The sequence below is a fragment of the Chanodichthys erythropterus genome, chromosome 21 (assembly GCF_024489055.1).
Source record: "Chanodichthys erythropterus isolate Z2021 chromosome 21, ASM2448905v1, whole genome shotgun sequence".
In the NCBI taxonomy this organism is placed as follows: domain Eukaryota; kingdom Metazoa; phylum Chordata; class Actinopteri; order Cypriniformes; family Xenocyprididae; genus Chanodichthys; species Chanodichthys erythropterus.
Genome location: NC_090241.1, coordinates 23,627,336 through 23,699,424, shown reverse-complemented (window position 1 = coordinate 23,699,424; position 72,089 = coordinate 23,627,336). Strand labels below are relative to the sequence as shown.

The 72,089-nt window shown below is 37.3% G+C and overlaps 1 protein-coding gene across 2 annotated transcripts; it reads left to right on the top strand.

Annotated features, from left to right (window-relative positions):
• The first annotated feature begins 13,146 nt into the window (after positions 1 to 13,146).
• Positions 13,147 to 50,834, top strand: brinp3a.2 (bone morphogenetic protein/retinoic acid inducible neural-specific 3a, tandem duplicate 2). Of its 2 annotated transcripts, XM_067373316.1 has the most exons (9): positions 13,147 to 13,617; positions 25,134 to 25,187; positions 25,349 to 25,647; positions 35,270 to 35,460; positions 38,292 to 38,482; positions 43,190 to 43,295; positions 44,113 to 44,349; positions 45,421 to 45,643; positions 47,985 to 50,834. In XM_067373316.1, exons 3-9 carry the CDS (start codon positions 25,448 to 25,450, stop codon positions 49,099 to 49,101), a joined length of 2,265 nt encoding a protein of 754 aa, XP_067229417.1. In that variant the 5' UTR covers positions 13,147 to 13,617; positions 25,134 to 25,187; positions 25,349 to 25,447; the 3' UTR covers positions 49,102 to 50,834. The 2 variants fall into 2 exon arrangements, with proteins under 2 accessions (XP_067229417.1, XP_067229416.1); XM_067373315.1 differs by lacking the exon at positions 25,134 to 25,187.
• The last annotated feature ends 21,255 nt before the right edge of the window (positions 50,835 to 72,089 follow it).

Sequence of the window (72,089 nt, the reverse complement as noted above, 5' to 3'; positions counted from 1 at the left end):
CAATCTATCTAAACAGCTCCTTTCCTCTCTCCTTTAACTGGTCTGATGGCTCAGTCTGTTGTGATTGGCCTACTGCTTACAGCACATTTCAGAAACAAAACGGCCATTACCACAATTTTTACTTAAGCTCCGGAGGCTTCCTAAAGCTCAGCGATTGTACAAATTTTAAAGACAGTAACGATGGTGTTGATACCATTTGAATCCGAGCTCGAGCGCATTGGACGAACTTATTCAACCCGAACCTGCATTGCAAGGACGACTTGAGCAGGACGTTTCTCAGTGATACGCTACTCTGTTTTTCATACATTATGAGATATTGCAACTGTAATTCCTCTACATCAGCAATAACAAGTGTATGATCATCAACAGACTGATGTGTATATTTCTGATTTATTGCAGTGCATATGTGGGACTGTATCATTAACTGTATTAATAACAGCACATACATGACTGATGTAACATTAAAGTTCGTAAAACAAAACTTGCTCCATCCTTTATCATTACTCAAAGTAGCTACAGTGTTTGAGGGCGGGTCAAAGTAGACGTTGTTTTGAAGGCAGCCAATGAGGATCATAGGTGGGCATTATGCAAATGTGTTACCCTGTTTCTTATACATCACTCAAGTATTTTGTACTTAAATCAATTTTATGAAGTGAATATTGTAGCTATACCATAGAATATAAAGAGAACCAGATACTGACACAGTTGTACAATTTAGCAATATAGTATTATTTTAAATAATTAAAATTCTAGGTTTTTCCATTAGAACAATTTTAAGAAAAATCATGACAAGAATATTCGTGGAAAAAAAAGTTTTTAAGAATACTAAATCGTTTGTAAGACTGATGGTTAAGTAGCGATGCCCTGAAAAGTACAGGTAAATTGTGGGTCAGCGTTAAGAAAGTGTTAAAGGGATTGTCTCATCATTTACTAACCCTCATGTTATTCCAAATATGATTTTTTTTTTCTTCTGTGGAACACAAAAGAATATATATTGATGAACTGTTTTGAACTGTCATCGTATGGACCAAAAGGAATATATACAGGTTTGGAACAACTATCCCTTTAACTATACCTATAACTTATGGACTGTGCTGAACATTTCAGAGAAAGTGTCCTACTACAAATGTACTCTGGTGCACAATGCAACAAAAAAACAAAGCAAACTATCCAAGGAACAGACATCAGTGAGATTTAGGAGTGGGCTTTTTTGAATTATGCCTTTATGCAACCAAGCAGAACACCCTAACAACTGCACAACACTTCAAAACATTTAAAAACATCTTAGGAATAGCAACAACACAGCAATAAGCTGAAACCCATTAGGAACACCTTAGCAACTGCATAGCAACACAAACCACTCACATTTCCTTTAGAAAATGTAAACTTATTGGTTCATAGTGATGTAATAATGTGTTTAAAGTGTAATAGAGTATTTTCAGTTTATGTTTGCGCTTAAATTCTTGTGAGGTGTTTATTAAGTGTTACTATATGTGTTTACCACAAAATTTACCACATGCTATTTGTTGGTAATGATCTCTTTATTTTATATAGTCATTACTATTGATTCATGCATAATATCTTGGTTAAATAACAAAATTGTATTATGTAATTTATGAAGCACTAACTTATTATTCCAAATACAATAAAGAGTTCTAGGAAGGCAAGAGATGTCAGAATCTGATCGCACATAATCACAATTTCACAGTATTAATAATTCTTAAGAAAAGAATGTATTTATTTCAATAAACAGCTCAAATCTTACATAAGCAGTGTCTTCTCTTTAGATCCACAGACCACAGTGGAGATTAATTACACATTGTTCTGTGTGCTTCTTGAAATTTAGATTTAGATTTGTGATTCATTAAATGAATCATTTAGACCTTTTTGCGAACCAGTTGTACAGATTCAAAGGAACCGAATTGATCAAATGATTCATTTATGAAATGTATATCGTGATTGATCCACATAGATTTTCTTGCTGTTATTTATTTATTTATTTTTGGTAAAATGTGAATGGTCTGGACAATGTATCGGATTAAAATATAAATTTTCTCTTTATGTAGAGAAGTTAAAGCAAGGGAAAAAAATATATAAATATTTATACTCATAAAGGAATAAGTATACAAAAACTGTACTTAAGTACAGTTACAAAGTATTTCAACCATCCCCCACTGCACCAGAATGCGATTTCAAGAGGGAACACAGCAACAACCTGAACCGGGCCCCAGATACTCCAGCTACGGCCCTACACCTTTTGTTGTTTATGAATGAATCGGTTAAATGAATATAAAGACAGTCAAAGACTTATAAAGACTTGTTGCCACCTACTGGCCTAATGATGTAAAGTTCAGATATCATTGAAAAGTAATACATAGACATCTACTGACAGTTGATCATGAAGAATGAAAAGTTCCAGTGCTGCTGGACTAAATATCATCACTCTTAGCCAATCAAATTAGATGATCTAGATCTTTAAAACTGTGCACCATTAACTCTTTACCTGCCATTGATGTAATTTTCTGGCTTTCAGTGTTTTCACAGTTATACTTAAAGGGTTAGTTCACCCAAAAATGAAAATTATGTAATGAATGACTCACCCTCATGTCGTTCCAAACCCGTAAGACCTCCGTTCATCTTCAGAACACAATTTAATAATAATAAAAACATCAACAAAGTAGTCCATGTGACATCAGTGGGTTAGTTAAAAGTTTTTGAAGCATCTAAAATACATTTTGCTCCAAAAATAACAAAAACTACGACTTTATTCAGCATTGTCTTCTCTTCCGGGTCTGTTGTATATATACACTTTCACTCCACAGTGACGCTGCTTCTTCTTCTTTTTTCCTGTTTTACGGCGGTTGGCATCCAACTTATTGGTGCATTACCGCCCCCCTCTGCTCCGGACAGTGGCCCGATTAGGACATCCGCGACATGTACACCTACGCACCATTTTAAAAAATATAGCAATACCAAAATACAAACAATGTAAAATAGCTTGAATACAGCGTGCGTTTCCCTCAGACTGTAAACGAAGCTCGGGCGCACAAGATAACGCGTCACTGTCCGGAGCAGAAGGGGTCTTTGGTGTTTCCATGGTTTCTACAAAACAAAATCGTAAATCGAGGGTAACGTGGGTATGGCGTCATTGATAGGTGATGCACGGACAGTCAGACATGTCCATTTCCTTGTAACAATTGCTTATTTTTCTGGATTTAAACATTCTTGGAAACATTTGTAATGTACGTACACAAGTCAACAAAATAAATAACACTCTTCTAGTGGTTTTTGGATATTTTAATAGAAAAAAAGCTACATATCGTGCCATTAAGGGCCACTTTTATAGAGTCACAATAAGTGTTATTTGTACATTTCATTTGTCTGAATGACATGTCTAAGGTATTCTATTCTGATTTCTATAAGCTGCAAGGGTTATTAAAATAAGAGTGCTTGGTTTTTAGATTACAGACTAATGACTATGCATATGAATCACTCATTAGTGAAGGAATCTTTAAAGGTGAATCACGCTGTGTGATCTAATTTTTGCTTGAGACTAATGATCTCAGATGCATTGTCCCTGTTGTTGCAGAGTCTGACAGGTTGCATCTGACTAACAAGTACAAATGCTATAATAAAATCAATGAATATAAAATGCTTTCACCCACTAGATTGTGTATCACAGTTATAACTTTAAAAAGATGACTCCAATTCCATTCCCACTAACATCAGCCAAAGCTGTGGCTTTAATTTCACTCCTGACAACAGTTCTTCCATTAAAAGCTTCAAGCCTCCATCAGTGTCCTCACATGCCAGGATGCTGGAATTAATCACACAACTCACGAAAAAACAATTGAGTAAAACTAAATTAGCAAAGCACTGAGAGAGGCTAACACAGCCTGTCCCATTGACACAGAGGCACTGACGTCAAAATAAACATATCTAGTGCTGAATATTCCCTCTTTGGCAGACCAAGTATTCATAAGGCTGAGCATCTGGGTCTGTGTTAATTAACTTGGCATTATCCACGTTCATTTTGTTTAGCACCAGGCTCATGGGTCTGTTTTAGAACTGTTAATTTAGGCCTGAGGAACATGGGGATGCCCATGCCTGATTTGAGGAGAATGCAGTCAGTCCTCCCAAGTGGCTTAGGCTCTCCTGGAATTTCGCAGTAATTTAACTGTGCTGTCAATCATGGTTTGCTCATCGTCCCTCTATGTCTCTGCAGTAACAGGAAAAGAGAATAACAGAGATGGGAAGAGGAAACAATGGTCATTGCTCACATTTCCCAAAAGCAGAACAGGTGTCTGCCTCCTAATGCCAAAAAAATTAATACGGAAATGGATGGAATGCAATTGTGTCCTGATGTGGTATTTTAAATAACAGCATATTTGGAAAACTCCAGAAGAGCCATTATGTTGATTATGAAGGTATGTTTCTGTATTACAGTTCCCAAACAAAAATATGCATGTTAAAAATTGACAATAATAATTGTTTCAAAAGTGTGAAATAATGCTGAGTATGTAAAGACCAGTTGTTTAGCGACAAACAACCAATAATACACTCAACAGCACTTGACTCATTAAATATTTATATGCTTTATGCAGTCACAGAAACTTTTAAGCATGGAATTTAGTTTCAGCATTTCCAGGGGGATAAAAATGTCAAGCCGAGATGAAAAAACCACCATGAAATTAAAATTAACAATTCTTTTTTTTTATTATTTTTTATTTTTTATATTGAAGTAATTATTATAAATGATTTATACGTGCACATCCAGTGTTGGAAAAAGTTACTTTTAAAAGTACTGCAATACAATATTGCGTTACTCCCTAAAAAAGTGACAAATTGCATTACTTTTTTGTATACGGAACATAATGTGTTACACTACTTTTTCTCACCTGGGCTGCACTTGCTTGTTTGTTTTTAATAAGGAAAAATAATAATTTTTTTGGCCCTTCACACCAAAAGTGAAATGAATAAGCCTCAGATAGAAGGAAATGCAAATCTAATCACAGCTCAAACCTTTCAGCTGTGCTGCAATTCTGAATTGCAGAATAATAGTATGCAAGAGAACAAAGTTCAACACTCTTCTGCAATAAAAAAAAAAAGAAAAAAAAGTAATTTTTGCTTATTAGAATGGTTAAATTAGATCATTAAACTCAGCGGCAAAGACATTGGTTAATAAAGTGAGATTAAATACATACAGTAGAGTACATTTATTGTAACATATTTAATTATCACAGGTGTGTGTAATGTTCTGAGTTTGCATTTCGCTGTTTGATTCATTTTGAGAAATACTGAACCTGTTTTTTTTTTTTCAAGTGAGATGAGTAAATGCATGCTCACATTTAGTCTAGAACTACAGTATCCATAATGTTTACATGGCGCACACAACGCCTCTGCACCTTACGCACGATTTCTGTCAACATGAGGAGAGGAGAGGTATCAGTCAATAAAAAGGAAAACAACTCAGATATTTTGTAAATGTAAAAGTAATGCGTTACTTTACTAGTTACTTGAAAAAAGTAATCTGATTACTTAACTCACGTTACTTGTAATGCTTTACTCCCCAACACTGGGCACATAATTATTATTTTTTTTAAAAATGTATCTGCCCTTGTAATATTTAATCAAAATAACAACCCCTCCCTCTTGCAGCAACTTTTCTTCTCTTTTCTGATGACGTGTTTGCTGGCTCTATGGAGGGAAAACCTGTCACTCACATGAGATCACAGTAATAGCAAACCACAATGATCCAACTATCCAATCAATTTCCTATGGACAAAATCAAGTCCCGCCCTAGATTTTTTTCTTGTTCGATAAGCTGTTTCACTCAGATATGCATCACAATAGGGAAGAAAAGACTTTCGCAACTTCCGTTTCATGCTGACCAAATGAGACCAAATGATGTTTGTCATCCAAAATGAAAAGTCGATTCAGGAAAGACTACAAAATGAATTTACAAGCCCAACTAATGCGCACAAGCAAGACAAGCACTTATTTTAACACACCAAGCATGCTGTGCTCGTCCAGTCAATGATTGGCACCGCATATATTCAAATAAGGATGCATGTATGTATTTATGTAAATAACCCTGGGTAAAGATTGAACATGGAAAATGATAACACAGGATTCTGTCAACCCAGAGTTTAGAATGACCCATCCCGTGCTTAACAATTTTAAGTGTGAAAAGCCCTAAAATCCCTAACCAGTCAAAAAAATCTTGAACATTCAGGTCATAGTGATTAATAAATGTATTTAATCTTTTCAGCATGCTGCATTTCCTGACCTATTATTGCTTCTGCAAAGATGCACTTCACTATTCTTGGCAGGTTTTCCTGTCAATGGCACATCTCACCCTTTCTTAGAGACATGCATACTTTTGAATTTGAAGATGCAGCCAACCTATTTTTGATGAATTTCACTTTAATTTCAGCAGCTGACAATGCTGACCAGGTCTCCATACTGGAAGGGTATTGTTAAGAAAGTTCAAGCAGTGATAAGGTTAATAAATAGCTCCACAGCACTGAAATGCCATGTCAATTTGCAATGTCTGCCACATCTTCGACTTGGAAGGTGAGCTGCCTTCATATTGCTTGAAAGTACAGGCAATGCCTGAAACTGGCTGTAAATTGAATTTTAATGGCACCATATAATATGCTGAGCCATGCACTTTTTTGCCAGATCTCTTCTCAACGTTGTCACAAAGCAGTCATTCTTATGACCCTGAATTATGCCCGTCATTCCAGACTTCAAAGATTTATCCAAACAACCTCTGAAGCGCACAGCACTAAAATTCCATGTACAATATGTGCAATTGAGTTTTAATTTAGCAATGGCAAATAATTTTGTGTTTGTTAAAACCAGTGCATTTTCAGAACCATTAGCTGGGGTGTGTTTTGACTGTATAAATCTAGAATAACATTTGTTTGTTCAGTTGTCAGGCTTCCACTCAGACTATTGATTGTGTGTGTGTTTGAGAGAAGGCAGTGAACTGTGTAATGTTTTCTTTTTTTTCTCTGTAACTCAAAGACTATTCGCCTCCAGATTAGGACCACTGTAGCCTGCCGGGTTTCAAAATTGAACAGAAAAACCATTCTAACAAAAGTATAGTGAATCACTCCCCTATCAGATCATATTTTCAGTCTTTATATGCATCGGACTTTCATTCTCCTGAAGTGTCTTTTCAGGTAAACCTCCTTTTTGCTGCTCCATCTTTATGATTATAACTTCTGTTGATATTTTAGCCAAAGTATAGGACAATTACGTATTAAACTAAATCTTAAACAGTGCATATTAAACAAATGACAAAATATCTAAAAATGAAATAATTAATTTTTTTCTTGATTAAAACAAAACTAAATCTAAATTATGCTGAGCACTTTAATAATATCTTTTATTCTGAAAGAAACCATCATGAGGTACATAAAATTTGAGCTTACTTTTTTCTTGAGTTGAAATCAATTTCATTATATCATATCTTTAGTATATATTTAACACACATCCATGAGGACATTTTCTTAGGCAGGGGTCTAAAAGCAGTAAGTCACTGTACAAGGAGACAAGCTTTTATGATGAGAAAGAATGAAAAAAAACCTTTACAACCAAAGTGTCTGCAGATTTTTCTCAGCAAGGGCAACTCAATGCCAAAATCAATAGCAACATCTCCTTTGAGGTAATATTAAAAACAGTATGAGTACATAAAAGTAGGGAGACTTATAATGCTAAAAAATAAGTAAATAATAAAACCTTCTGAACTGATAGGAACAGATAAGATGCTGCTGTAATTCACCCTATGATAACATAATGACCAAAATGTGCTTTTCATTTCAGTACTCTACCCAGTAGAGTAGATGAGTCTATCATAAAAGAAATAGCATGTGTTAATCTGTGGGAGGTATTGTGAGTTTCTCATCAGCTCAGAGGGTACGGAATAATTCTGCCTGCTTAAATGTAAAGCAGATAACAGCTCTGGATGGTGGTATTCTGGAAAGTGATAAACCAGGATGAACAGACCTGGGGTGAAACAGTGCTTAGTCCAACAGAGCTAAATTCATTTTGCTAGCTCACGAAATGGAGTTATCTGAATCAACTGTCTTCTATATTCACCACAGGATATTGAGGAAGGCCAAGGTCAAATTACATCAAAATCTGAGAGCATTAGACTCCATTGCATGAGAAAGTTTTCCAACTCAGTCAGAGATAATCTCAATCTCCAACTGCGCTCAGCAGGGACTAAAAAGCTTAAGAACGGATAGGATCCTCAGACCACGTAAAAATGGTGCTGTAGGCAAGAAAACAGATGATTTGATTAACCGTAGAAATGCAATGGATTCAATGAGAGCCTCAAATAATTTGCTTTTAAGACGCAATGCCATGGCTGTCTGTAGTGTTTCGGGTCTACTATAAGCACACTGTAAATTAAATGTGCTGTTTTTTTTATTTATTAATTTATTTTTTACCCATATTGTGAGGTTGATTCAGTCATATTAAATAATATTTTGGATAAAATCAGTTAATTTAGATATTACCACATGAGGACTTTGTTAGGTTAACTGACTATTCATGAGTTAACACTTACATACAATTAAATAGAGTAAAGATTATGCATATTTGGCATGCTGTCCGAAGGGAGGTCTCCGAGCTCGGAATTTGCCACGAACCCAGAGTACTCCCCCCATTCCAGGTTGGAATAGAAGTAGTTAGAAGTGAGATGAGATGGGGGATGGAGGGATGCTGGAAAACTGTCATGGAACAGAGGTAAGTCTGCTGTATATATACCTCTTATCTTCCTAATTGAGTTGATTAACTGAATGTGCTCCTCCCGTGTTAATTAGATTAATTGGCTGAACGTGCTCCTCCCGAACTATGTTAATAAAACATCATAAAGTTTTACAGTGTATAACATTGACATGACTGATGCAATACTAACATTCCATTTTTAAAGATGCCTTTCTGCCTGTCTATTTCTGGGTGTGGTCGACATGGAGTGTAGTGGAGTGGAATCCTTCGCCCAGTCCTGAGCACTCTTGGTTGGATGATTGGTACCGGGGCTCGGAGTGTGACTCACAGCTGCACCGCACCCCAGTGCCTTTCTTCACAGAAGTGCATGAGGAGTTTACAAAGTCGTGGAACACACCTTTTACTGCCTGGTCCCGCTTCACAAGCTCTTCTGCCCTCACTACCCTCAACATCTTCCCAACTTTTCCCAGATGGAGTGTACAATTGTGTTGCATTTATGCATGCAAAATCCCGCCACTTGGCGGAATTGTTCTAGGCCCAGTCCAAAGCCTGTAAGTTCATATCGTCTCTGATGGCAAAGGCTTATAGTGCTGCCTCTGCTCTGCATGCCATGGCCATCCTGTAGGTCCATCAGGCCAAGGCACTCAAACAGCTGCACAAGGGTTGTTCTGAGCCAGTATTGATGCAGGAACTGCACTCAGTGACTGACCAAAGTCTGGCTCTTGGCCAGACGATGTCCATGTTTGGGACATCGACAAAGTGCGCTTTCTTAATGCCCCCATCTTGCAAAGTGTCCTCTTTGGTGACACTGTTGAGGACTTACTCGGCAGTAAAGAAACAAATGGAGGTGATCAAACACATCCTGCCTTTGCGCAGTGTCACCAGGCTGCAGAGGTCGCACTCGTTGTCTGCTCATCACCGAGGGAATCCACCTGCAGCTGCAACCCCAGGTCCACCGCCACCTGAGCCCAAAGCCAGGCCTCAGGCTCGAGTTGCCCACAGGAAAGCAATGCAGCCCACTCATCAAGCAACTGCCAAGAACCCCAAGAAGGCTTCTTCTAGAAGGCCAAAGTATACTACACTTTTTACGCATACACAAGGGTCAGCGTACAGTGTGCCTGACATGAATTTCGTCATCAGAATAGTATGCGCATACTGAATGTGAACTGTCCTCTTCTTTGGACACAGCACAAACAGAACCCCGCACATGTCAGCGTGCTGCATTTCGAGGATTCATCTGGTGCCACTGATGTGGAATGGGTTATGACCAATCCTAGATCTGCGGGTTCTGAATCGGGCCCTGCACAGGCTCCCGTTCAAGATTGCTAACGCAAAGCACATTTTCCGATTGGTTTGTGGCGATAGACCTGAAGGACACACACTTTCATGTCTCAACACAGACCAGATCAGGCATGTCAGTAAAAGTTCCTTCCATTCTGGATGTCCCTGTCTCCTTGCGTCTTCACGAAAGTCACAGAGACTGCCCTTGCCCTGCTAATGGAAGAGGGCATCTGCATTCTCAATTATCTTGATGATTGGCTGATTCTAGCTCACTTTCAATATGTATTATGTGTGCCCAGGGATCTGGTGCTTAGTTACCTCAGCCAATCGAGGCTTCAGGTCAACCAGGAAAAGAGCAATCTCTCCCCAGTGCGGAGCATTCCTTTTCTCACGAACAAATGTGCCCAGTCAGTGCTGAATTGTCTGATATCATTCAGGGGAAAAACAACAGTCCCACTGAAACAATATGTATTTACGTGGGGAGCTGGGTAGGTTATGTTATTGCAACTGCTCTTGTTACTCGGCACACAATGGCTTGCTGACATCTGCATTACCAGAACCTCGTATCTCAGTTCAGTAGTTGTGGCGCTTTCCATAGGGACCTCTAGTGTCGAAGTGACCGACAGTTAGGGAACATCTTGGTTACTGATGTAACCTCCATTCCCTGATGGAGGGAATGAGATGTTGTGTCCCTCCTGCCACAATGCTGAACTACCCGTTGAAAAGGCTGGGACACGCTCTTGGCTCCTCAGCACAAACCGGAATGAGTGGATGCACTCCTTTTATACCTATATTATGGGGAGTGGCATGCAAATTCCACTCGTCAATTTTCATCTACCTTTTCTGAACTATTGAAGGTGTTCGGGGCTCCCAAGTAATACCCCCAGGAACATCATCAGGAGGTGACATCAGTAATCAAGATGTTTTGAATATATTAACAAACTAAACCAAGTAATTTTTTAATATGCCAACAAACATAAGTGAAAGATTACTGGTTTTACAGAGACTCTGCAAAGTAGACATATTTCAGCCACTCGTGACACTATTTTATTAATTTGCACATTAGGATAGATCATAGTTAGTACTATTGAGAACATTGAGAAGCCATTTGCACTTGATTACACTTGTAAGAAACGCCATTAAGAGTTTGGCCTTCAAATTATGGATTGGCAGACATGCAACTTGCCATCTGTTACATGCCTTCCCAAGAGCTATGACTCTAATCCTTAAAGTCCACACATGTCTTTATGTACTGGACATGCATAATCAATGACTGAGTCTTTAGAAATCTTCATTTTGTTTAATTACCCAGGCTAATACACCTATACACAATACACTGAATGACTATGGCAAAAGTTGCCGTATGCAATCCAATGGCTCTGTGGCAGTTCAGCACCACGGACAGTTCCAGCGCAGCATTGTGTTCAGAGAATGTCCACTCTGGACGTTGCCCATGTATCTAATCCATCACAATCAGCTCCCCGATAACACACACAGGACTGATGCGTGTTCCAGCCGATTGCCAGAAGACAAACAATCTCACTTTGCCAACCTCTGTAATGGATTTGTGCTGCATTTGTCCATGGTTAGAGAGCCATTTTGATTGGAGTCAGAATTGAGTTTAAGCAATACTTTAACACCAATGAAAAAGAAGTTATTCCTTGTCTGAAATCCTATCGGCTATACATCAAAGCATGGTTTTAGTGAAACTCCTGCTGCTTAAATGTCTCTTGTCTTTTTCTGATTTATACTGATAGTAAAATTTGGACATTGATGCAATGGACTGAAATCAGAAGTTTTTTATTAGTTGCCACTGTAGTCTGAATCACTTCTACTGCACAGATATACAGGGTATTTGGGCCAGAGATAGACTTCAGCACCCACACATGCCACTAACATTTCAGAATAACCTAAAACGAATCAAGTGATACATTTAAATGCCACGTTATAAATAATAAAAAAAAAATGTTGGAAAATACAATGTAAATGCAACAGCAAAATCCTGTTAATTGGCTGACTGTTACCTCACCACATATGGCAAATAATATTATATTTTAAAAGGCAATTTATGTTTTTACTGTAAAATATTTTTAGAGAAAAATAAATGTTTTTGTTTTTTTTTAGAAGTAAAATGTATGACAAATTCCAGATTCATATATTTCATATTAATGCAATGCAAAACATGCTTTTACAATAAAATGTTTCTATCTAAATATTGTTATCTTTTAAAGTAAAACATAGATTGGCTTAAAATCTATAGGGTAATGTGCATTCCTGGAATTCCTTTTTTTCCCTCATTATTATTACCAACTATTGGAATGTTTTAGGCTGCATGTTATTTTATTTAGTTCAAGTTTGCATGATGGTACAACACTGTGCTGTGGTTTACATTTGCTGGAGAAGCTATTTTTTACAATTAACTTTCAACACTTGTGTTATAAAAGTACATTTTACAATAACAAACACATAATAGCTCGAATTGGTTGTTAAATTAAATGAAACTATATGATTTAATGGCTAATGACTATAAAATAGTCACCACAATGTCATAGAATAACGCTTGTAACATTGTCACGACATTCTTATGGCATTGGCACAGGTGACACTTTTTAGCTATATACTTTACAACAACATTTTACAGTGCATTAGAATGTATACTGTTCTTATAACAATTATTATATTCTGTTATTAATTCAGAAAAGGTGAAGTGGTAGAAACACCCCAAAGCTGCTTGCACAAATTGGTAACATGAGGTTCTGTCCTGCTGACCCAGTGGACATGAGCAGAACGCTTTATATTAGTAGTAGTAGCTTATCAAGGCTATTTTAAACTTATGCGGAAAATTATGAGGGGGGAGCATGAACTAGGAAAGCATTTTCTTTAAGCACTTACAGGGATCTCTAGATTTGGAAACATAGCCTGCTTATCATTCCACCCTCGTCTCGGGTTTTATGCATGTCCTCCGAAAAGCCATTACAGAGGGCTACTTGTGTTTTAAGCATGTGACTTGGGTGAGAGAGGGCGCGCGCTCGCGTCTGCCAGCGTCTATCCATTGAAATTTGGCTCTGTCTCTCTCACACACACATACACACGGACAACGATGCAGAGAGTAGGAGGGTCAAGCAGAGCTATGTGATGGGACTGACTTTATAGAGGAATATCCACAGGCACTTCCAAAAGAGACTGAGAAGCCTCAGTGTCGCAGTCCGTTGGCGGATGTTAAACTGAGCCACGCGCTTTAACTGATAGCTGCGGTCTGTTTCTAACTGTCTGTGCTGCTAGTGGATTTATATTCGACTAAATGCGGTTATTTCTTCTTCAAGGAACAATTCAGGGCACTACAAGGATAACATTACCTTCGCATTATAATGGGAACGATTTGTTACCGAAGTTGGACTATAGTGAAGTAACACCAATTTAAATATTTAGGTGCTGCCCGAGCGACCTTTCGTCCATTTTCGCCAAACAGTTTTCAAATACTTGCGTGGGTTTACGCGTATGTCCGTTAAATACTCACATATCGAAGAAAAAAAAACTGATTCAGCGAAGAATGGGACCTGTTCGGATGAAGTTTCAACCCTAATCTACGTTGTGGTGAGTTACATATTTTCTCTTTTTTAATGCTGGTCGTGCTAACATGGTTTAAATTGTTGCCAGTTGACTACTGCACATATAATCGTTGCCTCATGCTGCAGCGGGACAACTTTGAACACTTGCAACCTGAATCGTCACATCATTCTCATGAATGATGAGCAAACAGCAGCCCATCAAGATTACACTGCTCCTTACACGAGTTACAACTGTGATCCCTCATGACCATTCATGTATTTATGCCATCGTGCTTGATACACAGACTCTCCTCTCTCTCTCTCTCTCTCTCTCTCTCTCTCTCTCTCTCTCTCTCTCTCTGTTTAAGCGTACTAAAACATTTTCAAACAAGATCAATTTATTTCAGAGGCAATTTTTTTTTTTTTTTTTTTAAAGAATAGGCCTATATCTTAAATTATTTTCTTCATGTTTTAAGCATAAAGGTTATGGCACATGTAGGCTATGCTTAAAGCAAGAAAACTTAATTCAATATATATTATCTGAAAACAAGTCTTAATATTTTATATATGTTCACTTTTTATTAAAGTAAATATATCTTATTTTAGGGGTATTCGGATATTTTCCTGGGAAAAAAAGGCACAAATTCAGATTTTATTTTGTACTTTTTTATATTACTTGTTTTTGCATTTGCATTTGACCTGTGATGCAGTTTATTATGGTTATACTACATTTAGAATTGATATTTTACACACTAATGAGACTTGAGCTGATTCTGTAACTCCAGTGATGCTTAAAATACTCATGAACCTTTTTTTCAAACAGTTAACAATTACAGTGTGGGATAATGTCAATGTGTGAAAGTCAAGCAAGTTTACTATAGCCTACAAAGCTGTATGCTTACAGAAAATCTATAAAATCAGTCAAAAAAGATTGCTGCTTACTGAAACAGCTGCAAATATATTGATATAATTGGTGTCACCATCAACTGCACCATCTGTTAATTAAAATAGCATATAGCTTACTTGGAATTGCTTTAAAAGTAAATGACATTTAATTATAGCAAAATTCAGTACCCCATAATGTGAAGAAGAAGGAGGAAAATGCTCCTTGCATGACAGCAGTGGGGTGGTGAGGGTTCTGATGAAGAAATAGGTAGTGTATAGTGTACAATACAGTTGAAACCACTGTACCAGTACCCTGGTCTCTGACCAATGAAGAGAGTGCCAATGATTTTAACAGAATAATTTTACATGACTCTTCATTATCCACAAGAGACATGCTGTAAAGCATCTTTCTGATAGAGTCTGCATAACAAACGTTTAGTGCTCTGCTCTTTAGTAGTTCAACCAAAAATTAAATTCTGTTTTCTTTTACTCACCCTCATGTAACTTCAATGACTTTATTTCTTCTGCAGAACACAAAATAAGATATTTAAAAAAATGTTGGTAAACGAACACATTTGGTGACCATTGATTTCCATTGTAAGGACAAAAAAATAACTGAAAAATCACTGAAATATCTCAAAATACCTTCTTTTATGTTCCAAAGAAGAAATAAAGTGATGCTAGGTTTTATAATGACCATGAGGCTGAGTACTTATTTATTTATTTATTTATTTTTTGTGTACTATGCTCTTAAGTTGAAAGTATCCAGTTACTATGCATACAAATAAACTGTAAGATTATTCAATTCATGTTTTTTTCTGTTAAATTAGCTGTCTAATTGCAGTGCCACTAGTGGCACCAAAGTGAATTGCGTTCTTGAGTCTTTTTTTGGGGGATCAGATGGTAGTTCTTGTAACTGCATGTTTGAAAACTACATTTCTCATTGTGGTTCATGGAGGCACACAAACATTATGTATCAGTTACTACGGGGTGCTGTTACCCCTGCACGGTGGATGTCTTTGCAAAACAGTCACTGACACCACAGCACTGACAATCTAAATGCTGCATTCACATTTCCTGTGTGAAGGGTCTAAGTAAGTGTGTGTGTCTGCCTTTGTATCGCAGCTGTCTCTCATCATTGCTATCTGCTGGCACAGTTTTTGCCATTTTCCAAAAACACCATTTAGAGCTTTTGGCGGCCACATAAAAGACAAAAAAGACCTTTTAGCGTGCACACACAACGACAATTACACAAATAAGTGCAAACATCAGCATCCAGTAGTGTGCTAGCTCAATGGCTCATTCATCCTATACTGATTTGCGATATAGCCATGGATGAGAGCCCAAGAGAGCTGGTGAAACCTTTCCGAGTCTTGTAAATATGCCTCAATGGGGCCTTTTTTCTTCAAATGGCTGTCTGCAGGTAAAGTGGCTGCCTAACAAGTCCTCAAATTAATGAATGACTCATGCATGAAGGCCCTTCTGCAGCAATTCCAGCACATCAGAAATTTCACAGCAACGACTGATTGGTTGAACATGCAGCAAGCAGACAGGCCCGAACAGGACCGAAGCTTTATGATGGTGAGCTGTAGCCCATTATTTTATGATAATGAGCTGGATCACCGAATCCATCCTGATGCTGAGATTTCTACGAGACAAACGTGTAGAAAGACAGGCACGGGAACATTGGCTCCCTGATTAGAGCTTGAAAACAAAGAGACCCTTGGGAGTATGCAGTTGAAAAGAAGGTAAAGATGTGACATGACACCTTTCAACTAGGCAAACAAAAACATTGATGCGTGTACGAAATGACAAGCAATAAGAGATATGCATGAAAGCAGTGCTGCTAAAAGGTTTCAGCTGTCATCAGGAATTTCTTGACACATAGAAGTTCTTTGATTTTTACAAAACTATGTGTCTTTTAAACCTCAGTGTCACATTGTGTTCTAACCAAAAGTGAAACAATAAAAGAACAAAAATTCTCTTCCATTGTAATTTGTGTTTTTGTCCTATCCAGTGGTAAGCGTCAAGTGACAGGACAGGTTGAAAATCCTGCAAGATCGTTCATTCTAATTGGCTGTCACGTTGCACATAAGTTTACTTTCAATGTGGAAAGTACTTCTACGGTTAGGACATGGTGTCAGATGTGCAAAGTTGATTTATCATAACTCTGAAGATGGTAACACAACTTTATGTATGCAGCAACATTCATTTCAGATCATTTGAATCCAGATTTCTATAAATGTTTTAGTTTATTTGGCTTTAAGTTTAAATGTAAAGTACTTTTGAAGGCTTTTGTTTTTGTAATGGACTTTGTTTGAAAAGGAGACTCTATGTCTGGCTGAATTGAGAAAAGAAGTCCATGGGTTGTTTTCTGAGATTAATTGCTGCTTTTTTCCCCTGTATTGCACTGAGCCTTTCACTGATATGTGGCCACATAAAAATGTAAAAGTAAGAATTTTACGATCAAAAAGGGAATAATTAAAGCAGCAATTAAATCAGCATTGTGTGCATTACCTTTGGCTCTGTTCACTATTACTGTGAGGTTTATTTCTAACCTGTAATCAATTCTTTGTTGGGATGTATTTGTACCAACAGACATTTTAATGGAATGCACCCCTCTGTTAAATAGTTATGGTTAACAGATTTACTATAAACCTTTACTCTTTGCATACATGCCCTGACCTGATTAGCAATAGCTTTTTAAAGTGGACAGCTCATAAAAAAAAAACCCATAAGTTATAACCTTTTACATCATGGCTCCTCCAAACAAATGATTATATTCATGATCAAAAGAATGGCTACCTTGTTGTCCATGCTTCCTAAAAGATCAAAGGCTTTATTAATATAGATTTGTTTTACAATTAGTCTTCTCATTTAAAAAATTGCACCCTAGAGACAAGAACTGAGTGTTTTCAAACCCTCACATTAAAATGTGTACCATGTCCATAGAGACATTATGCTCTCAGGGACATTTGATATTAAATGTGGCTGCCAGAGTGTTGGTAAGCAAACAATGCTACATTTATTCTTCCCTTTTCATTCTTGTGTCTTTTTGTTTGCTTTTTCCACAATACTTTGGGTCCTCCATTGTCCTTTTGAGTAATGCTCTGAGTAATGTGCAAACTAAAGGCTGGTTCACACTGTGAGATTTTGGCCACGATTTGGTCATTTGAGACAAATTTTGCAAATCCTAAAAGATTCCTATAATCCCAGCCTAAAATCTGTAGTCTTTTATCGCTAGTTTGACATGTTCGCAGACAGCCGGTTAATGACCGTTGCGATCAAATTTTACCTCAGACGAAATTCTGGCAGTGTCAGAAGATTTGGCACACAATCCTCCAGTGTGATTTCTCCTACGACGAACTTCAAATTGTCTACGTTTTTCAAGACAAGCCGTGATCAAAATTAACGATAGAGATGTCTTTGTTAGCCACCCTTTCAGTCCCGCGTGTAATGCAACTCACAGTCATCGAACGTGTATGGGTTGATGATGTAAAACTCGGACAAGTTTTCATGCACACGTCCATTTGTAACGCATCTTAAATGTCGTACAATCTGACATAAATGACTGCTGAGATCCCACAGTGTGACATGAGGATCATGTTCGTACAGTCTGACAAGCATCCATCGTAAGGACTATTATAAATCGCACAGTGTGCACCCAGCTTAAGACATGCATATTTATAAGATTGTCATTTATGGACCTGGAGGATGCAACAAGCATTTTTATTATTATTATTATTATTATCACTATTATTTATGTATTTATTTATTTGTGCATATAAACACAAGGTCAGTAGTTTGCTATCTACAGTACACTAAAATGTACCTTAACATTCACAACAAATTGACATTATTTCTGTCTGATGTTCGTGTTTCATCTAGAATCTGACAATTATTTTAGTTTCATGGCTTGTCTGCTCCTGGAGGTCCATTTCTCATTGTGACAGCAAGATTAGAGGGAATATTTGATTTGCATTTAACACTCAACACAATGGCTGTCATTGCTTTTTCCCTTTGTGGTACCATGAACTGATATAAGCTAGTATTTCATATTTCTTTTATTGCCTGGGATATTCTCTTTGATACATTACACACCACAAATCTCTTTGTACACATCCTTTTGTTCTCAAATGCAACACGGATAAATAATTATGACTTCCAGCCACATTATTCCACTAAGAAACCTTTTACCCTCAGGCACACAATAAAAGACACTGTTGATTGTCATGGGTTTGAGAATAACATAGCTAATTAAGAGTAAAAGCTCATTAGTCAGCGGAGAGAGGAGGATGTGAGGTTTATCTGTTCCTATTGCAGACTTTGAAGGTGGTTTCAGGGATGGCTTGAAGTCAAGCCTGAAAGAATCAGAATTACAAATAGTGGGATCCTACTGTAAAAATTGCAATACAACCCTGTAATCAACTCTCACCAAAGATACACACTTTTGCAAACAGTCAAACAACCCTCCATCCACACTGCGGACACAGATATAGAGTAGGAAATATTTTAGAGAATGTAGCTTCATTTGCATGCTTCCAGCAGAGACAGCCAAAGCTCATTGCAATTGCACAGGTTGTAAATGAAAGAACTGAACAGATGCCCTGAGTCCAAAGTGTACACTTGAATCTATCCTCTGAACATGGTTGACTCAAATGCCATTGAGAACTCAAGTTTTAGAGATCCCCAATCTCACCATCTCAACCTTTCAAAACTACTTCAACAATACTTCACTTTGAGCTTGGTTTTACTTTTAGTTCTTGTATTTAGTTGTAATTTAAGTTTACATGCCTGGAGATGTTGAAAAAATGGTTGGCTATATGGAGTTGTAGATGGTGATGAAGGATTGATAGTTTTCTGAGGAAATCAATTCCTTTGATAATATTAAAAGGATATTCCGGGTCCAATACCAGGTTCAAAAGTTACGTTCAGCCAACAGCCTTTGTGGCATAATGTTGATTTGTGCAAAATAAATAAATAACAAAATACAAATAATTATTAGTAGTAATATTAAAAATTTTGACTGTGAAATAAAAATCACTTTATTGGGCCACATATAGGCCTAATGGAAGTAAATGTTGTCTTTTTTGTGGAAATTTGAAGTTTATGATCTTTAAAAGCTAATGAACTCTTCTGTTGAAATTCAGTATTATTTGGCCTGTGAAGCGGTTTTAATCATTTTAAGTATTATTATTATTTTTTTTTTTGTTAATAGTGTTGTGTTGCAATTGTGAAAACAATAACAGAAAAGCAATGTTTAATTTTTTTATAATTTTTTTTTTTTTTGTATTATTATTATTTTCAAAGGTAGGGTAGGCATCTACAGACAGGCTAGCAATAGCAAGATAGCTTTGAAAACATAAAATCCCACCCTCCCTTCAGAGCACTCTCCAAAGCCATGCCTCCTCCAAAACACATGAACACACAGCCAGAGCTGTTGAGTCTGCAATGCGTCACGAGAGATGGCGTTAAATTACCTCATGTCTCAAAGCACATATCATTACAAAAATAATCAACGCTGCAAGCAGCGATGAAAAGGCCCTCGCACCAGGGCTTACCGCCACCTGCTGGCATTAGGAAAACTGAACAGTGGGCGATATTCATTTAAGCAGATAAATAGAGGAGATATATGGCAAAGTCATTTTGATGCACCACAATTCCTGCTGCCAGCAGGTGGCACTTTGACTATTACTGAATATTGCAATGTAGATGTCTTCAGGCCAGGACTATTATCAAACATGTGAAATTTGGAGCAGATCAAACATTGTATGCCTGAGTAAAGCATTGTAAGCATGAATTTCGTGGAGTTAACACTTAGCACTTCATACATTAGCACTTAACCAAGTGTTGCATGATTTAACGTGTTTCTAGCATGTTTGGTACTTCATGGCATATACAAATGTGTTTCTGGGAGTGAATTACAGTGCAATGCATGCCATTACCTGTTGCCAGCAGGTAGCGCTATGACTAACTAAATATTGGCATATAGATGTCTTCAGGCCAGGACCCTTATCACACATGTAAAGTTCGGGGCAGATCGGACACTGCATGCCTGAGTTACAATAACTTCCTGTTTCATGGCGAAACATCGAACTTTATCAGGCCACCACGGACATGCCCTTCAGCAAAAACTCTAGATCTTTGCAATTTAACGTCGCCAAGGCCTGTAGATTAGACTGACCAAATATGACGCTTTTCTGATTAAAGCTCGTTAAAGTACAATATCTGGAAATGGCAGAAAAATAAAAATATCTCACTTCCTCTTGGGTTTACAGAGTTTGCACCCAGGGACTTTTTTGTAGGTATGGGCTGTTACATCTGTCTACCGAATTTCATACTGTACGTGAAACGTAGCGTGAAAGGTGCTTAATTTAAATTTTGTAGGTGGCGCCATGGAGCCATTTTGCCACACCTAATTCAGAAACCCATATAAGACGTACATTTTCACCACTTCTGATGATTGTGCAAAGTTTCATGAGTTTTCGAGCTTGTTTAGGCCCACAAAATGTGATTCATTTCAGAGAAGAAGAATTGACTAAGCAATTACAATAGGGTCCTTACACCATCAGTGCTCGGGCCCTAATGAACATAAACAACTTAGAGCTTTGACTTGTACCACCTGACTGCTGCAGATTCATTTCAGCATTGATAGTGTTGCCATAGAAACACATAATTCTGAGTCCGAGAACGTGAACAGCTTTGAGAAGAGCATCACGGCTTGCCATCTCTTAATTACAGTAATTATGACATGGAAAGCAGCATAAGCTGATTGTTTTGGTTCAGGAGGAACTGTAAAAGGCTGCTCTTTGTTTGTGGCGCTCGGTGACCGTCTGTCTACAGCTCTGCATAGCATCATGGAACATACTGAGGTGTGATGTTTGTGCGAGCAGGGTGCGCGGAGGTATGGAAATACACGTTGATAGGAAGGTAGGACTGAATGCATTGATTAGACAAACGTTTTTTTTTGGTCCTGAGACTTACGCAGAAGATATATGTACATTTTAATAGTTTAATATTTAGACCACTTCTATTATTGATTGCTTTCAGAATTAGAAGAGAGTTTCAACCATTGCATTGAAATCCAGATTTTTGCCATTTTTTAAAGAAAATAAAAGACAAGTAGAAATTATTTTTTATGCCAAAAAAACTTTCAATTAAGCTTAACTTGCACTGAACATGGCATATTCCTTTAATATCAGTTTTTTTAAGAATAGCCTACAACTATTTTGAACAAGCTAAATTAGCCCTTTTGTTGAACTTGTGAAACTAAATTTGAAACAAAGATGAAAAGTTCACAATGTCCTGTGTGATGCATAACTAATAATTTTTTGACTATCTAAGCGGGGTTCAAGCAAAGTTTGGAGTTGAATTCACAATGAACACACAAATTCAGTTCACAAGTATTGTCATCTCCAGAGCAAAACTCAAGGAAACATGTTAGTTAAGCGCACATGTAGAATTTGATAAAATTCCTCACTTTTGAATGCATGTTCTAAGAAACTGTAAAAGATTTTTTATTTGGCTAGTTCTGTAAACCTGTAGTCATTTTATTCTAAAGATTCCCAATTCAGCAACCTTGCAGGGATGTTTATCTTCAACAAAGGGAAGGAAACAGCATTTTCAATACCTAAAGGAAAAAAAAAAATCTGTTTCTTCCTAAATGGATATTATTTGTATTATCTGTTTGGTTTTAGTCAGTTATTTATTATAATCCGTCCACAATCACATTATGAGTATAATCTTAAATGACCGAGTTGCACCGCTGCTTAATGAATATGACTCAATGTGCTTGAGCAAAATGGTATACAGTTTAAAACAGATTGGCTTTTTGTCATTCAGACAGCTATTTGTCTATTCTGTTCCTCTCTTATTACTAGGCATAGCTGTAGTTTTAAAATGATTCGTCCCCCTAGGTGAACACTCAGGACCTTGTCATATTCACCATTTACATGACAAATTACAATACGAGTGTTTGTATTGCCATTGCAGGCCCTGCAGGTTATGATACAAATACTCTTGCAACATCTAGTTTAAAATGAAAAATTGCCATGTCATGTAGCAAGGCTGAGATGATCATGCAAAACTGTATACATAATTTTCTCTCTATAAAAGGCTAAAAACTCATTTTTTTATTCTACAGTTCTACAGTTGTAACACAAATTTTAATCCAACATACCTCTAAATAATTGTTTTCTTTTCATTCCCCAGTAAAACTAGCTAATGTTTTGATCTTCTCTCCCACCAGACCTTTGCTTAATTTGGCTCATGCAGATACTTATTTCATTTCTTAATTATCCTCATTTATGTGTTTACACTTTCTCCTCCATTATTTATTTCTCTGTTCATCCCACACATTTTGTACATCAATTTTCTTTCATTCCCTCCACACGTCACACTTGTCAAGTCAAGTCAAATCAGTTTTATTTGTGAAAGTGCTTTTCCTTATTGTTTCAAAGCCTCTTTTACTGAAAGCTGTGGTTTAATCAACATAAAGTTGTGTAGGAACCAACAGAATTGTCACTTTTATGACATTTCAGACCAGCCTGAGGATATTTCAAGCCAGTTTGGTGTTCAATTATATTTAAGTGGCACCATCGGTGCTTTTCATGCGTCTGCAGTTGACGATAAAAAAATATATTTCTCTCTCAGGCTAGATGTTTTATTTGTGGTATAAAAGTATATCTCGCCTCCTCTTTCAGGGTGGATCGGTTTAACAGCATTTGATGAAGTGTATTGTTTTTGTAACCACAGATATTGTCTGATGATGCCCCTGTAAAAAGGGAATGACACATACCTGATATTATTCCTGCAGATAATAACCAAAATCCTGTTACTGCACTGGGTGGGGGAGATAATATGATTATAGCAGCAGATTGCTTTGGAATGAACAGCGCTCTCGATTAATACATGTTTACACGTTCGGTGTATGAAGATAGTGCGCAGGTAAGATCTGAGCTGTTGACTCAAGGTTGCAGGTTTTATCTCAAAGAACTGGACAGTTAAAGAGATCACAACCCTGCTCTTGAATAAACTACTTGACTACAATTCGCTCACTGAAATGAGTGTATTTTGCTTTTTTATAAAGAACTAAGCTGAAATAGCTTAACATGTTCAGAAGAGAGCATGAGCCAGAAGCGCCATCTATCTTAAAGCTTTGCTCTGCCCTTGTGACTTACATTAGATGCCTTTTAATCGTAACTTTTTTTCATGTTGCCACCTTCCAAGCAGAGCTACCATCCCAAAAAAAAAAAAAAAAAAAAGGGAAAAACTGGAACACATATAACAATGGTTTGCTCTTGGGAGAAATGTAAACAGTGATTTTTACACAAAAGCAAAGCGCTTGTTACTCAAGGCAGAAAAATAGCAAGTCAAAAGAATTGCTGATGGAAACGTGGAGATTGCGGCATTTGAAAGGCCTTTTTTTGTGGTGCACTGTGGCGCTGAAGTGCAGCGCATTGTAGGATCCCTACTGAGTGGTTACTGTGTTCCACCGAGACTTCCTCATCAATATGCATAGAGAAGTACGGATGTCTGCGTTGAAGAATTAGATGTCATGCAGCAAAAGCCTTGCTTTTAAATCTGCTGTAATCACAGCAGAAAGCATTGTAGCCCGAATCGGGGCTGTATTCACACCATTATGAATGTGTGTGTCAGCATGTAACATACATTATATAGTTCTGTGGGAGATGAGGATGTAGATGCATCACCCAAGAAAGGCCTCCCATTGGAATAAATGCCAAAGGTGGATATCTTATGATTATGACTTGAAATGTTAAGCTTGAACATATTTAATTAAATGATATTCTGACTATCAGCTATATAAATTTAATCCCATCACTATCTGCACTGCAATAAATGTAGACATAATAGCGCTTCTGTTTTGATATGCACATCACCATAATTAGAGGTTATAGGTACTGATGCACAAGTCAGCGTGGTGCATTTATATCGCATGTTACCGTAAGTATTTCATCTGCATTTGCATCTCTTTTCACACTGTTCTATATAAGTATGATGCTTTTTGAAAGCCGCCCACACATATGGTCACATGGCACACATGACTTGACAGACTGTCATCAGAATACAGTAATGAGACTCTTTTCCAACATCTGGTTTGGTCACAGCCATGAAGAATGATTGACAGCACTTGGTTGAAATATGGAAATAATAACAGGGTTAGCACAAGGGGCGGGACTGCAGGAGACGCTGAGAACGAAATACTGAAAGAGATGTCGAAAATGCTCTCATGGCATCTGTTTATCATGGGACTGAATTACAGTGCCTGCATTTAAACTGTAACTGGTGCTGTTGCCTTTTTATACAGTTTGCTTGAAGCAAAAAGCTTGTGGAGAGTTACAAATAATTTGGATTAATAGAAGCAGTAACTTTTTTTTTTTTTTTTTTTTTTAGGGATAACTTCTCCGTTTCATATACCAGCGAAGTTGCACAGCGGATGCTAAAATTGGAAGCATGTGCACAGGAGGATCTTATTATTTCACTTACATCCTTTTATTGTTAATTTGGTGATACTTTGTTCCTCTGAAGTACTAAAACACTCATTACCATGCAGAGAACATTTTTATGTGAATACATTACACTTCTCACTTACAGACAATTAGTAGATTATTCTCACAAAGAATCATCATACTTTTCTCCCCTGTCTATGTTGACAAGATCTCTCCGGAGTCCTAAATAGTTTTTGTGGCCTCAAGGAAACAGAATTTCCTGGTAATTGCCTCTCTATGTGTCTCTTTCTCTGTGTGTATGCACTTTTCAATTAAATGAACAGTTGTTTTGGTGAGTTTGTCTGAGTGGAGTTGAAGGTGACTAAGTGTTTACTAATGTGTCTTTGTCCTTTCTGTTTGAATCTGTCTGCTGTGTGTGTTTAGGAATGTGTGGGGCCGAAGCCATGCTGATCGTCAGTGCCGGGTGGTGGAGTGTGGTCTTGCACCAGAGCCTGTGCTGCTGAAGGCTTGTGCTGCTCCCCCATGGCTCTATGGGAGCTGCTGCTGCTGACTTTCAGCCTCCGCTGCTGGCTGACAAGCTCTGTCAGTTTAGCTGAAGAAGGCCCTGCAGGCCCCCTGGACTGGCTTCTCTCTGACAAGGGCCCCTTTCACCACTCACAAGAATACACTGAATTTGTGGAGCGCAATCGTCAGGGATTTTCCACGAGATACAAGATCTACAGGTTAGTTGTAATTGAATTGAATTGAAGCCTGTATGATATAGGTTTTACGTATGTTTTGATCATGATGCACTTTCTGACCCGATATACAGTAGTACATATACTGTATATTAATTTAAACCCTGTGAATTTATCAATCTAGCCACATTTAGAAGCCGTGACCATTATCAGAATGACCACATGGTATTTTTATAGAACTCTGTTTCCCAGAATGCATTATGTGTGTTGAATTTTTGTTGAATTGAAACAAGTAGTAGCCTAATTTCCTCTTCTGTCATTTTAATTCAATTTCCTGTGGGTGTAGACAATTCAATTCAAACTCCAACTCATGAATTGGGAGGGAGGCTTTGTTCCGCACTCTTTTACTCAGTGATGAAATCAGAACATGTGAATAACTTAAGCCAAACAATTGTTTGAAAGGATAAATTACAGCACATAATTATCTATATAAAGTTAATAGACATATCATATTTTATAACTATATAACTGATTATTTCTCTGAGATACATGAATAATCTGGCAATAAAAACATTACACATCAAAAGGTTGGGGTCAGTATTTTTTTTGTTTGTTTGTTTGTTTTTTTGCAACGATGCAAAAAAAATAATTTTCATTATCATGGTTTCCACAAAAATATTAAGCAGCATAGCTATTTTCAACATTGATAACAATAAGAAATGTTACTTGCAAATCAGCATATTAGAATGATTTCTGAAGGATAATGTGACATTGAGACTTATTTCAAACAAAATCTTATCGACCCCAAACCTTTGAACGGTAGTGTATTCTAAAAGCCTTAGATTTGCTGAAGTGAACTTGATAGCAGTTACATTATATAAATAAAATATGTTGAATTGCCTTTCTGGTCCATTAGAAGGTGAGCAGACATTCCAGCTCTTAAATTACTGGTGAGTTCTCATACATCATGTCCATCATTGCAGGGACAGTTATCGAATATTCATCTGTTCTCAGAACCCACAGTTGACATCTTCTAATTTGTGAGAGCTATTTCATGGATGCTCTGATTGGCCCTTCATCAAAACATAGGGTTTTTTTTAGTCTGTTGGTTAAACCTGGTGCATCAGAGGCTCTGTGCACCCTCTGCAAGATTAATAGTCTTATCATGTGGCCAACTGATTAGTGGGCTCTTAATTCTTATTACTCTGCATTATCACCTGTTCCCTTGAGATGGCTACTGACGGCAGCAAGGCTGTGTTAGGCGAAGATTACAACCACTCCTTGATTAAATAAGCGTGTTATAACAAAATACTAATTGAAAAGGTGTAGCTTTCACATGCATGCCAGAGTTTAAGTACAACATTTAAATGTAGTCCTTTCCCATTAAATAGACAGACTATTTAAGCTCTTAATTGCAACTAAGGCAATGTTTCAATAATTTATTATATTATGTTATATTATATTATATTACTTATGATTTCAAAATGTATTTCAGCTTATATAGGACCATAAATAATGCATATAAATGCAGCTTTTCTATTATGACATACTTTTTTTTTGGCTCAAGAAAATGAGTGTGCATTTCAGTCCCATTCACATCCTTCCAATCATGCACTGGGCCATGAATAATTACAGTTGGATTGTTTGACAGTTTGCCACTTTTATTCACACAGTTGTTGTTTATCTTGTTGTCATGTTTAGTTATTTGTTGTCTGATGATGTCAAGATGAGTTTGTTTCTTCACTCAAAAAGATTAGTTTGTTGATAATCACTCTAGTCGTGCTTCATGTACCAAGCGTTTTATGAGGGCTTCATGTTTCATGTTCATTCGATGTTATCTTGTGATTTAGCATAATGCCGGGTTCAGACTACACAATATTTTTGTCTGTTGCGATAGTAAGAAAGCTTGCCATGTTTGAAAGCTGTGTACAGAAGAGCTTCTGTGCTCTTATTGGTCAATGTCACAGATGTGATGGAACCCATCGTGGAGAACTGAAAATTTAAACATGCTAGTCTTTCTTTCAGGACGTTGTGAAGTGTCTCAGATGCGGCGTCAGTTGCTGTCCATTAGACACACTATGTGAGATAAAACAATCAATTCTTGCGTCCCGATGCTCATTGTCATTAAAAAATCACCCTACGTCAAACAGATTGTGCCAAAATCATTTCGAGAAAAAAAAAAAAAAAACATAAATGAAAACCATGAGATTACCATATTGAGCAATTTAAAACCATTTAATTAAGGAAAAATAATCTCAATATATGACAACATTTTCAGTACAGTGAATATGTCTACTTGTATTAATAGTTAATGTTAGGTAAATGAATTAAGCTATATTAAAAAAAAAAAAAAAAAAAAAAAATAGCCATGCAAATTGTTGACAGTTGAGAGGTTGTTTGATTAAAATCTCTTTAACTCCATGAGGTCCGAAAACGTGCCGGCGCGTTTTGCAGGATTTTTTTCACATTGCAGCAAAACAGACTTAAAATACTCTGTCATTTCTTGTCATAGAGACATAAGTAATATATCAATTGAATGTCTTCTTTTATTTGTGGACACTCAAAGTAAAAACACAATGTTGTGCTTTTTGTAAAATAAAGAAAACTATCTCTTCTCTCCCTCTAAACAAAGTCCAATCTGATAGTTCTCAGAAAATGAACTGTAACTTATGAATACTAATGACAAAAAAAAACATTTATGTCTATAGAAACGTTGAAACGTCATGTTTTAAATCGTGCAAGTCAAATCAAAAACAAACATTCTGTGTTTATATAATCTGTAAGAAAAGAGAGCCATGTCAGAAGTCCGAGGTTCAGCTCATTACCCGCTAATGCGGCCACGCCCACGGAGCCAGCGCTATTCAGACGCAAATTCAGAGGCAATACTTGTATGCATTGTCTCAATTGTGTATTTATTGTCTTGAAAAGTGTTTATTTGGATGTTAAAGCCATGGTTAGCGATCTCTAGAAGACATGCCGTTAGTTCCTTTTCTTCTTTATATGAGTTTGTGGCCTAAAGGTGTACAGAGCGCCCTCCGGCTGCAAGTATGAATTGAAAACACAGTATCCAGCACTCATAGTGATGACAATAAATATTACTTCTCAGTATAGAAAATTGACATAAATATATAAGAATCCATCAATATTTCTCCAAATGTGCATGCATTTAAGCTAAAAGCCTATATGAAATGCCATGGAGGTAACATAATTGTTCAGACACTTTGAATCACAGAAATACATTATATTTTAAAGAATATAATAGAATACCATTATTTTAAATTGTTATAATATTTCACAGTATTGCTGTTTATGATGAGCTGAGACATTATTACAGAGGGGTTTTTTTCACAGCCTACCTGACTGAAAGGCCTCATTAATATGAAAGTCATTTCAGGTAATTATTATGTGATTCTTTTGTCTTCTCGGGTGTAAATGACCCATTGTTCATCCACGCATACTGTGTTTCTTGACAAAAAGTGTCTTACAAAAACAAAATCAATATATAGTTTTATATGAAGGAGTAGGCAGCATAATTTTTACATAATTCTGAAGCAAAAACTCTAGTCTACAACCTCCAATACCCAGAAGTCTTGTCAATACAGATTTAATATACTTTTTTTGGCCTTATTTCAGTGACTTAAGTTTTTTGTTTTTTCAATAACCATGCATAAACATTATTCCTTCAAAAATACAAACATGTACATACATGTTCCTCACATATTATTGTAGCATAGTTTGTGCTACTTTTACAAGCATCTAGTTTTGTCATTTATGTTTATGAACAACTGAAAAAAGCACAAATGTCAGGGCATGTCAAAACTTCTCCAAGCCCCAAATCAGCCTCAGGCTCCAGAGGGTTAACACAGATCTTATACCATATACTGGTATGTTTGTAAAGTAATTCATAAGCTAATCTATAGTTATGTTGATTTGGATATCAACTGCTTGTTCTTTGGAGTGTGAGACTTGTGCACAGATAATGTGTGGAAATGATAAATGCGAGTGCGACATAGCTTAGTGTCTATAAAAGTCTCATATGTTTGTGACATCCGTAGATCAGATCGCATCTTTTAACGCTAATGCATATTCTCTATAATATGTTGCAGAGCCTGGAGCATTTTATTCAAACAGTCTCTTTTTCAGTGCATTTTCTTTCTGATAACAACATGTGCATGTAGCAGACCTAGAGAGATTAAAAGTGGCAATATTATATTGGGGATAGCTTTTCCTCCTTCAAGCATAGCTTTGTTGCGTTGCTCAATTCAAATAATCCGCAATGACAGGCAGAAGATGAATTACCAGAAGTGCTTCTCCTACTTACATTGGTGTGTAACACTGTCGTCCGGGTAATGAAAGTGCACCATCTCATCCCTCCTTCAATTTTCCACGTTCGTCTTGATTGAATTTGAAAGAATTTTAATGAGTTCTTTGTTGGAAATAGCTCATTTTTTATTTGGGAGATTTCACTTTGTAGAATATTGGGAAAATGCCATGTCATAACATTCAAAGACGGGGTCCAAATATACCACCTGCTTTACTGAACCACTTCCACAGGATAGTTTCCAGAGATGCTGGTGTGCACACAGACTAAGGCTATTCTCTCTCTCACACACAATCTTAATAATGTAAGTGGGAAAATCATTTTGAAATTGCTTGTAAAAGGTCATTTCATAAAATGCTATTTCTTTTCATGATGACAGCTGCCCTTATTTAAAGTTTTCACTTTTTTTGGTCTACTTCCTTCTATATGATATTCAAATCATCTTTTTAATACTTATCTTAAAGGCAGAGATAAAAGCTTATGACATAAGCCTCGAGTACTTTTTGTTCTTTGACAAAAAGCTGAGAAACAAAGCACAGAAAGCAAAGTCGGTTTCAGTGCTGTTGTGAAGACTAATGATGACTACCATCGTAATGAGCATTTCATATAGCACAGCAGAAGTCCCATAGAGTGCTTCCTAGAGAAGCCTTTAAACTGTTCTCACACAAAGCCTTACCTGATAAGACAATCCAAGCTTATCGTGCTCAGCGGTGACGGGAAAGAGAATGACAGGGAGGATTTTCCGTCTTTACTTTCCTCTTTCTGGGCACCTTTGAACTCCTGAAGGCTAGCTCATCAGAGTTCCCAAAGAACTGTCCAGTTTGAAAAGTGGCTAATCATGGTACCATGTGAAAGTGAGAGAGATCACCGAAATTCAAGCAAGCAGTCATCATCCCAATTGCTGGTATAGCACATGCCAAATGCAATATTACCATGTTTTACAGCAGCTGAGGGCGTAGCTTATGAAATTACCGAAAATTACATTCTGACATAAATCCAACAACAGCTTCGGCCATACATTAATAATGTGTGTTTTTGTGACATAATTTTGACATAATTCTATCACTTTTGCCCCTTATGAATTGCAAAACAGAAGATGGAATTAAGGGCGTTTGCTGGAATGAATCAATCAAACATCTGGGTCGGGAGGCCTCTGTCATTACTCCTGATTTAATGTGATAGATCCCCTTTCAGAAGGCCACCCCAGCTCAATCCATCACCTGTGCATGAGGTTACTCACTATTTCTCAGCTAACTGAGAGGACAGGCTCTTATAGAAGAGAGGCGGGTAGTGATTGGAGGGTGTTTTGAGATACATTGAGTGTGAGATTGTGCCAATGCCTTGTAGAGTCATCTTCCTATTTTAGCGTATGCATAAGTGCATAACGCAGTGTTTAAAAATAAGTACCGGGGGTTGAAAGAATTCTAGAGAGAAAAGGCTTGAATACTTAATTGCCTGTAACTGCGTGAATTAAATTTGTTATTTTTGTATGCATTATTAGGTGCTGCTGGTGAGACAAAGAAGAGCATTAGTCTTGACCTGTCACTTAAGAAACAAAATAGTTTCTGTCAGGGCTAATTAAAAACATTTTTTTTTAATTGCTTCATCAGCTACTCATCTTGCAATAAATGGCACAAATGCTTTTAGTATTTAGCTCTAAGGAAGATCCATTGGTCTACTAGGCTGTGTCTACGTCAGCTACCTGGTTCCAGTTTATTAGCCCACATATCATTTTTCAAACAACAATTTATGTCTACTTTAAAAGGTGACTTGGTGCTCTAATGTATGTCTTTGCATTAATGTCTCGCTACAAGATATACAACTACAGCTGAGTTAAATGCCTGTTTGTTTTCATTGTGAGCAGTTTGAATCATTTGGCTTAAATAAAACTGTGCTAAGAACTAATTTAGCATATGAAATGTAAAAAACAAGCTAAATCTTCTAAAAACAAGCCAAGCCTGCTGTATCCTTTCATACTTTCCATTAAAAGACATTTTAATCATGTGTTTCATAGACTTCGAACAAATATGACTTAATATTTAGACTTAGATGCATCAGCAGTTAATTTGTTTCTGATTGACTCCCATAAATAGTAGGGAAGCCCTGAACTGCATAGTGGGAAGAAAAAAAAAAGAGAAAACTTCTCGTTATTTCGACATAAGTCATTACTTTGAGATATTAAGTCGTTATTTCAACATAATAACTCATTATTTTGACATATTAACACATTATTGGATATCAAGTTTCATAAAAGACACGTGCAATTCCACATCTTCAGTGGCTCAACTGTAGTGTGTTGGCTCGCAATCCCAGCTTTTACTACGATCGCCGCGGTTTAGAATCCACCTTTTGCTGAGCTCGCTCTTCTCTATTTTCCCATCATATATCACATCAGAAAGGCATTTATTTTCAATAAAAATGTCCAAATAACGAGTTATTATGTTGCAATAACAAGTTATGTTGAAATAACGAGATATTATATCAAAATAAATTGTTGAAATAACGACTTAATGGGCCCTATAATACACCCGGCGCAATGCGACGCAAGGCGCAGCGCAAGTGTGTTTGCTAGTTTGCGTCCGGCGCCGTTCGCGTTTTCCCGTTCAGCGCCACGTCCCTAAATTAGTAAATGCATTTGCGCCAGTTAGTGCGCCCATGGGTGTGCTGGTCTAAAAAAGAGGTGTGTTCAGGTGCATTACCGGCGCATTGCTATTTTAAGGAGCTGAAAATAGACTGCGCCATAGACCAACTCAAACCTGATCTAAAGTCTAAAGTCCATGGCGCAATATTTTTTTGTTAGAGCGCGTTGGTAGAAACTGCGCCTCTGGGCGCGTCCACAGTGCGCGTTGACTTTGCTTATTACACACAGGGATGCGCATCACACAAACATGCCAAATATTAAAAACAAAAGGATTACAGTGTAAAAGAATATTATTGTGTAGGCTACATAAATATAAAAATGTAACTTCATTTAACTTCTAACTAAACGTTTAACTTTGCGCACGAGCAGATCGGTTTCTTCGCTTGAAAAGCGTTCAGCTTTTCTGCCAACAAATTCCGCCATGTAAATAGCAATTCGCCATGGTTTATTGGTTTATTGAACGTTACGCCCATTGCTCATTAAGAGAATAGGGACAACCCATTTCAAAAATGCACCCCGGCGCACGGACCATTTCTCCGTCGTTAAAACAGCAAAAGTGGATTTGGACACGACCTGAGTGCACCTGCGCCGTGCGCTTTACAATTTGCATTTAGATCGTTAAAATAGGGCCCAATATGTCGAAATAATGACTTAATATCTCGAAATAACGACTTAATATCTCGAAATAATGATTTATTATATCGAAATAACAACTTAATATCTTGAAATAACGACTTATTATGTTGAAATAATGAGATAAGTTTTCTTTTTTTTTTCCTCCCCACCATAATTTTTTTTTTTTCTTTTTCTTTTACCATGCGGTTCAGGGGCCTCATTTATAAAACTTTGTGTAGATTTCATCCTAAAAGTGTACGTACGCGCAAACGTACGTACGTACACACAAAAAAAAAATCAGATTTATAAAACCATGCATACGCCAGAACCTGCGCACAAATCCTTTTATAAATCCCAGTCAACAGAAGATTGTGCGTACGTGCATCTCCAACCTGTCTCCTCCCCGAAATCACCATATATGGAGATTACGACGCCTAGTTTTACTATGCATAACCTCATCTGCATATCATTTCCATACATATTCCCATCTACGTGACACCATGGTTAATGCCATCAAAGGTACAAGACAATGGAAAATATTAGTAATGGACTATAAATGCCATTTGTGCCACACATTATATTGATAAAGATCATGCAATATCCTCTTTATGTTTTAGAATAAATATATCAAAATATCCATAAAAACAAAATTGTTTAAAATACTTCAGATAAAGGTTTTAGAATAGAGCTGATTCATTCATTTCCACTGGCCAAATAGTATTTTAATAGTTTTAAACAATTCGAATCAAATTTATGCAGTTTTGCTGATAAGGTAAACATATATTTTAGGAAGTTTATAGGCTATTTTTAGTGGAAACAGATAGGCCTACTTATATATTGCAGTGTAATCGTCTGTCTCGGCATGTCACTGACAAAGTATTTTAAAAAGAAAACATGCAAATCTTACCGTTTTCCTCATATTATATCCTTCAAATGATAATTGTCTGAAGATCCTTCACACGACATCAACACCTCCTGCAGCTGCGGTTGTACAGTAAGATATTATCACTGGAACTATTCAAACTGGACAACGGACCGCTCGACCACCGAATCCAGCAGTGTCTTCCATAATATTGAAGTTAAGTGTGCATCACTGATCATCATTCTCGCTAAAATATTTTGTCATAACATCTGCAGTGTTTAATGTAAGCACATCTACTATCTCAATTCATATCACTTTTGTTTAACTTCTGCGTAATGTAATTTCAGTGCTTATTGGCAATGGTGAAAGTATAATATTAATTTAAATGTTTATCAAATGAAAACTTGTTTCCATGTGAGTTTAAATCATTATTTTATTAATTTAAACTGTTATTGTGATACACTGTATTTATGATTATGACTCATAATGAGGATTTAAAGTGGTTTTCCTTCATCTGTCATCAGTCCCTCAGCTCACCATCTGTGTCGCCAAACTGCTCTGTCTCCAAAATGTTTGTACGCATAGGTCAGAGTTTGCGTTGAAGTGTGCAAATTTTCCCATCAAGTTTGTTGTTATAAATCACAACTTATGCGTCGGAACTTTATAAATGAGGCCCCAGGTCTTCCGTAAAAAAACAGTACTATAGATTTAGAAACATTTTGTTTTTCATATATATGATATATTGAGTCAGTTATGTCATGTGGTGCTCTGGAGGAAACCTAGGAGCGACAAAAATTACAAAAATGCATGAGTCACCAAAGCCTGGGGTATTGTTTGTCTGTCTTTTGCCTTGAAGGATTTCAGAGCTTTGTGGTGGTATTTTTTCCCACCATTTAACTTTTTTTCTGCTCTCCACTTTTATGAAAGGTATTGGTTGTCACCACAGGGCAGGCTTCTATGAGTCTTTCTGTCATGGCAGATTTCTGTCACGAAATGTTTATTGAGCATAGCACCTGTCAGCTGCACATTCGGAGGCGACGCCCAGCGCATGGTATTCATCCCCCAAATGAAACATACTCTGAGAACCTGAGGCTAGAGATGGAGCTTGGCAGGAGCACTGGTTGCCCTGCAGGCCTCCTTCTATCATGTCCAAAACAGTCGAGAAATGTTAATGAAAACAGATCATTTAGGGTCAGGCCTGTTTACTGTCTCTGTTTTTCTCATGCAGGGAATTTGGCCGGTGGAAAGTGAATAACTTGGCTGTAGAGCGACGGGATTTCCTGAACTCCCCCTTGCCACTCACCCCAGAGTTTATAAGGAACATTCGACTCCTGGGACGCAGGCCCACTGCCCAGCTAATTACTGACAACCTGATCAAGAAATATGGGACCCATTTTCTACTGTCAGCTACACTAGGAGGTAGAAATACATATTTATTGTGACACATCCTCCTGGTGGTTTAGCACAATGGTCATAATACCTACTGTGAGCGAGCTTGAAAACCAACTGCTGTTTTTTTTTTTTTCTTCTTCTTTTTTTTCAAAAGACAGATAGATCTCATGCATATTTACATCTCAATTTCTACTCTAATCAAGCCAAGGAAAAATCACTTGTGTCATGCTTTGCTTCCTACTGCCTTATAATGTATTCCTTCTTCCACTGTGTTTGGAAGGGGAGGCAGGTGTAAACAGATGGCATCATGTCCAGAATGGGTTACCTTTCTGAAATCCACACACATTATTTTGCTCAGTTCTCAAACTTGCAAAAGCCTCTGCTTACAACTGCTTCACGTAATGCAGCAGTATTGCCTGTACACAACTGATGTGGCCTTCACTGCTCTGGAAAACAAGCAATATTGTGTAAGGTTAGAGCATGAAAATGGAGATGCAAGTCCTGGTTTTGCAGCAGAGATTTGCCTGGAATACAAACTGCCCGAGAGAATCACAGAGCATATACAGTATAAGCATAAAATCACACTGACCTGCTTTATCTTATAGGGCTGGGAATTTATACAGATTTCCTGATTAAATTCTGCTTTACAAGTTCTCAATTTGATTTTGATCTATTTATAGAAGTAATAATGTCCATTCTGCTTACATTAGCGGCTAATGCTGATATTGATTATAATACTGATATTAATTATAAAAGACAGTGTTTCAGGCATATTCAAATCGGTAACTCATCTTTTTTAAGTGTTCATTAAATTAACCAGCTCATAAGAGTCATTTGTTTTGGGAATCAGGCTATCAGACTTGTTGTGTACAGATTTATGATTCACTAAGAGTCATTTGCTTGTGAATTAACAGAAAAAACATTTCAAGCCATTAATTTGTGGTACATATTGTCTTTTTTATTGCTTTGCATGTGGTGCTGAAAACACTGATGCTTGATACACAGCCACCAAAAATAATTGCAGGGATCGATCTTGGGATTTTAATAATCACATAATGAAATAAAGGATTGTTCAAATTACGATCACGGTTAATCAGAAAATCAGTATTTTTGCTTAACCCTGTTATAGTTATCAATCAATAAAGTACAGACTGCGATACCAAGTCGGTACTGAAATTTTAAAAAAATGATGCTTTGAATGCTGTTAAATGGATTCGTAAACACCTCTGATTGGCTTTTGTGTTAACTCGCTCATCAGATATGTCCGTGATTGGCTAAAATGATCAACGTACGGGAGCATTTGAAAGCACACGAAAATGTTTGAAAGCTTTTTGAAAGCGGGAGCGTTTGAAAGCAGGTGTCTATCAGCGGACTGCACCTGTTTAAGCATTCGGTGAAGAGCGTCATTGATGTCTATTTACAACATGTTTTTGAAGCGTTGATCATTGTAGCCAATCACAGACATATCTGATGAGCGCGTGAACAAAATTGCTAATCAGAGGTGTTCATGAATCTGCTCAACAGTGCTGAAAGTGTCCCATTTTTAAAATTTCAGTACCAACTTGGTATCGCGGTCTGTACTTTTGACAACACTACATAAAGTTTGCATCAGAATCCTTAATACATTCTGTAGGTGCACAACATTATGGAAGCTTGTTTCCACCACTGAATAAAAAATAAAAAAGGTAACTGCGACTTTTTATTTCACAATTCAGACTCTTTTTTTTTTTTCAGAATTGCGTGATATAAACTCACAATTGCGAGTTATAAAGTCAGAATTGCGAGGAAATAAACACAATTACTAGTTGAAAAATCAGAATTGCGTAATATAAACTTAAGAGTTATAAAGTCAGAATTGTCAGATAAAAGTCTCTTTTTTTCCCATAGAATTGGACTTTATAACTTATAATTCCGAGTTTATAGCTCACAAATCTAAGAAGTCAGATTTGCAAGATATAAACTCCCAATTGAGAGAAAAAATTCATAATTGCGTGAAAAAAGTCATAATTGCCGTAGTTCACTGATAAGCCACGCAATATCGCGTTCAATATCGACGGCGATTCATATCGATATTGATATTACATTGATATATTTAAACAAAATAAGAAAAATTGTGACATCTTCATCCTGTTCAAAAGTTTTCACCCCTCGGCTCTTAATGCATTGTGTTTCCTTCTGGAGCATCATTGAATGTTTGAACCTTTTTTAATAGTTGAGTTTGAGTCCCTCAGTTGTCAGCCATGTGAAAAGATGGATCTCAAAATCATTCAGTCACTGCTGGAAAGGGTTCAAATATGCAAAAATGCTTGAAAACTGATGAATCTGCAGGACCTGGAGGATTTTTCTGAAGAACAGAGCTCAGTTTAACTGCTCAGGACAAACAAGAGACTCATGAACAACCATCACAAAACAAAAAATGTAGATCATCAGGTAACCACACACAGTATTGAGAAGCAATGGTTCACATACTTATGAATGGGGTTATTTTAATAAATGCAGCTATTGTTTTGTCTTGTGAACTAAATGCAAACATCTTTTATGTAAAATATCTTACTCAGGACAGTACTAAACAAAAAATAAATTTTTTTATCCCTCTTATTTTATTAAAATAATTCTCATTTTCACAGATTCTGCAAGGGGTTCACATACTTTTTCATGCCACTGTATAGTTTATATATCGCAATTCTGACATTATAACGCACAATTGCACATTTATATCTTGCAGTTCTTAGAAAAAAAAGGCGCAGTTATCTTTTCAATTGTTTTATTCTGTGGTGGAAACAAGCTTCTATACAACATCTTTCAATACTTACTGTAAAACATTTCTATATCAATAAGCATGGTCTCTTCCATTTCAGGAGAGGAGGCTCTGACTATATTTGTGGACAAGAGGAAGTTGAGTAAGAAAGCAGAGGCGAGTGACTACACAAGTAACAGCACGGCTGTGACTCTGGAGGCCCTGCACCAGCTGGCTGCCTCCTATTTCATAGACAGAGAGAGTACTCTGCGAAAACTGCATCACATCCAGATTGCCTCCACTGCCATCAAGGTATGCCATTAGTCAAGTCAGAGCCCACAGCTTCGTTCTTTCAACTCCTCAAGAATAATAATGTTCAGTGTAACAAAGTGATTTTTTTTTTTTTTTTTTTTTTTTTTTTTTTACTATCCCTGTTGCCATGATCCTGCTATGAAAAGTGCCATATGCTAAGAGTGGGTATCTAGAGATGTCCATTCACTGCTGTATATGACAGGTTCTGCAATGTGAGAAAGGAAAACTAGCTCTGGTTGTACATGTTGTTCAAGAATAAGATTTATATATGGCTTAAGATGCTGATTATGGGATTGTTTATGTGTTGTTTCAGAGTTGCAGTAACTATGGGAGTTATAAAGTCCATGAAGTCTCAATAGTTACAGCCAGAAAAATTTTCATTTGTAATATATTTCTCTTTATAATGTCTTGATATCATGTTTGCCAAATGCCATGACTTACTTTTTAAATATATATTAAGATAATAATAATTCTCACAGGTCAGAACAAACTAATTTAATATCCAAAGAAAGCTTTATGCTTCATGATGGTCATAATTACACTTTATATTTTCACTGTTACACTTTTGCTGACAGCCCTTTAAATTGGCCACACAAAGCTCTACAAATCCCCCAAACAGACATTTACTCTGTCACAGCAACACACAGTTTGACACATATATTCCAGACCACACTTTGATGATCCCCCCCATCCCATTATATATAACAGCGCTTTCCCTCGGCACACGACTGCTGCAGTGCTTAGATGGTTTTATTACAGTTGGGAGGGCAGATCTCAGGTGTCAAGGCTGTGTTTGTCTATTGCTGGTGAGAAAAGCAAAAGAGCGCTGTGAGTGACGGAAGCAGCCTGCCAGGCAGGACGGTGCAGCTCCAACAGTGCAAGAGAATGAATCGCAGAAGCAGCAGGGGCCTCTGACACACACATCATTTCCACAGGGCGTTGACCCATGTCTACATTTCACGGGACAGACTGAGGCAAACGTTCCTCCATATGAATACCAGATTAAACAGAGCTGGAGTACAGAATGAGGTTTCTAGCTCCCCCCACTGGGCACTGTGGTGGGGAAATTTTGCTATTTCCTTTCATAGGAAAAGCCTATTAGCGTGGCGGTGTACTGGGACCGTGAGAGGAAAACACAGGAGCGAAGCTCTTTACAAAGTCAGGCTTTATCCCACCTTTGTGGTTCTGCTCAGGTTGTTTGTCTAATGCATGAAAACTCGAGCCATTCTGCAATCGGCAGGGATCATTTTGCTCATGATTTGACAATTTCTTCAAACCAGATCAGCTCTAAGCCAAGCCAAAATTGAATTTACAGCTACAATACCTGCTTAAACACACACCGCATCAGAATTGTAACCGCAGGCATACACCAACTCTTTTACAGGAAATTTACTGTTGTTTTTGTTATAGGTAACATTTTGAAGCAAAACCATCCAGTCCAGCTAACAGGGACTTTGGCTAACGTTCTGGCAAACCTTCTTCTAGTAACTGAGATAGAATGTTCGTTCAGAGTTATCTGATCTTTAATAACATTCTCAAAACGTTAACATAAAAACATTATTTATACACCCTTCGATGCTTTTTTCCTTGTAACATTTTAGTTGGACGTGCATCTTTTTTTTTTTTTTTTTTTTTTTTTTTTACGTTAATACTTGTTTTAGAATGTTCAGATAATATTCAAAAGTACAATTTCCATAATCTTTGAAGAATGAATAAATGGAATGTTCCATTATTATTTGCATCCAGGAAAAACTTTTTTAAAACATTTAAAAATGTGGACATTTTGAATGTTCATAAGAACATTCAGAAATAACATTTTCATAACTTAATGTGAATGTTAGCAAAATGTTTTATTAGCTGGGATGCTACTCTCAGTTGACATGCCTCATTCTGTCCAGTCCATTGAGACTTCATTTTCCCAGTCTGTTTATATATTTGAACAGCATATTGTTAATTCAGCCAAGTGGTTTCTTCCTGTCTTAGTGAGCAGTTCATAACCAAATTAAACTGCATTGAGGACCAAACTTTTTACGCAGGTTAAAACTCTAAATGGCTGTGCAATACCATCCATAGAAAATCAGGATATGTAATCTAGTCTAGTGATGTTTTCAAAACGAAATACTGAAGCTGTGGTATTTGTCCATCTGTGAAATTAGAGAAAAAAATATAACAGAACATATAAGCAAAACTTGGTGGCTTATACCTCCTGTCAGAATATTGTTTCGAGGCTTTAACTGAGATATTTGACTGATTCTTAATAGCTGATTGCTATGCTGCGTGAGAATCAACAGCAGACTGTTGATGTTTCACATTAAGCCAGAACAGCAGAGGATCACGCAAGTCCAGGTGGCCTATAATTTGCCATTACAAGGTATTTTGTGACATGCAAAGTATTTGCTTTGAATAACAGCTGTTATCTGTAAAGGAAATCTAATATCATGCTCCACTTGTTCATCAATCAGTACCCTATTACCATATGGCACATCATATGGTGCATTAAATAATAAAGCATATAGATGTATCATCTGATTGCATCAGGTATGGTCATTATATATAAAAAAAATCAATTGCTGCTGAGCTAAGCTTAGTGCTTTATTGCAGTTCAAGCTTTTATTCAAGTCATGGATTCAAGCCATATGTTCTGTGGTAACTAGGGATAGGTCAGGATGGTGGAGTAGTTGTGTGTGTGTACATAACTTCATATATATATATATATATATATATATATATATATATATATATATATATATATATATATATATATATATATATATATATATATATGTACACACACACAACTACTCCACCATCTTGACCAATTTATTTATTGTTAATTAATTAATTTAGTCAAATTTGCTACATTTGTACGGTGGCCGAGAGAGCTCAACGCGCTGCAAATAAAGAAAACATCTTCATCAGTTTGACAACACACGCGCTGCAAACTCCACAACACTTACAAATAGTGAAACGCGCTGCAAATAAAGAAAACATCTTCATCAGTTTGACAACACATGCGCTGCAAACTCCACAACACTTACAAATAGTGAAACGCGCTGCAAATAAAGAAAACATCTTCATCAGTTTGACAACACATATGCGCTGCAAACTCCACAACACTTACAAATAGTGAAACGCGCTGCAAATAAAGAAAACATCTTCATCAGTTTGACAACACACGCGCTGCAAACTCCACAACACTTACAAATGGTGAAACGCGCTGCAAATAAAGAAAACATCTTCATCAGTTTGACAACACACGCGCTGCAAACTCCACATGTTTTCTTTATTTGCAGCGCGTTTCACTATTTGTAAGTGTTGTGGAGTTTGCAGCGCATGTGTTGTCAAACTGATGAAGATGTTTTCTTTATTTGCAGCGCGTTTTTCTTTTTGTAAGTGTTGTGGAGTTTGCAGCGCATATGTGTTGTCAAACTGATGAAGATGTTTTCTTTATTTGCAGCGCGTTTTTCTTTTTGTAAGTGTTGTGGAGTTTGCAGCGCATATGTGTTGTCAAACTGATGAAGATGTTTTCTTTATTTGCAGCGCGTTTTTCTTTTTGTAAGTGTTGTGGAGTTTGCAGCGCATATGTGTTGTCAAACTGATGAAGATGTTTTCTTTATTTGCAGCGCGTTTTTCTTTTTGTAAGTGTTGTGGAGTTTGCAGCGCGTGTGTTGTCAAACTGATGAAGATGTTTTCTTTATTTGCAGCGCGTTTCACTATTTGTAAGTGTTGTGGAGTTTGCAGCGCATGTGTTGTCAAACTGATGAAGATGTTTTCTCATTTGCAGCGCGTTGAGCTCTCTCGGCCACCGTACATTTGCAATATTTGATCAAAAGTACAGTAAAAATGTAACATTAAAGGTCAGGAGTGTGTCTGAAAAAAACACGGCAAAAATCGAACACCCATATAGTACAAATCTGCTTGCTGCAGAGTTCCCTGTTACCAACGCTGGACTCTTCAGTGGGTTTGTGATGGAGTGGCAGAAGACAACCTTGTCTTACCTTATCTAACTGTCAGCCTGGAAAAGATATCTTCTGACAGGCTGAATCGAAAGAGATCACTGAATTGATGAAGGTTCACTGGCACCATAAGAGAGAAAAGTGTGAATCAATTATGCGTGCTTCTGCGTGTCATGAGAAGAGAAGGATGACTAGAAAAGAGAAGGAAAAAATCGAGTGTGATCTCTTATTGCAAATGCAGATAATAGTGGGGCTAGCTTGCAGTAAAGGTCAATTGAGATGCCTGAGTCAATATGGCTACACAGAGTCTGACCATCGTTAAGTACCCTCTGCTAAGGTTAGATAATATTCTGCATTGTAGAGAGAAATGGACTTCTGTTTTCTGTGTGGGTGTGAAAGAATCTCTGAATAGGGAAGCTAATCAATTAAACATTTCATAACGGAAAAGAGGGGGAAAAACATTGCTCAACAGCTTGCTTGGCTCTCTCAATAAGATGAGAAGAACAGTAAGTGATTATCTGTGAGAAGACCACCACTGCATGCGCATTATCACCATCTCTGAGACAAGTGACTCAGCAAGCGCAGGAAGTTCTTATAATGCATCTGTTCATAGCCAGGCTGCTTATTATCCTTTTTAACAAGGAACACATAGGAAAGCAGTTTATTACACACTGTTTTCCATGTAAAATACCATGGTACAATAACAATAGGGTGAAACTGAAAACTCTGTGGTCTGAATTTTGTTTCCCAGGTAACTGAAACAAGGACTGGCCCTCTCGGCTGCAGTAACTATGACAACCTTGATTCTGTCAGTTCTGTGCTGGTTCAGAGTCCCGAGAACAAAGTCCATTTGCAAGGTATAACAATTTATTCAAATCGAGTATGCCAAGTTTTGATACTGTAATAGATATATTTTTATGCGAAACACAAAAGGCTCAAAAGCTGGGGAGCTCCTGTCAAATTCTTGCTCTTGACAGGACAAATCATAGTCTAAAATACCTGATTTTGCTCATAACTCCATTTTGACGTACACATTGTGTACAGTGTGCATATATCAGGCAAAATCTTTGGAATTTCAAAAGTACTTGTTAAGAAGTCTTCTGCTCACCAAGGCTGCATTTATTTGATTAAAAAAATACAGTAAAAACAGTAATATTGTGAAATATTTTTATAATTCAAAATAACTGTTTTCTAGTTTAATATATTTTTAAATGTAATTTATTCCTGTAATCGAAGCTGAATTTTCAGTGTAATTACACCAGTCTTCAGTGTCACATGATCCTTCAGAAATCACTACAATATGCTGATTTGCTGCTCAAGAAACATTTCTTATTATTATCAATGTTGAAAACTGTTTTGTAATTTTTTTTTCAGAGTTCTTCGAAGAATAGAAAGTTCAAAAGAACAGTATTTATCTGAAATATAAAACAGTTATTTAAAATTATAAAAAATATTTCACAATATTGCTGTTTTTGTTATATTTTTGATCAAATAAATGCAGCCATGGTGAGCAGAGTAGACTTCTTTAAAAAAAAAAAAAAAAATCTTACCAATCTAAAACTTTTGAACGGTAGTGTATGTATGTGTGCACTTGGTGGTGACCACATGACCCTCTTTATCAAAGCACTTAACTCAGATGACCCAGTATTCTCTTTCTTTTCTCTGTATATGAAGGCTTGCAGGTCATTTTGCCAGATTATCTCAGAGACACTTTCGTCCAAGCAGCTCTTAGTTACATTGCCTGCAATGGAGAGGGAACATTTGTCTGTCGAGACAATGACTGCTGGTGCAAGTGTGACCCCAAGTTCCCAGAGTGCAACTGCCCCTACATGGATATTCAGGCCATGGAGGAAAGCCTTTTGCGAATCTCTGAATCATGGGCTCTTACTTACAAAGAGTTTGAAGATTCAGGTGAGAGATTCAATTCAATCAAGTTTCATTTGAATACTTGTACTTTTTATGTTTTAAAAATGTTTTGCTAACGTTCCAATTATGTTATGAAAGCGGTATTTCTAAATGTACTCTGAATGTTGAAAACGCCCAGTTTTTTTAAACATATTTTTTTCTTGGCTATATGAGCATTAAGGGAACATTACATTTTATGCATGGACTGCACAGTCTTTGACCTAAAGCAATGCATTTTTATTAATTGTAGCATATTATAGCATATTTTGAAATGTTATTATATAATTATAATTATTTATTATAGTATTTTATATACAGTAATTATGTAATTTACTCCTGTTCAATCATTGATTATGTTTAATTAATTTAACAAACTTAACTAATACTTTCAATAAAGTGTAATTTCGTTGTACTTTTTCCACTTTGCTCTATAGGCCAGACTGATGAAACATGAACTTTCAGTAAATCTTGACATTTCCCACACAATGCCCTTCAGAGATTGTGTAGGATTAGAAAAAAGATCCTGCTCAACATATTGCCTTACAGTATGTTGAGCAGGATTAATCACCCATAAAATGCTTTATTGCCCGTCCAGCGTCTTTCATCAAGCATATGAATGAGAGCACTTAGCATAATGTTTAGGTACTGTATTACTGCCTGTCGAGGTCACCCCACAGTGACCATTAATGCTTGAGCAAAATTAAAATGCATGGATTTTTTTTTTTCTTTCACACTGTCATCTTTTTTTCGACTTCCCAAAATATCCCTGAGTTCAATTACTTTCAAAGTTTATGTTATTAGAGCTATCAGGAAGTGCCAGGTATACATACTTTCTCGGGTATCGTAAATGTGTCCTTCTGTTAGGGGCATCAAAGGCATTCAGCGTTCTGCCCCATCAGCTAAAATGAAATGCTCTGAAGGAACCGCTCGAAAAATGTCTCTTCGGTGAAATGATTCCTTCTTATTGTCAAGCAGAGTGAAGTATAAAGGCAGCGCATCCAGGCATTTACCCATTGTTCAGTCAAGTTTACATGACAACACTCCTATATCTGAAAGAACTTACCCTTTCTTCAACAGATGAGTTCAAAACATTTCTGATGAGGCTGCCGCAGAATTTCTTCCTCAACTCCTCAATGATCCAGCATTTGTGGTCGCTGGATGGTGTGTTTCAGCGGCGCTATGAGCAGCTGGAAAGCAGCATGAAAACTCTCTTCAGGCGAGCCCAGCGAGTGGTTTACAAGCTCTTCAGCCTCAGCAAGAGGTGCCAAAAGCAGCCCCACATCAACTTACCGCGCGAAAGGTGAACACAACAGACTCATTATCTCCTCATTGTTGCGATGATAAATACACTGATACTTAATTCCGAAATGGAATAATGTCCCCATTTACTGTATCAAGAGAGGAAACTCTCCACATAGTGTTTATCATCATTATTGCTTGTGTTCTTGAGTGGCCCGCATTTCAGACTCCACGGGCTGCCGAGAGGAATGTTTGTCAGCGTGCTTCAGAGTGAAAAGGAGCACGAGTGTTCCTGTCTCTGGGGAGACAACTTTGTGTTTACCCACAATCAATAAGACTAGAGTTAGTATAGTGGTTCTCAGCTGGTTTTGCTTCAGGGCCTACATTGGAAACTTCTTACCAACATAGTTTAAACAATATGCAAGTGAACTACAAATGTAGTCTAGATAGTATTTTCCTTTACAGTGTGTAGTTTTGTTCTTGGTGTGGAAGTTTAATGGCAGCTGGTCTATGTTGGTCTATATCTGCCTAATTTGTCTTTGGATGGACAGCCTCTGACATCAACAAAAGATATAGGAAGTGTTTTGTCCTCCCTTTTAAAGTATTTACAAGGCTATCCTATTATTGTGCTATCCTATACACAATTATATCCAGCAAACATTGGTCCAATGGCAACATCGTGTCCCTGGCTAAAAATAGTCGTGGTAGGATGGCATAAATCAATAACAATATGTAACACAGAACATTTCCTAAAAATGCATTCAGATACATTTGTACATGTCTACAATTCTCTGGGGTTGCATGTATAATTGTTACTTTGACTTTTAGCTATGTGTAGTTCAATATATAATAATTCATTAATAAGATAACATCAAAAATTCAAATTTGATTTTGAAACTGTTCTTCAACCATGACGGGACGCGTCAGAGGGACGTCTTTCCAATGGTCATTAAACATCCAAATGTTTGCTGGGATATGGTTAATAAAAAATAAAAAAATAAAATACAAAAAAAAAAAATGTTAAAGGGATAGTGCACGTCATGCAGCCATGCAGAGAAGTAAAAACGCCAAGGTCAAACATTTGGTAACACTTTATTTTACAGTGCCGTAGTTACATGTTACTACATGTACATGTACATTACTATAGTAATAACAATAAATTAAGCATAATTACAAGTAACTAACCCTAAACCAAACCCGAACCCTAACTGTAACTCTATAATACGTACATGTAGTTATTTAATAGTACTCAGTACTTATTTGAGTAATTAAAATGTAACGACAGCACTGGAAAATAACCAAAGATATCGTCAAATAATATTTTTCTCGAAACCCTACCAGAACCCCCAGAACAACTGGATTTATGCGTCACATGGGATCATTCTGTGATACATTGGCATTTAAAAAAAAAAAAATGTGTGATGCTCGCCATTATTCACTGCCACTTTATGGAAGGGATTTTTTTTTTAAATCCCTTTTTGTGGTCCATAAAAGAAAGGAGGGCATACTACATTAGGACAGCACCAGGGTGAGTAAATGATGACTTAATTTTCATTTTAGGGTAACACTTTACAATAAGGTTTGTTAATTAAACATTAGTTAATTTATTAATTAACATGAACTAACCATAAACAATACATTTGTTACTGTATTTACTCATCTTCGCTAATGCTAGATAATGAAAATACAGTTGTTCATTGTTTATTCATGTTAGTTCACAGTGCATTAACTAATGTTAACAAGATTTTAATAATGTATTAGTAAATGTTGAAATTAACATGAACAAATATTAATAAATGCTGTATAAGTGCAGTTCATTATTAGTTCATGTTAACTAATGTAGTTAACTAATGAACCTTGTTGTAAAGTGTTACCCATTTTAGTGTGAACTAAATCCCTTACTACTTAAATAATACAATTTTCTGATTTTCAGATTTCACAAATTGCACCTAACAATATAATTTGTGAATAAATCCTGAATGTATTATTTACATGTTTATTACCCAAATTAATTTGAGCAATTATTTTATCATTTTAATGATTAATTTAAAATTATTTTATCATTATTTTATCATTTGTCAAAATGGACTTGTGACCCATTTTTGGGATGCACCAACCTGTGGTTTCGAGCAGTTTGCAAAAATAAAACATGAAACAATAGCAAGATGCTAAGTAACATTTTTGCCATTTTGGCACCTATATTAAAAGGAACAATATATGCCTGTAGTTGTTTTTCTTTGTACCCACCAAAGTTGACATTTTTGTGGAACAGAATTATGTTTGTGCTAGTTTTAATCTTGTCATCTTCTGCTGTACCGGTTTCAGATACACAACAATTTAATCTCAACAATCAGCGTTTAGGCAGACTAACTGATATTTATCTTATCTTTCCTAAAATATAGGCCACAGTCGTATTGGCTGAACTACTTCCAGTCTTTACTCTACTGCTCTGAGAACAACCAACTAGGCTTCTTCTCAGAAGAGCTGCACACCTGCATTTGTGCATATGACCACAGTTCCTGCCAGGTACCTACACCGTGCTCTGTGGGTGAAGGTGCCGCCTGCGCTGCTTGTGCTAGTGACAACCACACTCGCTGCGGCAGTTGCAACATCGGCTACATGTTAATTCAAGGGTCCTGTCGACCAATGGTGGCAGATTCCACAGAAAACTACCTGGGCTTTGAGACTGATCTTCAAGATCTGGAGCTACGCTACCTCCTACAGAGAGCTGATCGACGCTTGGAGGTCCATGCTATCTTCATCAGCAATGATATGCGTCTGAATAGCTGGTTCGATCCTACATGGAGGAAGAGGATGCTGCTTACGCTAAAGAGTAACAAATACAAATCCAACCTAGTCCATATGCTCTTAGGCATTTCCCTGCAAATTTGCCTTACTAAAAACAGCACTCTGGAACCTGCGCTCACTCTCTTCATCAATCCCTTCGGAGGAAGCCACTCAGAGAGCTGGTTGATTCCTGTGAACGAGAACAGTTTTCCTGACTGGAAGTCTGCTAAGCTGGACCTTCCATTAGAGTGCTTTAACTGGACCTTGACTTTGGGCAACAAGTGGAAGACCTTCTTTGAGACGATCCATATTTACCTGAGGAGCCGTATCAAAACTCCAGGAGCCGGGGTCAATGAGAGCATTTACCTGGAGCCCTTGGAAATGGCCGACCCTACTAGAAATCTGGGATATATGAAGATCAACAGCATTCAAGTGTTCGGTTACAGTATGCATTTCGACCCGGAAGCAATCCGGGATTTGATCCTGCAGCTGGACTACCCATACACGCAGGGCTCTCAGGACTCGGCCTTACTCCAGCTGCTGGAGATCCGAGATCGAGTCAACCGACTATCTCCACCGGGCCAGCAACCTCTGGACCTGTTCTCCTGCTTATTACGCCACCGTCTCAAACTAACAGCAAATGAGGTGGTGCGCATTCATGCCTCACTCCAGTCCTTTAATTCCCGTCTCCCCAATTCTCTGGATTATGAGACCACTAAACTCTGTAGCTAACGGCTAAAGCATCATAGCAGACAGCAATAGAACAACTGTAAAAACGCAGAGTAGACTGTTAAAGTCAAAGCTGCAGTGACTTTGAGTATTAAAGACACTTTTGGACACTGACAAGTTTTTTTGTGACTTAACGTTCACTAGTAGATCATCTTGCTCAAAAGAACAGATTCATTTTTATTGTATAGTATACTGAGATCAAAGAGGAGGTTTGAAAAAAATATATAAAGTGTTTGTTTGTAATTTTTATATGTTTTTTTTTTCTTTTGCTTCAGTGACAGTGCACTTTCCTTGGAAAGAATACAGTGATGTCAGTCAATTTTGTAGATAAATTGTTATTAAAACATTATGGTTGTAATTGAGTAACGGTTGCATTATTTATCAGCATATTTTTATTGCTATGTGACAGTTTAGTTTATTGGAAAATGAAACACATTTTATATTTGCAATTGAGTGCACTTAATGAGGAATTAAATACATTGAACATGATATACAACTTTGATATAATAATATTGAAACAGATTTATTAACATAATTATGCTTGTTAGGTTCATGTTCATTATTTTTATTCACATTTCACTTGAAGAGAGTATAGTTTTCTTTTATTTAAGCATTACAGCTTTTTTGTTGTTTTTGTTTTTTTATTCATTATAGAAACAAAGTCCTATACATTAGCAGTACATAGGAGTATGATTTTCACATCTTTTATGCTGATTTTACATGTCCCCTATATTATAGAGGTATATGTGATCAATCTGAACCACACTGACACAGTTATCAAAAAGTTCAATAAAAGACTAGCGCTGTGTCCGAAATCAAATACTCTCCTATATAGTATGCAAAAAACAGTACGGCAAAAGTTGTATGTACATAGTATGCACAGTGAAGCAGTGAAGCGACGCAACTGACGCTGGTAGGTCATGTGACAGCAACAATATGGTGGATGTAGTACGTCTGAAAATCATTCATACTACCCATATTCATACTACATAATACATACATTTTAACGATCATGAAGCAAATTCAAATGTAGTACCTGCTCAGACAGTACGTGATTTCGGATACAGCAAAGGTGTAGGTATATGTTGTCGCTTTTTTGTTTGTTTTTTGCAGTTAAGGTCATTTTTGTAGGCATGGAGGTTGGTTAAAAAATATAAGCCCGTCTGTGAATATAATATTCCTAAATTTTGAATGAAGCCACATACTGTATTTGCAATGTTTGGGGCTGTATGTTTTTATTGATATTCTGGATTTCCCTGAACCTTATTTTCAGTATTTGGAATTCTGGGTTTGTATTCATATCTTTTCATAAAAATATTTGTTTCTTTTGTTTAATTCATATCTTTTCATATCTTTCATAGTTGAAAACTGACTTACATTTACCATACTTTGTTATATCAGTACTTTTCTCAAATCAGTTTATCTGAACCATAAGATATTTATGATTACAAATGAGCCTTATATTGGAATGTAAAAGTGATGCCAAAATGGTGCAAAGATTGTGGAATCCAGTGTGCCTTTGTGAATACACAGCTTTGCTTTACTTATTTTGTGCACCACAGTATATTTAATGTTTTTTTTTTTTTTTTTTGGTGCTGTTCATGCTTGTCAGAAATGGAAATTAATGTTTTGTTTTTTCAGTTCAGCTATTGCTTATTTTTCTTGCATCACAATACATTTAGACAGTGTGAATGCTAATTAGTTAGAATCAACACATGATGACAGATTACTTTAATGCCAACAAAAAAGTGTCAGTCGCCTCTTCATTATCTGTGTTTGCACCTTTTAACTAGAATTAGCACAATAAATAAAATGAGCCTTACCTAACTCTCTTAGCTACATTCTTTAACAAAATCTACGTATTCTTTTGCAGAATAATAAAGAAAACGTTTCAAGACGCACACAAAAAACCCAACAAATATGAATTGCAGACAAAGGAAAATGTTGTATTTGCAATGACCAGAACGGCTTTCAACCAGGATCAGATCACAAAGACAGCATTTCTTTGTGAGGGATTTTAACTTTTAAATTGAGAATCGCCAGTAAAGGGCTGAAGGGCAGATACTTTTCCAGGGGACTTGTTTTCTCATTCAAGGAATATTCTCAATGAGGCTGTTTTACATCTGTAGAAAATCTACCTGAGATTTACACTGTTTGCATAATGTAAAGGTCAAAGGATTGTACACCAAAGGAAATTGCATGTGCCGTTTGAAAAGAAGCTGCGCATAATAAGATCTTAGAGGCACTCTGTAAAATCCAAAAGAGCAAATGCTCAACAGTCGTGCTTCCAGAGAAGCTTCTTAGAGTGAAGAACACTACTTTTATGTCTTCCTTGAGCATCTAACCGCATTGCAGCTACTGCAACATTTTCACATGTGAAACACCCCACGCTGTAGCAATTACTCTGCGAACACAAATGACCAAGGGAGCAGTTACTGCCAGAATGCATACACAAATCACCTGCACGCTGCACTGAGAGCCTGTTAAATGAGAGCTTGACAGTTGTGCTGAAACGAGTTGACACGTTGTTGTAATGACAAATATGACAATAAGAAATGGCAAAACATTACATAGTCAGTCGGTCTTTCTCGCAGCCTGACAAACAATTTATCACGCTGCTGTATTCGTACAGAAAGAGCTGTGGAAAAGAAAAGACTGAGCATTGCATTATATTTACTGTGCAGCTCCTCTGATGAAGATGGAAAACTCTAACACAGACAGAGATTAAAGAAAGAGCATACATCAACTTAGTAGGTTAGCTCTTTATTCACTAAGCACTTTGAGGCAGTGCGCCAACACTTGATCAATAGTGGCCGTGTTGCCTCCTTGATCTCTTCAATGTAAACATTGTTATGTTCTTGTGATTCAGGATGAAGATGCATTGCTAACTTGACACAAACTTTATCTTGGGCCTCACTGTAAGTTTCTAGAGGGCCAGATACTGCAGTGAACAGGAGGCAGGCAAAAGGTAGCTGTCTTCTGCCAATAAATCAATGTGCAGCTTTATTACCTGAAAGAACAAAAGGATCCGCAGGGAGATCAATGCCATCAAGAACCACTGACTCACAAACCAGTGGCATTTTGTTGTCCAGCGCCAGGACCGTATCAACATCAATTTAATACTCACGCTGTCCTTTCCACTTCATGTGGTTTGTATGAGCACAAATCAATCACAATTTAACATCCAATTAGAATTTGCCATTCAATCTCATCATTGTAGTCCCTTTTCTGTCAATGTGGCAGAACTAGATATGCACAGTTGGCACACACTAAACATGAAGTTTAATTAAGGATTGTACCATAATTAAGCAATATCAGGACAGATACCATTGAGAAATCATATTGCTCCTCCAATGAAAACAGTTCCAAAACAAGTCACAGCAGAATCAAGTTAAACTTCTGCGAGCAACAGTAGTGTTGTTTTGTTCCTGGATGTATTAGCATTTGTGAACGAATCGGTTGAGTAAATGATTCAAATGACCCACTCATGTTTAGAATGAATCAGTTGTCATAATCATAATCGAATACAAAATACTGAACAGTGAATAAACAAGAGCCCAAGGACAGAGCGGAGGGAAAAAGTATTATCCTTATAAGCACATAAGGTTAGGGAAATAAATTGTAGAGGTCACTGATCTTAGATACACTGAAGAAATGTGTTGCCTCTGAAAACAGCCATTTTGGGAATTCAGGGCACTCTGCTGGCTGACATAAACAAGTTAAAAAAAATGTACGAGTACTGCTGTGCTAAAAGCTGCATGTGGTCCGTTGGACTTGAGAAAATAAGTGACTTTGACAACATTCCCGCTTTCAACATTAAAATCTAGCTACATACGCAGCACCCCTTTAGGCCCAAATATATAACTATTCCCAACCTGCACAATTGTATCTTTAAACTAACATCCTCACTAGTTTCTCTACAGAAAACTAAAATGTTCCACTCCTGGAGGATTATGTATTCCTACATTATCCCTCTTGATCACAACAAGTGGAAGCATTCCCTTAGGCGAGAGACTACACCTGCTTCAAACTGAACTGTTTGATGAGCTTTGCTGTAATGAAGAGCCGGAGGAATTAGAAAATTTGCATCCAGTTCCCAGAATGCAACAGCATCACAAATGAAGTTAGATGTAAAGAGTAAGGCAGATTACTTATACTTAACATATATTAATGCACTCAACAAGTTGGTTTATGGATTTTTGAATTCTAACTCTGCATTCCAACTTGAGGCAAACATGATTATTGAATCTTTTAAATGATTTGCATTTTCATTCGAGTTCTCTTGGCACTATGGTTATGATTGCCTACTAACCTACTAAAATTAGACAATTTAGGGGTAATTTTGTGCGCAAAAAAGCACAAGAGATTGATGTTATTGAGCTGATCTCTCAGTGAGCCAAACACCTGATTCTGGTACTGAGGAGGCGATAGTGAGACAAGTTCAGCCTGACAGAAACAAATAGGGCCCAATCAGTCCCAGCTCAAAAGAACCAAACTATGCTGCATTTCACATTGCCAGCAAATTGCTTTTGGGTATCCCTTAGCTGGGTTTTAAATGCATCTCTTATTAGATAATCCCCTTATACACCAAATACTCATCTGGGATTTTTTTGTGGTCAGAGCAGGGGCCATTTATGACCTAACAGGACTAAGACACATTCTACAAATGTCTTTTATCAGGGGGCCTGTTTGAGACTTCTGTGTTATTGTGCATGTGCATTAGTGTATGCAAATTCGATTCAATGAAGCACTTGTGTTGAGTTGTGAAAGAATATGGACTTTAAAAGACAAACCCTTTAGCCTCAACAAGCGTGCTGTATTTGTGCATATTTTAATGGTAAGTTGGAACAACAAATGCATAAACACACTATGTTAATGTCTTTATGACTGCAGATATATATCTGCAGAGTCTGTGAGAATACTACAAATGAATAGACAAGTAAATACTATTACAGAACAAAACATTCGTCTTGAATTTCTGTGACTTACACTCACCACAGAAAGAAATTCAAAAGGTCTAAATTGATCATTTATTGTGCTCCAAAATGTAACATCATTTGATGATGACACCACAGGCGCTTTGGCACAAAAATGCATTATTATTTATTTCACTGATATTCAGGCTACAGGCTGAATGACATTTCAAAAAGACATTTGTTCATTTGTTGTTATACTCAACAGGATCCAAGAAGTGCATTGTATTAGATTCAGTTTTTCATGAGCTGCTTCACAGGCATTTAAAATCAAATAAAGGATAATGTTTGGTATAAAGATATAACCCTAGGTTTTAATGCAGTAAATTGAATAAATTGTAAAAGAAAATTATGAACAAAAAAGCTTGAAAGACTTTGTGAAAATGCTTTTATTTTTCTTAAACTATATTGCCAAAAGTATTGGGACACCCCTCCAAATCATTGAATTCAGGTGTTCCAATCACTTGCATGGTGCACCACATGTGTATAAAATCAAGCACCTAGGCATGCAGACTGCTTCTACAAACATTTGTGAAAGAATGGGTCACTCTCAGGAGCTCAGTGAATTCAAGCGTGGTACTGTGATAGGTTGCCACCTGTGCAATAAGTCCATTCATGAAATTTCCTCACTACTAATTATTCCACGGTCAGCTGTTAGTGGTATCATAACAAAGTGGAAGCAATTGGGAACAACAGCAACTCAGCCACAAAGTGGTAGGCCACATAAAATCACAGAGTGGGGTCAGCGCATGCTGAGGCGCACAGAGCGCAGAAGTCGCCAACTTTCTGCAGAGTCAATAGCTACAGACCTCCAAACATCGTGTGGCCTTCAGATTAACTCAATAACAGTGCTTAGCGAGCTTCATGGAATGGGATTCCATAGCCAAGCAGCTGCATCCAAGCCTTACATCACCAAGTGCAATGCAAAGTGTCAGATGCAGTGGTGTAAAGCACGCCTCCACTGGACTCTAGAGCAGTGGAGACGTGTTGTCTGGAGTGACAAATCACACTTCTCTGTCTGGCAATCCGATGGAGGAGTCTGGGTTTGGCGGTTTCCAGGAGAACGGTACTTGCCTGACTGCAATGTATAAAGTGTAATGTTTGGTGGAGGGGGGGGGGGGGGGATTATGGTGTGGGTTGTTTTTCAGGGGTTGGGCTTGGCCCCTTAGTTCCAGTGAAAGGAACTCTTAATGCTTCAGAAAACCAAGACATTTTGGACAATTTCATGCTCCCAACTTTGTGGGAACAGTTTGGGGATGGCCCCTTCCTGTTCCAACATGACTGCGCACCAGTGCACAAAGCAAGGTCCATAAAGACATGGATAAGCGAGTTTGGTGTGGAAGAACTTGCACAGAGTCCTGACCTCAACCCGATAGAACACTTTTGGAATGAATTAGAGCGGAGACTGTGAGCCAGGCCTTCTTGTCCAACATCAGTGCCTGACCTCACAAAATCGTTTCTAGAAGAATGGTCAAAAATGACCATAAACACACTCAATAAACCTTGTGGAAAGCCTTCCCAGAAGAGTTGAGGCTGTTATTGCTGCAAAGGGTGGGCCAACTCCATATTAAACCCTACAGATTAAGAAAGGGATGTCATTAAAGTTCATGTGCACGTAAAGGCAGGCGTCCCAAAACTTTTGGCAAAATAGTGTTATTTCAAAGATGCCACCAATCATGTACAATTATTGCTGACAGCTCAACCATTTTGACTCCATGATGGCTATTTTTTGCATGCAAATTTAAACAGACAATTAAATGAACTGCCTAAACAGGTTTTACAGAGATCACATTTAATCAAGCCTACAGTCTAATATTAGCGTTAGTACTGTCAAAGCTAATGTGTTAACAGATGCAAATAAATGTTCAACACCAAACACTTTTGTTAACGGAATCAATGCATTTATTTCATTTGGCATTATAAACATTTCATTCTGTTGTGTGATTTTTAAAAGCTGACATCTGAACCATGTTCCATGCTGCAAGAGGAGTATGCATTTAGCACTAAAGGGGAAAACAAATTATTTACAGATACTTTATTTATAAATCCAATCAAATTTATGAACTAAAACAAAATGTTTAACAAAAGTCATTTGCATTCACATTAAAAGAAAAAAAAAATGGCCAAACTTTAATTGTTTACAGTTTTTGAACGTTGGAAATACGTTTTCTTAACATGTCTAGTGAAAGCACTGCTTCATGAATCTTCAAAACCTTTCGTATCAGTGGTTCAGAGTACAAATCAAAATTGCCAAGTCATGTGATTTCAGCAAAGGAGGCTACTGTTTCGATTTTTTGATATCAAAATTCTGATGGTTCGCTGTTATTGTCAATGAACTGGTGAACCAAAGAACCAGTGTTTAAAGTATGGTTTTAACTTTTCAAAACAATTAATAATAAAGGAACACACTGTCACAGGTAGCTGTACGAATGAAGAACATGCAGGAATGGACAGGAAAGGAAACTATCTTTAATTCAGGAAAGGAATAATATCTTTAATTTTTAATAATAAAAATACACAGGAACACTCAGGGAAACAGAGTTCAACAACACCTTAACATTGACCATACAGGACAATGAACTGAACAGAACTCAGGGATTAAATAACGGAGATAACTGGAAGAACAGAAACGTGTGGCATTAAATAACTAATTATCTATAACATAATTAGTGGAAAACTGGAACAGGTTGAAAACTAAACCTAAACAGAACATACACGCTACAGTAGTCCCTCCTCCCAGAAGGCGTGTCCTTGCACTGTAACTGTAACTGTAGCTGTGGCGGGCGGGAGGGAGGGGGCTTTGGAGGTTGGCATGGAGCTGGTGATGGACAGGGACCAGGAGGAGTTGGAGAAGACAAACACCATGGTAGACCCAATGGAGGGAGGAGCCAGGGTGGAGATTTGACTGAAGGGCTTGTCAGAACCCGGGGACTGACTGACGTTGATGAAACCAGGGTGCGTGGAGTATCCAGCTGAGCAGAGTGGCAGATGGAACTGGGTGACATCTACAGCCCAGAATCCCAAGGTGGAGCTGCTGACACACAGGATTGAGGCAGAGACGGAGATTCGGCTGACCGGGGCTACTATGGAGCAAGCAAGGATAACCGGGATACTAGAGGAAGGGAGGAGCCTGGTGGAGCGAAGGGGTGGAGGAAGTCCATGGCGGAAGCTGAGCAATGACTGACTGAGGTTGATCCGGAGAGAATGGAGCATCCAAATATCTGAATGGGACCGGCAAAGAAGACGAGGATTCGAGGGTGGGGACTTGAGTGGGAACAGGATCCGCGGACCACAGATCTATTAGGTCCAGGTCCGCTCCTGGCTCTTGGCTGGACAGAGTAGAACATTTATACACTCTAAAAAATGTTGGGTTAAAAACAACCCAAGTTGGGTTGAAAATGGACAAACCCAGCGATTGGGTTGTTTTAACCCAGCGGTTGGGTTAAATGTTTGCCCAACCTGCTGGGTAGTTTTATTTAAACCAACTATTATTTAAAAATTGCTATATGGCTAGCTTAAAATGAAATAGTTGGGAAATTAAAAACCAGATGCAATTAGAGACAACAATAATAGACAAAAGGTGAATGTTTATTAATAAGCTTTAATATTTTATTAATATAAATTTAATAGATTAATAGTTTATTAATATAAATTTATTAATAAGCAATACAGTCATTTTTAAACAATAGTTGAGTTAAATAAAACTACCCAGCAGGTTGGGCAAACATTTAACCCTACCGCTGGGTTAAAACAACCCAATTGCTGGGTTTGTCCATTTTCAACCCAACTTGGGTTGTTTTTAACCCAGCATTTTTTAGAGTGTAGACTCCGGTACTGTGATGATATCTGGCTCTGGTTCCTAGAACAACCTTGGTGGCTGCCTCAGGCTCACAGGCTTGTGAGGAGGAGGCTGGTGTGCCATACTATCCAGCCCAAATACCCCAGCAAATTACGGTGTTTGGGGAGGAGAAGGCGCAGAATTACTCAGAATGATTCATTTAATGCAAAAATAAGCCATTTATTGTTAGCAATATCATGTTCTGTGTATATGGCCGAGTGATTCTGCAATGTTTCCTTAACATGCATTTTAATCAAGAAATATTTAAATGGCTTTAAAACATACTCCTGAAAGGTTTTATTATTAACTACTATTTTCATTATTTTACTTTTCAACTACTATTTTATTTTTCAAAGTAAATCTTACTTTTTGACATACATTACTGGGTTTTCTATGAAAATAATAGTAATAATAACGGGATTGATCATGAATCATGATTCAATGTTTTAATTGATTGACAGCCCTAATAAGAATAGTGTTTGAGTTGCAGCGTATACAAGTCATCATTTACATGTATAAGCCATGCTGTAAAGTGGAGCCACCGGTCTGCTGAATAGTGTTAAAATGTTCCCCTGTGGTGAGTCATCAACAACTCGCACTCTTAACCTGCACGTACATCTTTATTTAGGGAATGTCAATAATAAATCTACAGTACAGACTTGCTGGATGGTGAGGGGGTTCATTCTCCTTACATTATTCTGACATTGATGTTTCCCTTATCTTTCCTATACAAACCAAAAGTCTGAGACCACTAGTGGTATTGCTAAAATGCTGTTGTTTTTGTTATTGTTTTCGATGCATTATCAGAATAACAATTTGAGTAATACGTCCAGTTGAAAAAGTAACATGCATTTTAGAATGTTTTGTCAATCTTTTGCTTTAGTGAAGGCAGTATGAACTCAAGTTTGTATAAACCTGATGATCATGTTTTCCAGCATGATTTGAAAATCTACAGAACATCTTATGCTTCAACAGAAGCAAGAACATCTCACCATCTGTACAAAAGCAGTAAACAAGCTCGTCACAAATGTGCTTATTTGATTAGTGAGCTAAAAATAGTGTAGAATCAAAACATCTTATTCCTAACATTTCTTTGTTTTCAGTGTTTCAAAATCTTAAAACCTCATACAGTTTGATCTTACCAGTCAGCTCACACTGATGATTTAAACAGCATGAGTATCTGTGCATGACATCGATTACATGAGAAAATAGATGAAGATAATTTTTTTGTCTCATGTAGAGAACAAAAACACTTTTTCGACTGTTCAAAACATACCTTCATTTTTGTAAATGGAAGTCAAACAATTAATATGTCTTCATCTATACATTCACAATTATATTACTTTTATCTTCAGACTGTTTCATAAAATGTCAAATTTTAATGGCTTTGTTTTTGTTCTTGCTGTCACAACCCACGTTTCCTGTTGACGTTCTACAGCCTGTGCTGAATATGGAATTTTTTTTTTTTTTTTTTTTTTTTTTTTTTGAAAAAGACAGACTATGATTCAGTTTTTCCTTGAATGCAATGCGCAAACATTCATCATCCGGTTTCTGATTTAACATTCTCTTTGTATGTCTCTGTGTGTGACATATTTAGTCTCTCTTGAGAGCACTGCAATAGCTGCTATGTTCAGTCCAAATGGAGGAGATGGCTTGATAGCCCCTGGTGCAGCACTATGACATCTCAATATGTAGGAGAATAAGGAATAAATTAAAAGGAATAAATTAATGCTGTGCAACCCAGTAATATATGCTGAGTCTGGTGCTAAATTATGCCAATATGAATACTTATTATAGGTGTAGACCATATTTTTCTCTATTTAATAGTCAGCAGGAGCAAATTATTAAAAGAGCCTGTCAAGAGTGTTGAAATTTTGTGTGTTACGTTTGTAGAAGTGACAGTCAGACTCATCTTATTTCAATGGGAAAATGGGGTGATATAAATCTGGACACGAGGACATGAGACAAGCATCCATTATAGCAAGCAGATATAACCGTGATAACAGGACTGGTTAGCATAGCCCTTTTAGTTCTGTAGTAAATACTGTAACCGCAACATCTAGCATCAAACAGTGAAACTTTCTCATTTGATCGACGTTCAAAATTTGCAGTGTATTTTGATGATTTTTTTTTTTTTACTGCTATACTATAACATAATATTATAGTCCAGGAGTTTTCAAACTTTCCTGATGCCAAGGACATTGAAAAATGATGATGACGAATGGAGCCTCTTCCTAAAGGCAGCTATATGTTTTAATGTATAAAGAGCCATTTATAGTGTATGAGGAAAATACTGTGATAAAGTGATATAACAAATTGAATGTATTTATACTGTATATTGTACCACTTTAACTTCAGATAGTTTTCTTTAGGTATTATAGACCTAGGGCCAAACAGATTCTCCCACCCCAAATTCGTGTTATTGGTTGTGGAAAAATTGCCTTTTAGGACCACTCAAACAAACAAGCAATGTTGTGAGCGTGGCAGTGTCAAAAAATTGGAACCTCCATAGACCACCTCATCAGTGCATATTACTCTTTGATAAGAGTAGGGAATTGTGCTCTTAGTCGGTTGCACAAAAAAAACAAAAAAAAAAAAACATGCAGACGCTTTTAAGAGGGTACAAAAGAGAGCTTTCAAAATAATCAAGAGAAATACAGAGGAACACAGCTCCCTTATTTGCAGGTTTGGAAAGAGCAAACCATTGTGACACGGTGCATTTACATGGAGCATTGTAATCAGTTTAAAGTCCAATCCGAATGAAAATGCTCCATATAAACACTCCAATCGGAATAAAAATGCCCAAACAGAATGAAATGTAATCGGTTTGAGAGGGGTGGGATAAACCTTTCTATAAAATGAACAAAATAAAAATTCTGCATGTAAACAAGTTAAAATGATTACTTTGCGTCTACATCTTCAAGTCAAGAGGCCAGGGGTTGTCCGAATGCACAATTGCGGTGGTAAAATTAAACTGGAGTAAAACAAAACATTTATTAAATACACTGAATGAACTCAGTTTATCTTTACTATGGACCTTCATCCACACACTTCTGCTTTTCGGAGGAGGGAGGGGTAGTATTGAGATGCTCAGAGATGCACAGCAACCAAAAAGGTTAGCTTCCTGTGCCTTTCTTTCTTTTACTTATACCTTTCAGCAGTAATATGCTACAAATTCACGTTGTTGTTTGATTAAGAGCAACACTTTACATAAAAATAGCGCGCATAAGAAATAATGGAACTCCATGTTGACAGGAATACAAGGCGGCAAACAGGACAAGAGCTAATATGCGCATGTCATAAAGTAATTCTGATTGAAAGCGCTGGCACATGTAAACACCATATCAGATAAGATAATGTCTCATGTAAAATGTACACTGAATCTTTCAATCGGGATGATTTTAATCGGAATGACAAAAAAGTGTACATGTACACGTGGCTACTGATAACACCAGTGATGTTCCAGATTGATCATCCACTTCACAGACTCCCACTAACCAAAAGTGAAGGAAACAAACAACCTGACAAAAGGACAAGGACAAATGGCTTCTTCAACCCCACTATTTAAGCAGTTTGTTCAAAATGAACAAAACTTTTAATAATGAGTAAATACATCATCAATCTTTATTCCAAAACCTGTTTTTGTCTTACCCTGATTCACTATGGTAAGCCTATTATTAGTGTTTATATTTTAGACCATATGGAATGGTTTTCATGAGAAATTGCATATACATATGCCTTGTGAAAGCATTCATACCCCTTTATTTTTTCACATTTTGTTATGTTAAACTACTTTAAATTATTTTTTCACATCAGTCTACACTCTAAACACCAAAATGACAAAGCAAAAAACAACAACAACAACAACACACAAAAAAACAGATGTGTGACAGTTTATTAAAAAGGAAAAACTGAAATAAGTACAATGTATAAGTATTTGTACCCTTAAGTCAGTACTTGAAGAACCTTCACAGCCTCAAGTCTTTCTGGGTATGATGCGGCATTTTGCGATTTTCTGCCATTCTTTTCCTCAGATCCTCTCAAGCTTTGTCAGGTTGGATGGGGACTGTTGGTGGAAAGACATTTTCAGGTTTCTCCAGACATGTTCAATTGGGTTCAATATGGCCTCTGACTGGCCACTTAAAGACAGACTTGTCCAGTGTTGTCCATAAGTCACACTTGCATTGTCTTAGCCATGTGCTTGGTGGTCATTGTCCCTGTCCAAGGTTCTGAATGCTCCGGACTAGGTTTTCATAAAGGCTGTCTAAATTTTGCTGCATTGAGCTTTCCTTATACCCTGAAAAAGTCCCCTAATCCCTGCCGCTGAAAAACAATGACACAGCATGATGCTCCTATGACCACACTTTACTGTTGGGATGGTATTGTGCAAATGATGAGCAGTCTGAGAGAGTCCTTTAGTTTTTTTTTTTTGTTTTTTTTTTGCAAATTCCAAGTGGGTTTTTATGTGTCTTCACCGAGGAGACACTTGAGTCTGGCCACACTGCCATTAAGCCCAGATAAGTGGAGTGTTGCAGTGATGTTTGTCCTTCTGTAAGTTTCTTCCATCTCCATTATGATCATGGAGCTCAACTACAGTGATGATCGTCTTTTTGGTCACCTTTCTAACAAGGCCTTTCTCTATCAATTGCTCAGTTTGGCCAGAAGGCCAGCTCCAGGAAGACTCCTGGTTGATCCAAACCTCTTCCATTAAGGATTATGGAGGCTACATGCTTCTGTGAACCTTCAATGCAGAAGATTTTTTTTATTGACACAATCCTGTCTCTGAGCTCTACAAGCAGTTCTTTTGACCTCATGGATTGGTTTTTGCTTTGATATCCATTTTCAGCTGTTAAGCCTTTTATTGAGAGGTGTCTAGTGTCAAAATCATACCCTAATTTGCCACAGGTCATTTCCACTCGAAGTGTAGTAATATCTACACCTCTTAATTAGCTTCAGCACCCACAGCATTTCAGAAGATGATGACCATCATCCTGAATGGCTTGTCAGGGGCTGAAAATTACCTGGACAACAATTTTATCAATGGACATGACATGTCTATGCATTACAAAGCACTTTAGTCTGTCTTACAACAACTAGAAGCTGCTGGCTTGCAGCTCAATAAAGACAAGTGTCGCTTCCAACAAACCAGCCTGTTGTTTTTTAGGTCATACTGTTTTAGCAGAGGGTATTCTTCCTGATGAATCACGTGTACAAGCAATTCAAAATGCCCCTGCTGATTATCTGTCATGTTTGCCCATACCTGCTTCTCATACAGATAATGCTGTTGCTCCAGCTCTTGTTGATGATGTTGATGAGGAGTTTGTTTCCAATGGTTGGCCTCCTTCACCCAATGGACTGGACATTGAGTTGTTGCTGTACTATAAACTACAACTAGAACTGGCTGTTATGGACAACTTTGTCTTCCGAGGATCACGTCTGATTCCATCTGCTGCTCTTATATCTCTTGGTCTCCATAGCAAACAAAGGACATCAGGGAGAGGCAAGAACCAAACCACGCCTTTGTGATCTTTATTGGTGGCCAGGGATAGATACTCAGGTCCGTGATGCTGTCTTTTCCTGCCGAGTGCTCAATGACAAAATTGTCAAATCACACCCTGTTCCTCTCCAGCCTTAGCTACTTCCAGATGGACCATGGCAGAAAGTGACTGTGGATATACAGTAGGGATGTGCATCTCCATAACTGAGGCCGATGCGATACGCATCTCGATGCATAGCCAACGATGTGATACATTAAAGATACATATAGGCAGCTACCGATGCGATGCGATACGATTCACTGCTATTATGATGCGGTGCGATGCGATTTCGATTCGATTCAACACGATGTGATTCAGTGTAAAATGATGCAATAGAGAAAAATAATATGCTGTGCAATTCAATATGTAGATATTTAACTTTTATTTTTTTTGTTCCGACAGAAATCTTATCTTAAAGTATGTAATGTGATTTCAGCAGGCTAACTGAGTGAGCAGAAAGCAGGTGCTGTTTTTTTTAACATAAGCAATACAAATAAAAACCTTTCACAAACAGGTAAACAAAAATGTATATATATATATATTAGCTTAAATGTCCTACTTTAAGGTTTTTCTTCAGGAAAATCAGTTGATCTACATGATCAGGATGAAACAAACTTTAAAATCAATCCGTTCTTGGTGGTAACTCTCAGGAGGACACCTCTCGGTCTCCGTAGTGTTGTTGTGATACGTCATAATCACGTAGCAGCTGCAGTGGTGATGAGAGAACGCGCTTTCACAACAGTTCAGAAAGGAGAAATCTATCTAAAAGTTACATAAAATATTGGTCGCTTTATAAATAGTAAAAGAATAGCGCATCTACTAATAATTATATATGAATAAATCGTTTTTTACCGATGCAGATATGTTAGAATCGATGCATCGCGATACAAATGCCAAATGTGTCCGATGCACGCTTATTTAAATCGATGCATCGCATCGTAAGCTTTTATGCCGATGCACCGATGCAAATCGGTGAATCTTACCATCCCTAATATACAGTAGTTAGGCTATTTGACACTGCAGGTTTACTAACACTAACTGACTATTACAACAAATGGCCTGAGATCTCCTTTACTTACACTGTCACTATGGATTCTGTGGTTTTGTTTCTGTCATCAGTCTTCAGCCGCCATGGAAATCCATTGAGTATAGTTACTAATAACGACATTCAGTTTACGTCTGCTGCTTTTCAGGAAGGAAGGAATATTCGTCACCATCGTTCCTCTCTCTACTACCCGGAAACTAATGGTGCTGTAGAGAGGTTAAACCGTGTGCTCATACTGTCCAAATCGCCATCCAGCAACATCAGCCATGGACCTCTTGCAGGTGTACCATGCCACTCCACATGCTGCAACTGGTACTTCACCCTCTTCTCTATAGCAGACAAATGTGCACAAGGCTATCTATTTTGCCATCTGCTCCTGTGCACCCGCAAACTGACATGACATGTTTGCCAAAGTTTTATACGGCTGCAAAACAAAATGAAAAAGTACACTGATACTAACTGGGGTACTCCTTGTTTCCAGCAGGGGGATAAAGTGAGGGTATGGAACCCCTTGCACGATTCTAAGGGACACCGAAAGTTTACTGATCCTCTCATAGTTGAAAAAAGACATGGAGTGGGTACATACATTCTTAGTGATGGAAAGACATGGAATGCTCCCCATCTCACTGCATTTCCATGCACACAATGCACACCAACATCTCCAGCTGAGAGCACTGCTCACTACACACAAACTCATACCACTAGACCTAAACGTGATGTTCGGAAGCCTAGTTGTTTGAAGGACTATGCTACTTAGATCTGATGTGCTATTCTAGATCTGATGAGTAGATGTGTCTGCATTGTTGATGCAACTCTAATGTTCTATTCTGTGTTGTGATCCTGAGTGAATTGTATTGTGACTATTTTGAAAAGGAAGTCTGAACCGTTATGTAATGATGTAATGTGTGTCAGAATGGAAGTGAAGAGTAAACAAGATGAATGAAGTTTGTTACTCCTGTCTCGTGTACTTTATTGTTTAATAACTCCTGACAGATACTACAGCTTGGCTTTTTAGAGATGACGAGAACTGAGGGATTTGAAATATTGTAAAAGCGACGTGGATATGGCGTTTTTATTACTCAACAGGTGAGTAAGGTATTTTATTGAACAGATAAATTGTCCTATGTAGCTCTCTAACAGAGTTCGCTGTAAAGCATTACGCATTGTTAAGGGTCACTTCATTATGGTTGAGGTAGTACTGTGTCTACTAATGGGAATAGCTACAGTAATGTCTTCAGCTAGTCAGCTTGAGATCCTTTCCATCTAAATTGGTTATATCTCTTAATCATAGAAGTGAATGTTTTATGAGCAGTATGATAATCCAATCTCTCTTTTTTTAGTCATGAGAAAGTACCATATTCATCTGCACAGTCACGCAAGGCCAAAGCACAACCAAAACAATGTTCTTCTGCAAAATGCATGCAGCTTTGTTTTTTTTAACAGCTAGAAAGAAAAACGTTACATAGTGTACCTTTAATCATTTAATTACCTTTACCATTTTTGTTGTTGTAGTGGTATTTTACTGTATGTGTGTGTGTATAAAACAACAACAAAAAAATCACTATGGGTGTGTTTGTATGTAGTGATTTTTTTCTGATGTATTTTCTGTGTTAATTCAGTCACAAAGCAAAGAAAAAAACATCTTCAGCGGTTACACTTAGCCTACGAATGGCTTACTTATAGTTGTCTCTGCAAATTAAGCTGGAACTTTAACACAGACAAAATTACAGACTTCAACTTTAATCCCAATGAAAAGGAATGCATCTTAACAAAACAGTGAAGCTGCAGGTATATGGCAACAAAGCAATGCCCAGCTAAATTATCCAGTATGATGACTGATTGGCAAGTGGAATGAATCAGACATGCTGCCCAAAAGAAAAAAAAAAATCTTCTTTGATGTACCCACCTGGGTGATCAATGTGCTATAAGAAACTGCTTGACTTTCATCACTGGAGGATAGATACTTCCCGTGTGCATGCTCTGGGTCCAGAGTCAGGTTTCACAAAGTCATCTAAAGAGAACTTTAAATATATACTGACTCTAAAGGACTGAAAGGGGGTTATTCAGTGAGAGAGGGTTTGCTGACTTTCGTTGGCTCCAAACATAGTGATGCATACCCAATTGTCTTTAAAGTCAAGTGCTTGTGACACTCAAGACAAATGATGCTCTCAGCTGAACGGAAGAATATGAGGTTTCCACTGCAGAAGTATATATCAGACATATCAGACAGCGGTCTGTGACTCAAAAAGACCCCTAATCATCATTACTTTAACCTCTACTCGAATTCAAAATAATCTAGAATTATTTGGCGGTTATCCTTTGTGTACGTTCAGAGCCATCAGCAACCTGCAAGCATAAATTATAGGTCCATTAAAGGAAAAAATAATCAGAAATGTAGTCATTATCCTTCTCTTCTCCTATTTAGCATGTGAAGGGTGTAAAAACCCTTCTGTCTTTATGTTAGGAGAACACAAATGCCATCTGTTTATAGGAACTTTAGATACTTGCAGTATTTTCATGTGCCAAAAAAGTTTGCATCTGAAACGCAGGATTGGATAATCAGCATGCAGTATGCATTTTCTTTGAACGAAGATCACCTGAAGGAGTGAAATCTTCTTTATGTCATATGTATCTCATCACTTTCATCTGTTTTTGCTTAAATAGATTTATTGCTAGAGTCAGTTTAAAAGCTAAATGTGAATGATGCAATAAGATTTATTTTAATTTTGTACCATTGTCCCTGATGCAATTTAGGATTGGGATTTTGTGTGACAAATTAAAAAGTGCACAAATGCCTTTTCAGACAGCCAATTAATTTTTGATTTCAGTAGGGCAAACTTTTGGCCTAGGCCCAAGCATTACTTTGTCCATAATTAACTCAGCCCTAAGCACGAACAAGGTTGTTTTGAATGTGAAATATAAGCAGGCTTGCTTTTCCACGCTTCCTTTGATTGTTGTGGCAGAGCAGTTTTCACAAAACACATTTTTGCTTTGTTAAACTGGGGTTTTCTTGAAGTCAAGCTTAATGCTGAATGCTTAACACTTCACACTGAAGAGCTGTTAAGTTATAGATTTTTTTCAAGGACAAGTTCATTTTAGTCATTAATCACATATATATCACCTTTGATTAAAGTTTCTGAATAGGCCAAATTTGTAACTAGTAAGTCAAATATAAGCCACTTGACCTTTAAGAGTGTTAACATTGCTTTTAAATGGACAATCTCTGTATTTAAGATGTGTTCTTCTTCATGCACTGATCCTTTTTTTGTAAAAAAAAGACCAAAGGGATTAAAGGTATAAAGACCCTGATGTTATCAGGCCTTTATCACTGCCAAAGTCCTTGGTGTCTGCTTTCATGAACACATTCAAGGACTTACATAATCGTCTTGTTCTCGGAATATAATTAAAATAAGGAATTCCATGTTTTAGATACATGCACATTTTTAAATTCTTGAAATTAATATGCATTATTTTATTCAATGAATTTATTCATCATATCATATTTGGCATATATAACTGAAGAGTCACCTGAGGGGAAGAAGCCCTGGTGTTTTTATTTTACATCTCATTTATCTTGATATCCTTGATATTGTGATTCTCTGTACAATGGAACGTCTGAGTTAATGTTGCAAATCTAGTTACTCAGTAAGTTACTTCATGTTGTTCTTTGACAGATATCTGACACAAAATAAAAATAAATAAATAAAAAGACACATGGAGTCTGACTTTTACTTAATAAAACTAACAGCAGGTGATTATAAAACAATGCATAGGATCCAGCAGGGTTTATCATTACAGCACCTCTCTGTGGCAAAACTCTTGTATAACAAGGTTCCGGAGCTGTTTTTCAGACCCGGTTGAACCTTTCTGGCACATTTCAGAATAAACCACCCCCCCCCCCTCTTCAAATGTTAATAGCTGTACCCTACAATCTATATATCTACTCAAGTGTATCTTATATATAGCAGTTCAATGTGGCTAAGAAGAAGAAGAGGAATTGTTGCTTCCATTTTATCGATTGTGTTATCACAATGAGGGAGGAAGCTTTTAGGCTGACAGGCCAACTCGCAGTGGAAGTGTTTGGGTGTTAGAAACTCTTAGGCAGGAGGAAGATGGATATGACATTTCTGAGGTGAGCTGAAAACGACATCCCATTAAAAGAAGCAAAAAAAAAAAAAAAAAAAAATCTCCTTTAGCACAGCAGCACACTGCTGTTGAAAACCTTTACTTTCTCCAGTTTTATAAAGTACATGCAAGCTGTGCTATAATCCCCATCACTTAGGTTTTGGTGTAATTCAAGAATTTGAAAATTTTTATCTGAATTGCGAGTACTAAAATTCCAGCACTGGAATCATTTCTTTCCTTTCAACCTTTCAAGGACGATTATTAAAAATAAATGTGTCCCATCAAGGTTGCACTAAACATATTAATTGGTGGATTTCACAGCTGCATTTTAAGTGGCAGCGCTGCTCATAACCCATAGCGGAGAGAATGCTGAGGATGGTCATTCCGGGCCTCCTGTGGTGAGAGAGTGTCTGGCTACATTTTTGGACTCATTAGTTGCACACCACTGCAGAGCCAGGCACTCTAACTCGAGGGGGTCAAGATGAGAAAAGGGTACAATGGATTTTCCTGCAAACAGAAAAAGAATAGAGATTGTGGTTGTGTATGACATGTATTGAATTCTGTGTTGTAGTGCTACTGAGATATGGCATTTATTTGTATTATATGAGCTGATGAATAAAATATCTGCTCTAAAGAAGACATGGCAATTGATTTTGGAAGTTTGGACATCTTTGTATTTTCTTATGCTGTAGTATATTAGTGAGACATTTATCTTTTGGCATGTTTTTAGACATTTTAGAATCATACCATCCACAGTAAGTGACCTCAATATGTATCCTGAACTGAGTAATGAGGCCACTGCCTAGTGGTGTGTCTCTGCATTTGCATTGAGTGATGTAGACATGTTTGTGACTGATGAAGCCCCGTACATCCACTCGGTGGATTCTGGGAGATCACTACTCATCTCCAGAGTTGAGATATTGCATTGACCTCTGCAGTCTGCAACCCAAGATTACCTTGACATCTGCTGTGTGGGTCTCAGAAAGCTAATTAATCCCTGCTGACCTAAGTTTTCGAGGGACTGTTCCAAAAGTGTCCACCCTCTGACTTCTCCAATTCCCTCTGACTCCACTCCTCTGAAGTCTGAAATGTATCAGAATGACGTCAATTTAACATACTGTACCTCATAAATGCTGTTTACTGTTAATTCACTGTTGTGTGAACTGTATTACAAGTAGGAGAAATGATTCACTATAGAGAATAGTTAGAGGAAGAATGACTTTTATGATATTTGGTTCAGTTAATGGTCCACGAACATGCATCTATTACACAACAATGGACTACTAAGGACATAGTTGTCTGTACTACTATTTAGTGGCGCCACGCTACTAAATTTACAGCTTGAAACATTCAGTGCAAATGGTAGTCTGGTGCATCAACTAATGACTCTTACCCAGTTAACTGTCCAACCCAGATGACTGTCCAACTAAAACGTAATAAAAATAAAAAAAAAGTTTCATGAACGATGTATAAGTTATGTTTTGGGCGAACATTTTGACAACATTATTAAAGGTGCTAAAGAGGATCTTTTCGTCGACTGAGAAACCAAAGACTGTTAGTGAGTTTTTGAAATGAGCATATGTGTAAGAACAACCCCCCTCCTTCACAGCTCATTTCGAGGGAACGCCTCCCAAAACTCGTGCAGGAGTATTGGAACACAAGTGTTTACCACCGGCATTCGCTGTGTCGTGTTAGTGGATTCATTATGTTGGACTCACCGCAGGTAACTCATAATCTGCAGTTGTTACTCCTGTCTCCTGACAAAAACACTGCATGCGGCGCCTGTAGAGTGTGGAAAGTTACTGGTGCGCGCAGCCGCGCACGTCTCTCACAAGGAACGTCATGGCAGTGATTGACAAGCCAGAGGGCCAATCGTGGCTGATGTTTTTAAGTCCCTACCTCGTGCACAGATGATTTATATTAATATTATTCCTTTCAGTGCACCTAATAAATAGTCTTTTATCATTTAGTAAAGACAGTTTCAAGTAATATTGCAAAAATGTATAAAACAAAACATCCTCTTTAGCACCTTTAAAAAACATTAAAACTGAACGAACGAACAAACGAAGGCAAAAGAATGAATGATCTCTGTAGTAAATCCATTAAGAATAGCATTTTCCCCCAATCATTAATGGAACTGTATACAAACCAAAACCATCCTTAATTGCAATCCCCGGAGCTCCAAGTCTCTTATTTTTGATGCTGTTCAAATTAAATGAATAGCAAACATGCAATATTAAAATAAAGAAAATATAAAATATGCACACTGTTGTCACAATGTCACCCTCAACCTAAAACGTCCCTGAGGGATAAATGTTGCTCACAATTTTTCTTGCTTGGCATTTATAATTGTTATTATCGGGCAAACAGAGAATCTCACCAATATTTTTCAGGGGTCCTTGTAGGATGTGGCAACTCCCAAGGTCATAGATTTATTGCAGATTTTTGAAAACTGCAAGCAATGAAGATATTTGCTAATTTATTGCACCTGTTTGTCCAAGTGAAGTCTGCTCTGGGCAAAATTAGTTTTTATCATGATTCCATTTGTAAGCTGTTCAGAGGGGACCAAAAGCCCCTTCTCGCCTGTCATTTTACACAGTCTAGTGTGTTCAGCTGTTCTGTCTAGGGAAATCATCTGAAAGTTGTCTACATACAAAATGCACATTTTGAAACGAGAGGGTGTGATCTTCAGGCAAACATTTGTCTGGCAGTCTTCTGCTTTGGGGAATTGGTTTCATCAAACCAAGAAGAAAAGGTTGAGACTTGGGTCAGAGATAAAGTAATGCCCAAAACAGCATCCTTTTGGGTTAAAGGTGTCATTTATTACACATTTTCTTGTTATGTGTCCACTTGATAAAATTATTTGTCTTGAAGGAAAACATTTACAATATATTAGCTGTTGCTAAAATTTGAGATGACACATTCAGATTCAAGTGACTAATTTTAGACAGTACTGCCAGTTACTTTGTCTATTTTTGTTCCACCAACAAAAAATAGTTTCAAATAAAGGCACAACTGAATGGACCCTTTTCACAGACTGTGATGACATATTTATGCAATGATTAAACATAAATCAAAAGTAACACTTCACAATAAGGTCCCATTTGTTTACATTAGTTAATGCATTAAAGGTGCTCTAAGTGATCCTGGGTGGAGTAACTTCCTGTTGACGTTTGAAGTGTTGTCAAACAAAACAGAGGATTTTATTGCCGTTTTTGGAGCTTGTGGCGACTACAGAGACCGCGTTTTTTTACAGTGTGTTCAGGGGACAGGCAGCTAGCGGATAGTGAGGAGATGTTTGCTGTATGTGACAAAAAATGTTTTGGCCTAAAAACGCGTGGCATCACTTAGAGCACCTTTAACTAAAATCGAATTAACAATGGATTTGTTATCATTTGCTATCATTTGTATAAATCTTTGTTAATGTTAGAAATTAAAATACTGTTCCTTATTAGTTCATGTCAGCTCAAGTC

Excerpts from the sequence above, each read along its gene's own strand:
- brinp3a.2 (XM_067373315.1), top strand. The coding sequence starts at position 25,448 with ATGGCTCTATGGGAGCTGCTGCTGCTGACTTTCAGCCTCCGCTGCTGG. Across the intron at positions 35,461-38,291 it reads ACTGTCAGCTACACTAGGAG|GAGAGGAGGCTCTGACTATA; the intron begins GTAGAAATACAT and ends CTTCCATTTCAG. Across the intron at positions 38,483-43,189 it reads TTGCCTCCACTGCCATCAAG|GTAACTGAAACAAGGACTGG; the intron begins GTATGCCATTAG and ends TTTGTTTCCCAG.